At 50.3% G+C, this 70016-nt stretch overlaps 2 protein-coding genes and 1 long non-coding RNA gene across 5 annotated transcripts; 1 reads left to right on the top strand and 2 right to left on the bottom strand.

The window, feature by feature from the left end:
• Positions 1-13400: 13400 nt before the first annotated feature.
• On the bottom strand, positions 13401-20768 carry KRT8 (keratin 8). 2 transcript variants are annotated; one of them, XM_047742575.1, is made up of 9 exons: positions 20324-20768; positions 17443-17651; positions 16772-16832; positions 16221-16316; positions 15498-15662; positions 15119-15244; positions 14311-14531; positions 14120-14178; positions 13401-13833 (listed from the first exon to the last, which is right to left on the bottom strand). In XM_047742575.1, exons 1-9 carry the CDS (start codon positions 20663-20665, stop codon positions 13643-13645), a joined length of 1470 nt encoding a protein of 489 aa, XP_047598531.1. In that variant the 5' UTR covers positions 20666-20768; the 3' UTR covers positions 13401-13642. The 2 variants fall into 2 exon arrangements, with proteins under 2 accessions (XP_047598531.1, XP_047598532.1); XM_047742576.1 differs by having other exon boundaries at positions 14129-14178; positions 20324-20767.
• An 11611-nt stretch (positions 20769-32379) lies between these two features.
• Positions 32380-34513, bottom strand: LOC125107462 (uncharacterized). 2 transcript variants are annotated; one of them, XR_007129565.1, is made up of 3 exons: positions 34333-34513; positions 32917-33012; positions 32380-32563 (listed from the first exon to the last, which is right to left on the bottom strand). It is a non-coding gene; the product is annotated as an uncharacterized LOC125107462 (long non-coding RNA). The 2 variants fall into 2 exon arrangements; XR_007129564.1 differs by having other exon boundaries at positions 32941-33012.
• Positions 34514-51968: 17455 nt separating this feature from the next.
• Positions 51969-55789, top strand: KRT18 (keratin 18). Its single transcript, XM_047743214.1, has 7 exons — positions 51969-52492; positions 53256-53338; positions 53651-53807; positions 54376-54540; positions 54647-54772; positions 55090-55313; positions 55610-55789. The coding sequence occupies exons 1-7, from the start codon at positions 52064-52066 to the stop codon at positions 55728-55730; spliced, it is 1305 nt and encodes a 434-aa protein (XP_047599170.1). The 5' UTR covers positions 51969-52063; the 3' UTR covers positions 55731-55789.
• Positions 55790-70016: the final 14227 nt, after the last annotated feature.

The raw sequence follows: 70016 nt of genomic DNA, 5'->3' as shown, positions 1-70016 counted from the left end.
CACATGACCAGCACTCTTTCTCACGGCCCCACACACGCAGCCCCACATGTGCAACCGCTCAGGCATCTACCCCCTGTGCCCCCCGCACTGCCAGTCACACGGAGCCCTGTGACAGACACACGGCGTCATGCAGCCTCCATGCTATCTCCACAGCTGGAGGAAACCATGCCCTGAGCGTGGCCAGTCACACAGACTGGCCCAGCCTCACCAGGGGTTTTTGATAACTGTCCCACTCAGTCACACCAGCTGTGCCCCGAGAGAGGGGTTCTCGGGGTGCAGGTCTCTGCCCACACACCCCTGGTGTTCACAGACCCAAGACATTGGGGTGGGCTTCAGTTTCTCCCTGCTTTGTTCCTATTCTGCAGGTATGATTGGCCCGGCCAGGGGGCTGGGAAATGCCCCCCCAGAAGCCATGCCCTCTCACAGCAGTCCTCCGCACCCCCCTCCAGGAGTGAGGAAGAAAAGCAAACTTGCCCAGTGGCTGATTTACACAGAACCCTAGACAGCTTCTGGCAGCTGAGGTGGGCAGGCAGGAGTAAGCCGTGGGCCGGCTGCCCAGGAAGAAAGCCCTGCAAGGGCCTGGCCGATGGGGCGCTGGAGGAGGAGAGACAATGAAAAATTGCTGGCAGAGGCCCCGGGGAGAGGGCCGGGGTCCAAAGAGCAGTAAAGCTCCTCAGGCCACACTGGGGAGGCCCAGACCCCACAGGGGCAATAAACAGAGGTCTGAAGGCCCCAGACTCGCTCCTCTCTGTGCCCCTCTCCTCCTCCCTCTCCTGGCTTGAGAGTCGAGCAACGGGCACTTAGAAAGCTCCCGCCGTGGGTTTCGGGAGGCTGGCCCTGCTCCTTCTTGATTAGGTTGCTGGTACCTTGCTGTGCTCAGTTTGTGGAAACGCATCAAGCCGTACGTAGGCTTAGGACCTGAGTGCCTCTGCATGTATAGTATACTTGAATGAAAATATTGTTGGAAAAGTAAATCCCCCGCTGTGTACAGAGTGCTGTCTTTCCGGGTTGACCCAGTCTGTCGGTGCCTGTTGGAGCCTGTTGGTGCCTGTCTGCGCCTGTGTCCATACAACCACCCCCATGAATTAGGCCCTATCGAGGCTCCCTGAGGCCCTCTGTATGAGTGCGCAACACAGACGTGCATGCTCACACCCGCGCACACGCGCACATGTTCACAAACACATACCTCTGCGACACTCCCCCTCCCCGTTTTCCCTCTGCGCTGGCAAGGCTGCAGCTGGCAGGGCGCAGGAGGTGGGCAGGACTCCCTTTCATCTGAACAACAGATATTTCCCAGCCCTGGCTCTGTGCCAGGCCCAGGGATATACGATGCTTTCCAGGCAGACGGCCTTCACCAACATCACCGTCTTTTGGGGAAGCTGCGACCCAGTGGATAGGACCCCACAGTGGAGTACAGGGAAGTGGGGGAGCCCAGCCTTGGAGGGGCCAGATAGGAGACACACACTGAGGGTAGGGGGAGAGTGTACATTAAGGCTGGGAAGTGCCAGGTGGATTCCTCCAGGAACCTGCAAGGAGTTCATGAGCAGAGAGAGAGGGATGTGGGGGGACTGGTGGGGGCTGTGGCTGCAGAGGTGGTCTTCAGCCAGGTCAGGCAGGGCATGGAGTGCCAAGCTCAGGGACTTGGTTTTCCCCTAAGGAAGGAGATTAGCCAGGGTGTGACATGATCAGAATCAACCGGGAGTGCTGCGGAAACAAGAGGACTGACAGGGAACATGGACACCCAAGTTCTTGCCCCGGCTGTGCTTAGACACTCAGTGACTTCCCTCTCGGAGCCTTCAGAGCAAGAGAGCACCGAGCCTCCGAGCTGCTGACCCACAGTGCCACCTATGTTCTCATAAAGCAGGTGTCCCTTCTTTCAGAGCCAAGAACCCCCCTGACCCCTGCTGTGCACATCCTTCCCGGCCTGTCTCCAGCTTCACCTGCCAACGCTTCATTAGCATAGTCCTTCCACCCTCCCCTGCCCCTGCTTTGCTGATGGAGCGGCGAGCCTGCCACCTGCTGGAAAGATGAGAGCCAGCCAACCGGCACCTGACAGTATGGCGCCCTCTAGGGGAGACCCAGCCACCTCTCTGCAGGAACTCAGACTTCCAGCGCGCTATAGCAGGAGACACATCCCTGCGGGAATAGAGCTGCCCTACTCAGCTCCTGGGTGTGCCCCCAGCTCCCCAACACCACAGCATTGGCCCCTGGGTGGTCAGATGGGTAAGGCACAAGTGGATGGGGACTAAAATCCACCCCAAGCTCCACTTACCAAGCCATACCCACGGCTGTATCCCGCAGGAGGATGGGAGCTTTCTCGGATTGGCACAAGCACCCTGTGGGCTTGTGGTGGCCTGCAACACAAGGGGCTCCAGATCCGGCTCCTGGCTGGGGAGGAAGCCGCGCGTCCTGCCCACCCGGGCCTCTCCAAAGAGCGTGTAGAGAGGCTTCATCCCTGCTCTTCTCCTGCCCCCCAGTGGACATCTGGAGTACTTCTATTCGCTCAAACCGGACCTTCCCTCAGGATATGGCCCAATCTTAGTGCCCAGTCCTGCGGAGTCCACGCAGGCTGAGCCTCATGCTTCAGGGAAAGATGAAAATCCAAGGCTTTCTGTGTCCCTCGGGTCCCCACCACTGCACTGGTGCCTGACCCCAATACTGGACTCTCAAAGTCTGGCAAATGGGGATGGATGCTGGTGTTGGAGATTTTATGGTTCCTTTTATCCCCTTCCCTCAGTCCCTTGCACCATGGCATGTGCTCCTTTGCTGTGGGAACCAAATTCAAACTTTGTCTGTCTGACCTCAGTCTCCCTAACTTTGAACCAAAGCTCAAAGATGTGTTTTCCCTGGCTTGTGGGGTCTTGGCCAAGAGTGTGTTTTTTTCTAAACATTTGAATTAGCTGTCAACACTTAAAAATCAGGATATTTCATGTAAAAATTCAGATTTCCAATTTCTGTTGCAAAGTGGAAAGTTCTGGAAACTGGGTGAAAGTTCTAGACCTTGCCCGTCTACAGTAGGTAGGGTCTGAGTAGAGAGGGTCTGAGTAGAGACGCTGCCCTGCCCTGGGCCCAGCCCCAACATGTGGACAGGCACAGAACAGGCAAAAGGAGGCCCACAGCTTCCCTCCCCTTCTGACCCAGCTCCATCCCCTACTTCATCCACATTTGAAGGGACCTCCAAGAGCTGTCTGTACCAACCCAACAGAAATACAGTGTGAGCTACAAATGCAAGCCATGTATACTTTTTAGTTTTCTAGTAGTCACCTTCATAAAGTACAAAGAAATAGAACTAATTTGAATAGTGTATGTATTTAACCCAACATATGCACAATATTATTTCAACATGTAAATCGTGTTTAAATTATTTGTATTTTATATTCATCTCCTACTGTCTTGAAGATCTGCTGTGGGTTTATAATCATAGCACATCTCAATTCAGACTGGCCACATTCAGAACTCTCAGCAGGGCTGCTCTAGAGACCCCCAGCCCCCAAATCAGCCACCCCTCAGCTGCTGGGAGGAGGTGTGAAGGAGGGGGGACCCAGGGAAGGAGCCCCAGCAGTTCCTGGAAGTGAGCTTAGGGCAGACTGAAAAAGATGGGAAGACGCAGGCTCTGTGGGTGGCCATGTCCCTTTGGCCCCTTGGGCTCCTCAGCAGGGGTGCAAGAGCACAGCCAGAGGGTAACAGAGCAGGGGTGCCCGGGCCCCAGGTGTTCAAAGTGGCTCTAGTTTGCCGTTGTGCTCACCACCGCCTTTTATTCTCCCTACAATGAGGCCAAGTGTGAGAGGCCTTTTCCACACCTATGCTATCTCCTAATAAAGATGAAATAGAGAAAATGAGAAAAGGTGAGACAGAGAACAGAAAAGTAAACTGCCCTGTGTGTATCTTTCAGTCTTCAAGGGGAGGATGAAAGGCCAGCATGTTTCAAAAAAGACCATGGGAGAGTGTAAGTCTCTGTGAATGTGAAGAACATCCCAGCATGTTTTATGCGCCAACAGCATGTGACTATCTACAACTTCTCACCCCACACCAAGTTTTCTGTTTTACCTTAGCGGCCTGGCCCCTGTAGTGCTTGAATTTTAACCTCCTAAACCGAAAAATAATAATAATAATAATAAAAGATCTCCAAGTTGCTCACATTCTTATCGTTCCAGTAAGCCCCACAGGCAGACTGGTAGCAAGAAGGAGAGGGAGAGTCAGGGGAACTATCCAGAAGCTGGCTACAGTGGGGAAGGTGATGGGCTGGGCACTCCCCACAATGCCCACCAGGGGGCACCTGAAGCCTGGGTGAAGTGACCCATGGACCCCAGGAGACCGAAGCTCTACTGCCCGCCTCTGTCCCCCACCCAGTGGTGAGCCCACCAGCCTGGCCCACTCCTCGGTTCTCTCCTCTAATCCCACAAGTTTCCACTAGCTTCAAAGGGTCTGCGCAGGTCAAATAATCTGGGAAAATTTTTTTAGGGTTAGAGTCTCTTTTTCCAGCCACATGCTGCCACCCCATGCCAGGGAACCCTGAGAAAACAACTTCCCTTCCTGGGCAGGGCCTCAGACCCCATTCCTCACCTATAGAAAGACAACCTTCCTTCCTCACAGAGAACACATGAGAAGCAGGCGGGGGGGGGGGGGGCGGAGTGGGGGTTAAGCACTTAACACCTGCAAGAGAGGAAGAAAAAGCTGCCTGGACCAGGGGTAGGGCCAGAGCAGGCAGGTGCCTGAGGACCCCTCTCCCTTAAGGCCTGAGCCACCTGCTTTGGGGGGCGGGGGGCACAGTCTGATGGGGAGTGCCCACACTGGAGTGAGCCACAGACACAGAAGGAAAGACAACAGAGAATTCATCCTGGAAGGACTCCTGAGGGAAAGGGCAAGCATCACCATCTAGGGTTCATAGAACTCTCTCATATACATTACTGTGTCCCAGCCTCAAAGGCCCTAGGACGGGGCAGATTGTCCCCACGTCACTAGCAACAAGCTGAAGTTCAGAGAGGGGAGGCAGTATGCCACAGCCATAGACCCAGTACATGGCAGAGTCAGTCTTCTGACGCTCACCCAGGACCCACCCCGGCTTAGCCAGGCGTCCCTATCAAGAGACGCCAGGTTCCTCTTCCCAAAGCAGCACTTCCACCACTTCCCGTCCCTGCACCCCTCCTCAGAAAAATTCTCCAGGGACACCATGGTTTCTAAGATCTAGTACAACTTTCTCACCTTAGCATGCTGGGCTTCCAGGACTCATCAAAATATCCAGAAGATAAAACGTGGGCGCCTGGGTGGCTCAGTGGGTTAAGCCGCTGCCTTCGGCTCAGGTCATGATCTCAGGGTCCTGGGATCGAGTCCCACATCGGGCTCTCTGCTCAGCAGGGAGCCTGCTTCCCTCTCTCTCTCTCTCTCTCTCTCTCTCTCTGCCTGCCTCTCTGCCTACTTGTGATCTCTCTCTGTCAAATAAATAAATAAAATCTTTAAAAAAAAAATTAAAAAAAAAAAAAAACGGCAGGGTGAGAAGATATCTTGGTGACCACAGAGTCCGACAACTCGGTCCAAGAAGAGGGGACCGAGGCCCAAGAAGAGAGAGCTTTTTTCCAAACATCCCAGAGCAAGTCAAGGGCAAGACGGGGCTAGAAGCCAATTTGCTTTCTCCAGCTAGCACTCTCTCTGCTCATCTTCTGGGCTCCTCTGGAGGCTAGGCACCTGAGACTCTACAAAGATTGGCTTCCCCTAATAGTAACAGCAAACCCAGGATAACAGTGCCTCAATGCAGATGGAAGTTTATCTCTCTCCCAATTTCCAGGCATGGAAATCATCTGCCCGAGGCCAGTATGGCATCCCATGGTACATGGGCCAGGTCTCATCTCTCCTTTGCTCTGCCCAGGACGGCTTTCATTCTGGAGGTCACCTCATGGTCCAAGCTAGCTACTGAACTAGAGCCATTCCATATGCATTCACACCAGCAGAAAGGAGACGTGAAAGAAGCAGCTCACACTCTCTTCCTCTTAGGATACTTCCTCTTTAGCCCTTTGTTGCATGGCCACAGCTACCCACTAGGACAACCAAAGTGTGTAGTCTTTATTTCAGGTAACCAAGTGCCCAAAGCCTAAAAGTGGAGTTCTAGTTACGGAGGAATTGGGGGACCACCAACTGTCAATGCTGCCCTAAGTCATCACTGAGTCCATCGTGCACAGCGACTCCTCACCTTGCCAGGTGCCAAACATCCAGTCCCCTTCCACCCTGAGCCTGACAGTGTCTTCCTCATCCCAGGTGACCAGTGACTGCTGACTGAGCAAGGGAAGTTGACTTTTCTGGGTTGTGCATTGTTTTCCCAGTAAGCTGGAAGTCGTTTCAGGCCAAGGACCCTGTCTTGGGTGTCTGTGGATTCACTCCTGCCATCCTTGTTCCCATCCTCCAGGCACCGGCCACACACACAGGTAGGCACATCTGCGTCAAACTTGGCCCCAAGTCTGCCTTCCCTCCTTTTCCAGGCACTTACAGAAGGCCTGATTGCTGCCGTGGGGCCAAGGCCATTTTACAGGTAGATGCCTTAAAAGACCAATACAAGAGCACCTGCGGGGTACAGGCAGTTAAGCGTCTGACTCTTGGTTTAGGCTCAGCTCATGATCTCAGGGTCAGAAATGGAGCCTGGGTTCGGGATCTGTGCTCAGCAGAGAGTGGGCTTCTCTCCCTCTCCCTCTGTCCCTCCCGCTCATAGGGTCTCTCTCTCTCAAATAAATAAATAAATCTTTTTTTTTAATAAATTAAAATAAAAGCCAGTACATCAGCAGCTTCTGGACTAGGCATGAGCAAATTGATTGGTTTTCCCCAAAAGGAAGGAGGGGTTTTTTTGGTTGGGGTTGGTTTTTTTTTTTTTTAAGATTTTATTTTTAGGGTGCCTGGGTGGCTCAGTCATTAAGCATCTGCCTTTGGCTCAGGTCATGATCCCAGGATCCTGGGATTGAGCCCCACATCAGGCTCCCTGCTCGGAGAGAAACCTGCTTCTCCCTCTCCCACTCCCCCAGCTTGGTTCCCACTCTCACTGTGTGTGTCTCTCTCTGTCAAATAAATAAATAAAATCTTTTTTTAAAAATTGTATTTTTAAGTGATCTCTACACCCAGCATAGGGCTCGAGCTCACAATGTGAGATGAAGAGTCACACCCTCCACACCGACCGGGCCAGCCAGGTGCCCCTGAAGAAGGAATTTTGAAGTCTCGAAATGGCAAAAAATAATAATAATAATAAAATACAAAATAGATGACCATCACTATGGAAATGGCTCATTTATTCTTGTATTTAATAACTTTTTCCTGGACCACGTGCTGTGTGCCTACCACTCTGCTCAGTCCTGAAGATCATGAGAAACTAGGCAGGTGCGATGGGGTCTCTGTCCCTATGGCGCTTACAGTCCATCAGGCATGGCTCCCATGAATAAGACAGCATTGCGGATGAACAGACGGTTTCATTCTACAAGGAGAAAAATACAGGCTACTTTGCGAACTTATTATAGACGTAGCCCACCCTGGGCACGCCTGGCTGGCTCAGTCCAAACAGCATGTGACTCTAGATTTTAGGGTCGTGAGTTCAAACCCCACATTGGGCTAGGTATAGAGATTACTAACAATAAATAAATAAACAGAAAGAAAGAGAGAGAAAGGAAAGGAAGGGAGGGAGGGGAGGGGAGGGAGAGATGGAGGGGAAGGGAAGAGAGAGAGGAAGGAAGGGAAGGAGGGAGGAAGGAAGGGAAGGAGGGAGGAAGGAAAGAAAAGAAAGAAGGAGGGAGGAAGAAAGAAAGAGGGAAGGAAGAGGGAAGGAAGGAAGGTAGGAAGAGGCAAGCCCACCCGGTCTGTGGTGTCTAGAAGGCTTTCCTGCAGATGCCACATTGAGGGCCCTGTGAAGGATGATATGAAACTCCTAAGTGTGCATAGAAAAGGACTGTGTTCCAAGAAGACAGGACAGCCTGTGCAGTAGGCCCGAGCAGAAAAAGATGTGATGGGAGCCAAGCCCTGAAAAGCCTGCACCACAGAATGAAAGAGAACACAGGAGAGGGTGGCCAGGAGGAGGCCTGAGCAGCCGGCAGAGGCCAATCAGGCCCAAACTGCCCGGCACCCCCCACCCCCAGGGCAGGAGCCTTCTTCTCCTGCACGTAAACAGGAGGGGCTGCAAGCAGACTAACCAAACCTGATCCGTCCTTTTAAAATTTTTTTTTTTAATTTATTTGACAGAAATCACAAGTAGGCAAAGAGTCAGGCAGAGAGAGAGGGGGAAGGCAGGCTCCCTGCTGAGCAGAGAGCCCGATGAGGGGCTCGATCCCAGGACCCTGAGATCATGACCTGAGCCGAAAGCAGAGGCTTTAACCCACTGAGCCACCCAGGTGCCCCTGATCTGTCCTTTTAAAGGAGCACTCTAGCCAGGGGCCCATGGGAATCTTCTGTGAGCTGGGAAATGTTCTAGAAGCGGAAATCTATGAAGCGCTTTCTGCCTTTTACCGCCCTCACCAGCATACCCCAGCAAGAAAGGAACAAAGCTTTTGTTCTTTGATTGGCCAGACTGGCCCCACCCACTCTTGTGGGCCCAGAGAGGAGGTGTGTGACTGGCTGGCCCACCAGGACTGCAGGCTGCAGCTGGGAAGGACAGTTGGGAAAAAAATGGGAGGCAGTGCCACTGGCCAGGTCAGGAGAGAGTTCTGTTACCAGAAGCGGGGAGGGATACACAGAGCAGCTAACACCCCCCAGGATATGCCAACCGGCAGCAGAGTGGCCAGCCCAGAGACTACCAACCATGTTCAGCCCTGTTATTCCCCGGCCTCCCTTTCCTTCCTCCCTGCTACTGCTCCCAGCACCTCCTTCCTTCCCAGGGCCTTAACACTATCTTCTATCTGACCCTCATCCTGAGCTACTTTAAAGTCCCCCAAAGAGGCAATTATGGCCCATCCTAGCCCAGAGCACCTTGGGTGGGCAAAGCAAAACCTTAATGACAATGTATGAAGAGTGGCCCACAAATGCTTGGAAAACTCATTCTTTTGCTCCTAAAGGGGTGAGAGGTGAGAACAATGAGGAACAATGATTTATCTGCACCAGTCAAACGTGGGTCTTCTATACCTGTAGATTTCCTAGAAAACTAAAATTCAATCCCATAAGAAAACAAACTTCTTTTCTAATACCAATCAAAAATTTAAATGTACCTGTACTCTGACTCAGTAATTCCAGGAATTATTCAGGTATCCCCACCACATACGATATGCCACAGACCCAAGCTTATTAACTGCAACTTTGTTGACAAAGCAGAAAATTTAAAAGACCCACCAACTGAGGATTGGTTACATAAACTGGCACTTGAACTATACTGGAATTAAAATTAAAACTTAATTATTTTTTAATATTTTAATATATTTATTAATTAATATTTAAATATCATTTAAATTATATATTAATATTGTATATAATTTATATTATTTAAATGATATTTAAATATTAAATATCTTTAACAATAAATTTTAAATATTAAAAATTTTAAATTTAGGGGCACCTTGGGTGGCTCAGTGGGTTAAAGCCTCTGCCTTCAGCTCAGGTCATGATCCCAGGGTCCTAGGTTGGAGCCTCACATCAGGCTCTCTGCCCGGCAGGGAGCCTGCTTCCTCCTCTCTCTCTGCCTGCCTCTCTGCCTACTTGTGATCTCTGTCTGTCAAATAAATAAATAAAATCTTTTTTTAAAAAATTTTTTAATTTAAATTTAAAAATTTTTTAAATATGGGATGCCTGGCTGCTTAGTCAATAGAGCATGGGATTCTTGATCTCGGTCGTGAGTTCAAGTTGTACTTTGGGTGTAGAGCTTCTTTGATTGCTTACTTACATATATACATACATAGCTGCTCATCCGTAAGTGGAATATTATGAATCTTTGAAAAAGCAAGAGGCAGCTATTTACATACTAATATGGAAAGAACAAGTGTGGGGCGCCTGGGTGGCTCAGTGGGTTAAGCCGCTGCCTTCGGCTCAGGTCATGATCTCAGAGTCCTGGGTTCAAGCCCCACATCGGGCTTTCTGCTCAGCAGGGAGCCTGCTTCCTCCTCTCTCTCTGCCTGCCTCTCTGCCTACTTGTGATTTCTCTCTGTCAAATAAATAAATAAAATCTTTAAAAAAAAAAAAAAAAGAAAGAAAGAACAAGTGTTGGGTGAATATCAAATCGTGCCATGTATTACCACATATAGTATAATACCCTTTGTGAAAAGTACACCTGTATATATGTACCTACTTAAGGGACGATATATACATAAACTCTACCTGAAATGAATTACAAGAAACAGGTAACGTTAGGGACGCCTGGATGGCTCAGTCAGTGAAGCATCCGCCTTCGGCTCAGGTCATGATCCCAGAGTCCGGGATCGAGTCCCACATCAGTCTCCTTGCTCAGGTGGAAGCCTGCTTTTCCCTCTGCCTGCCACTCCCCCCTACTTGTTCTCGCTTTCTCTCTCACTATCTCTCTGACAAAAAAATAAATAAAAATCTTAAAAAAAAAGAAAGAAAGAAAGAAAGAAAGAAAGAAAGAAAGAAAGAAAGAAAGAAAGAAAGAAAGAAAGAAAGAAACAGGTAACTTAGTTACCCTCTGGGTGAGAAACCAGGTAGCTGGTGGGGAAGGAGGCCCCTTGTACTTAGAACTGTGTACAGGGAGAACGCCTGGGTGGCTCAGTCCGGTAAGCATCTGCCTTCAGCTCAGGTCATGATCCCAGTATCCTGAGGTGGATCCCAGTATCCAGCACTGGGCTCCTTGCTCAGTGGGGATCCTGCTTCTCTCTCTGCCTCCTCCGCCTGCCACTCTGCCTGCTTGTGCTCTCTCTTTCTCTCTCTCACCCTCTCTCTGACAAATAAATAAAATCTTTTAAAATAAAATAATAAAATAAAAGAACTGTGTACAGGAGACATCGTCCATTCAAAAACAAAAACAAGCTTAAAATTGTTCAGCTGTGTATGCCGTACAGATGATAAAAATCTAGGATTGTATAAAAGCCCTAGACCAAGCATTGGACACCATTTCCATCACTTACAGTGTAACCTTTTGCAAATTCTACTTGCATAAAATGGGGATTTTATTACCTGCCTCCCAGGATCACTGGAGAGTTGGAATGTGATGCAGCCCCAGATGTGCGATCAAGAGGTATTTAAGAAATGTTAGCTTCCATCCTTCCTCAGGGTCGTCTAAATGAGAATTGGGGGCCCAGCTCTTATATTTGGTGTCCCCTGAACGCTGAATGTGCTTGATCACATAGTGGGAACACAGAGACACTTCCTGGAAAGGGAGGAGGGAGAGGGAGGAAGGGAGGGAATTCCCCCCAGAGTTTTCCTGCCTTTCCCTGAGCAAACACCTGGGGTGTGGTAACACCAGGAGACTATTGGTGGGGCCCTTAGCTGCCCCCAACATGCCCACCGTGTGAGGGCGGGGCCTGATAAGACAGGTGGCTGGCTTTGAGGATTGGGTGGGACACAATTTAAAATATTGACTCAGGGCCTCAGGGGCCAAGAGGTCCCTCTCTCTGGGTGCCACACCTGCTCTGGGCTGATACCACCCTGCTGCCTCCTGGGACCTGGTGAGAGTCAGTCCCACATGAACTGAAGGCTGCTTAGTCTGTAGGTTGTGATAAAAATGAATTTCTTGGGGCGCCTGGGTGGCTCAGTGGGTTAAGCCGCTGCCTTCGGCTCGGGTCATGATCTCGGGGTCCTGGGATCGAGTCCCGCATCGGGCTCTCTGCTCAGCAGGGAGCCTGCTTCCCTCTCTCTCTCTCTCTGCCTGCCTCTCTGTCTACTGTGATCTCTCTCTGTCAAATAAATTTAAAAAAAATAGTTAAAAAAAAATGAATTTCTTACTTTGAGCTGTTGCCAAAAATTAATCATGTTCTAAACAATGGTGCTTAGTTTGATCCTGGAAGAGGGAAGTCCTTTACTGTGACAGAGTCCAGAACTCTGGGCCTAGCCCTGGGAGCGGGTAGGGAAGTAGAAGGCCTGGGATCAGTCCGGAAGCAGCTCCATTGTCGAGCTAAGTAGCCAGGGAGATATCTGGAGAACCCCGACGCTGAGAAGCCAAGGATCTGGCGACAGGACCCCTGAGACCCCATAGCAGTGCTAGAACTTGAGTTTCCTGCCCCCACTGTCCCCACAATTGTACTCTCTGCATGGTTTTTATTCTCCTTGTGCTTCAGAAAGTCAGAACTAAGTAAGGGCTTGTCCTCACTTCCTCCGGAGCTAAGGGGTCAGCATGTCTGCCTGGAACCCCCCGGGTGGCAGTGGGGGCTAGGGGGATGGTGGGACCAGGGGCCAGAGGTGCCCTGACCCACCCAGGTGTGTCCTCAACTTCTGGCCCTGCCCTAGACCCTGGAGGCTGCAGTTTCCGCAAAGATGGGCAAACCCCTTTACACACTTCACAGAACATATACACACCCCTACCAACACGGCATGCCCTCCACATGCAAACACAGAAGGCACACACCCTTCACTCACTCAGCTGTATGTATAATACAAACACTGCGTGTGGGAGCGCCTGGCTGGTGCAGTAGGTGAAGCGTCCAACTCTTGGTTTCAGCTCAGGTCAGGAGCTCAGGGTCGTGATCGAGCCCTGCTTGGGGTTCCATACTCGGTATGGCCACTGGAGATTCTCTCTTCCTCTCCCTCTGCCCCTCCTACTCCAGCTTGCACTCTCTCTCTCTCAAATAAATAAATCTTAAAAATAATGTTAACACTGCATGTAAAAGGGTGGCAAAGGAATGGCAAGGACTGGTGTCAGATGGATGCAACCATCAGGGGAGCTGGGAAGAGCTCACTTATCAATGCCAAGTCCTGTGCGATCTTGGCTTCTAGAAACCGTGGGTGGGACACGTCCAATTGCTATGAATGGACTCTGGGCTTCGGCAGGGGAAGGAAACCTGGGACTCCTTGGTCCCCCAATGCAAAGGAATTACGACAGTAAGAAGACATCTGTGGCCACCAAGGAAAGGCCATGTGCCTGACTGACGAGGAGAGGCTGGGGAAGGGCAGAGTACAAACTCCAGAGCTTCCTTTCCCGCTGGGCCAATTACTCCGCCCTATGTGCAAGCAGTCCTGGGAGGTCTGCAGAAAGGAAATTGAACTCTCTCCTGCTAATAGTATCTAAAACCCGCCTGCCTGCCTCAAAGTGTTTGTTGCACAGATAAAATGAAATGGGGTGTTGAAGAGCACATTCATGCCCAAGGTGTCATGTGGTTTTTGGTTTTTTGTTTTTTGTTTTTCAGCAAAGAGGTCTCTCTGGGAACAGCCTGGAGAAGGCCAGACTTTCCTTCCCAGTGCCCCTCTCCATGTTCTAGCCATCCCCCACCCCAGCTTCTGAGTCCCAGGAGAGGCCTCCTGACCTCCTTTCCCTCACCCCATGGCCAAGGGCTGCACACAGCAAGTGGGATGGGCAGAGCCGGCTGAGGCTTTATTTGGGACAAGACACTCAAATTGGCTTTTAGTTGGAGGCATGGACAAGAGGGGGTCCCCAGGGCAGCAGACTCCCCCCAGGGGCAGGCTGAGGACTGGGGCTGAGTGAGTCTTAGGTGGGTCTCCTGTTCCCAATGCTCCCCTACACAGCTCCTTCCCTCAAAGGCTCTATGGCAGCCACGAGAGCGGGGAGGCTGGATGGGACCATGGTGGTTGTTCACTTGGACAGGACATCAGAGGACTCGGACACCAGCTTCCCGTCACGGGTCTCAATCTTCTTCACCACCACAGCCTTGGAGGAGCTGCCACGGTTGAAGGACCCGGAGGAGCCAAAGCTGGACTGAAAGGAGCTCAGGCCATAGTTGAGGCCAGGGCTTGGGAGGCCCCCATAGGTCGAGCTCAGGCCACCTGGTCAGAGACAGAACAGCCAAATGGGCACAGAAGGTCAAGCACACATCAGGCTCCATGTCCCCATTCCCTACCATCTGCTACATGGTTCCCAGGGCTGGGGAATTCACCCTGGCTCATGATTTAGGATGGGTGGGGAAAACCGAGAGCTTTGAATTAGTTATGTGACCTTGGACAAGACCTCTAACTGGGCCCCATCTTGCTCACCTGTACAAGAGGGAAATGACCAGGAGCGTTGTAAAAAGGCCCCGCCCTCCTGCATCCACCCCCAGGCCGAGACACTCACCTGAGAAGCCGCTGGTCGTCTTAGTATGGATACTCATGTTCTGCATCCCAGACTCCAGCCTGTACCCAGAGGATACATGGGACATCAGAACCAACTCCAGGCCCTTGTCCCAGGACAACAGGACTCAATTCCCACCCCTGCCCACCCCAGGTCCCAGGGCTAGAGCACTGGTCAAAGACCCCATTACGCACCGGCTCTCCTCGCCCTCCAGCAGCTTGCGGTAGGTGGCGATCTCGATGTCCAGGGCCAACTTGACGTTCATGAGCTCCTGGTACTCGCGCAGCTGCCGGGCCATGTCCTGCTTGGCTCGCTGCAGGGCGGCCTCCAGCTCGGCCACCTTGCCATTGGCGTCCTTAATGGCCAGCTCCCCGCGCTGCTCAGCATCGGCAATGGCAGCCTCCAGGGCAGCCCTCTGTGCAGGCAGGGGGACAGGTCAGCAGGTAGAGCAGAGTCTGGTTGCCTCCTCCCCCTGCACCCACCCTACTCCTCCCCTCTCTATTGGGAACCAGAGCCTCTCCCTGACCTAGACTAAGCAACTCCACCTAGCTCAAAGAAAATGCTACCCTGGGCTTCAGAAGCAGGACAGGGAAACCTGAGCAGCTCCCAGGCACTTCCTTGCATAAACTTCTCACCTGGGACCCCATGAGGCATCATCCCCAGCCTAACTAACTGGACCACATCTCCGCTTTCGAGACTGCTTTAAAGCAGCAGAACCTGACCTTACCCTGATATATAAGAGATAAAATAAAGCAGGCTCAAGGGAACCAAAGGTTCCATCCTAGAGCCTAAGCTATCTGTCCCACCCCTCTCTGGCCCGTCACAGCCCCAAGGACCTGCTCAGCACCGTTCCCCCACCCAGGGGGCAGTCTGAGAAGCTGAAAGTCTGGTCTAGCATTCCTTTCTCCTGACCCCAGCCTCCTCACTCCTTGTTGCCTTGTCTGCTCTCACCCAAGAGCAGACATGTCCAAGGATCCTCTCCCACCCCCAGCCCAGCAATACCTGGTTTTTGAGGGCCTCGATCTCAGCCTGGAGTCGGCTGATGCTCCGATTCACCTCAGATATCTCCGTCTTCGTGCGACGGAGGTCATCCCCATGCTTCCCAGCCAATGTCTGCAGCTCCTCGTACTGTGGGTGTGAGGCAGGAGTGACACAAGTGCCCCGCTCAGCTCACCTCCCCTTCCCCCCACACACATACATACACACCCCTGCCAGCCCTTTTCCCAGACCTCCAGGCACACGGACATCCCTCTCTCCCCAGCACCCACGCAGTGGGCCCAGCTCACATCAGGCAGGAGAGTTTGAAATCCTGTTCCCACCTCAAGTACTAGGGCACAGAACCAGCCAGAGCGGAGGGCCAGCCTGTGACCCTGCTCTTCACCTTGATCTGGTACATGGTCTCAGCCTCAGCCCGGCTACGGTTGGCGATGTCCTCATACTGGGCCTTGACCTCGGCGATGATGCCGTCCAGGTCCAGGGAGCGGCTGTTGTCCATGGATAGGACCACAGACGTGTCCGAGATCTGGGACTGCAGCTCACGGATCTCCTGGGGTTGGGGGATGGCAAAGGGGGTATGAGGCCCTGTCCTTGCACACAAGGAGCCCCCTTTGGCAGAGGGACTTCCTTAGGGACAAGACAGGGAGGTCAGCAGAGGAGAGAAGATGGGAGCTAGAGCTGGGAAGATGGGTCAAAGGCCTGAAACCTGGAGGGATGTACAGATAAAAGTCAGCAAGGACAAAAGGCCACCTGGCTCCAGGTGAGTGACCCAAGGGGCAGAACCCTTCCCCAGTCAGCTGCCAACATATGAGCCCCTAAAAAGCTTGCTACAAAGCCCAAAGATTCCGAACAAAGGCTCTGGGAACAAACCAGGTTCAAATTACAGCTGGGTCACCACTCTGTGATGACCACCTTGGACAAGCTATTTCATTCCCAAGCCTGTTTTTCTCATCTATGAAACGGGGGACAAAATGTATAGAACAGCCATGTTTGGTTATATCGATAATTTTAATTATTCAGTGGTAAGAACCTGTCTGTGGACGTGCCGGGGGTAGGGAGGAGCCTGATGGGGTGGGGGGCCCTCAGTCTTCAGGCCCCAAGAACATACCTCTTCATACAGCTGCCTTAAGAAGTTGATCTCGTCGGTCAGCCCTTCCAGGCGGGACTCAAGTTCTACCTTGTTCATGTAAGCTTCGTCCACATCCTGGGTGGCAGGGAAAGGGAGTCTGAGCTGAGCGCCCACATAGGACAGCAACCAGGGGAAGCCAGTGGCCCAGACATAGAACCTTCTAACTAAATGACTTTCCCACCTCTGTAGCCTGGTCCTCCAACCTCTGCCCCATCACACCTGTATCCCCACCCAACCCCTTTACCTCCCTCTCCTGCAGCCCTCCTCCTCCTTCTCCTCCCACTCCAGGAAGCCTTCTGCGGCCACACCTCCAATTCTGCTCCTTTCTTAACCATGTCCCAACATCAATGTCCAGAGTTCTGTCCAAACGCACCTAACTACCCCATCCCTGTCAGTTTTTCTATGCTGAATACCTAGGAGATAGCCAAATATCCCATTACTTGGACACATTTAGGGACCGAACCCAGAAAGCCTTAGTCCTAGTCTCTAAGCCCCATCTCCTGCATCTGGTGGATGGGGGGCTCCCTCACCTTCTTGATGAGGACAAATTCATTCTCCATGTCTGCACGCTCTTTGATCTCTTCCTCATATCTGGTGAGAAACAGACTTAAAATCAGAGGATGAAGGCAAAAGGTAAGTTTGTCCTATGTATTTGGGGAGGCAAGGATATCTAGAAAATTCAGTTCATGAAGATGCAGGATACAAGGGCAGGTCTCGTCCTTCTGCCTCAACCAGCACTCTCTCCCCACCCCACAACCACTGGTTGTGGTCAGTCAGCGATGAAGCCTGTAGCCAGAAACCTCTCTGAGACCACGAAAACACATGGGATCAGGCACAGGAAGAGGATCAGCAGCGGGGACTGACACGAGACCTCAGGCAGAACTTTATGGGGTATGCTGGAGCAGGGCCAGGCCTGTAAGTACACAACAGAGGCCTTTCCCACCTTGGGTTTACCATGGACGTATTAACATATAATCTGTTATCCAAACCCGGGCAGTTCTCAGATTGAGAGGGGGGTGGGCGCTATTCACAATTACACCTGGACAACAGACACAAAGCGAGACTGTCCTAGAAAACCTGGTCCTCTGATCACCCGAATTATACAGGACTGCACGGCCCATCAGGCACGGGGCCACGGGGTCTTAGGCAGGGCTGGCGAACTTCCAGCGGGTAGGGGGCGGGAGGAAGGAGGGCGGCTCACTTATTCTTGAAGTCCTCCACCAGCCCCTGCATGTTGCCAAGCTCCACCTCCAGCTTCAGCTTCTCCTGGCCCAGGGTGTCCAGCTGCCGCCGGAGGTTGCTGATGTAGCTCTCGAACATGTTGTCTATGTTGCTGCGTGAGGTCTTCTGCTGCTGTAGGAGGCTCCACTTGGTCTCCAGAACTTTGTTCTGCTGCTCCAGGTGCCTCACCTGCATAAGGGAAGGAAGAGCAAGAAGGTCCACATCGGGTCCACGAGGCAGGGGAGGGGTCTTGGGGGGAACCAACACTGTCTTTTCCTCTAGCTCACTTCCAGGGATGTCTCCAGAGCCCAGAGAGCTGGTTAACTGCTCTGGGAGGAATCCCCAGTGGCCTGAAAAAGACACCATAGTGAGTAGATTAGGGAGCCATGTCCCCCAAGAGCTGGGGCGGGGGGTTAGAGGGACGACAAGCAAGTGAATGGGAGGAAGGGACGGGGGGCCAGGAGAGTTATGTTGAAATGGTATTTGCAGAACAAACAGGTCTTATTTACTTCGACTGTATATTACAAATCAGTAAGAAGAGCCAAGTTTCGATTTATACTTTATATGAGATTGAAAAAGACATTTAATTGCTCGTATCAAATAGTATCATCATCATCATTATTATTATATGGAGTGGCTTCGAGGCACTCCTACAGATTACAGAGAAACTGCAGCCCTTCGGCCCGGAGAGCACTGGCCAGAAGACCTAGGTTCTATCCAAAGGCTGCAACTAGCTAACCCTTGCTGAGCGACACTGAGTTGCTTCCCCTCTCTGAGCCGGGTCTCAACCTTGCGGTAGCCTAGAGAAGCCCAGGCAGGCCCTTTCAGGAGCCTCTCTGGGCAGATGTCACTTTCAGCCAGACAAGAGGCAAGAGACTAGGCAGATCTGGGTGCAAACCAAACACCCCCCTCCCCACTGCACTCCCTGAGATTCTCCTCCAGGCAGGCAGAGGTCTCCCCCTCCCCCACTCCACCCCTGAATCCACAGCCCTCTCCTCCTGCCCTCAGCACAAAGAGGTTCCTTGGGCTCAAGGAATCCAGATTTTAGCATGGAACTAAGGCATGTTAGAAAGGATTGATTGATTTTTGGATTGTATTCTTTAAGTAATCTCTACAGCCAACATGGGGCTTAAACTAACAACCCAGAGATCAGGAGTTACGTGCTCCACCAACTGAGCCAGCCGGGTGACCCAGAAAGGAAATTTTTAAAAGAATAATAGACAGGTTCCAAGGGCAGGAATGCGTGGTCCTTAACCGACCCAAAGACGTGGCTTTTTTTAAATTGAGGGGACTTAAAAGAGAAAGCAGTCTGAAGGGGATGATCTAAATCCAACAAATTCTTCTCTATAAATCCTTTTCTTCCCCAAGTCATTCTGCCCCAAAATTATAAAAAGTAAACGATTTTTGACAGCCTTAATGGCCCAACTTAAAGCCCAACTTTTTGGGCTGCTTAATATGGGCCAAGCACTGCTAAGCTCTTTACATACATTATACGTTTGAATAGGCAAAACCTCTTTGATTTAGGGATTATCATGCCCATTTTATAGATGAAATCAGATTTAGCAAGGGAACCCCATCAAAGGAAAGGGCACAGCACGGTGAACCAGGAATTCCGACTCAGAGCCTGCCCTTCACTACCCACTGTGAGGACCCCAGAGCTAACAAAACAGTCGAGGGTGCCTTCTGTCAAGGAGCCCGCAAGCCCTCCCTAACCAGGGGCCTGCCCATTCCCTAGGGGACTCCCAATTCCTAAGGGCGCTACTCTGCCCCAGGATTTGCCTCCTTCCCTTCCCACAATGCCTCCAGGAGCCAGTCAGCAGGGAGGGGCCCAATCCTCCAGAGCGCAGAGGCCCCGGGGCCCCGGAGGCAGCAACCATCGAGGCTGCAAAACCCGGCTCGGAGCATGACTCGGAGCCTGGCTCGGAGCCTGGCCTCGGAAAAGTGGAGCCAGGCTGGGGCGGAGCCAGGATAGGGGAGAGTGAAAGGGGGCCAAGGGCCATGTAGGGGAGAGGGGCGTTGGCGGACAGACGCCTTATTTGAGGCCATAAACTCTGGGCTAGAACGGGACAAGAAACCTGGGCGGGGTGTCCAACGCCCTCAGACTTTGAATCCTGGATGGGCTTTCCTGAAGCCAGCTCCTGGCGCCCCCCTCACCCTGACCCCGCCCCCCAGAAGCTAAGAGCTGCCCCAGGGAGGGGAGCGCCTCCTCAAGACCGAGGGCCTCAGCCCCTCACCCCAAGACCGAGGGCGAGTCTCTGCCACGCCCGGCCCCGCCCACCCCGGGTTCCTAGGGCGGGGGGCCAGGTCGTGACTCATCCCGATGCCCCCACACTCGGGGCCTGGAATGCCAAAGGCCTCAATCAATATTTGCTCTCTGAGTCAAGTCACCCGCTTCCTTATTCCACAGTCCTATCAAACCCTTTTTAAATTAAAGAAAAAAAAAAGAAAAGAAAGCAGAGGGTCACCTTTGGGGAGCCCTTGGGGCAGGGCCAGGGAGAAGGGTTAACCTGGAGCAGGGCTCCCACACCCCCGTCCCACCCCTCAGGTGAGCAGCTCGAACTCTTCCAGGCTGAAAGCTTCACAGACGGGTCAGAACTCGGGTAGGGGTGTGATGCGTGGAGGAAGCCTCAAGGTTTAGAACCAGGGGCTGCCCGGCCCCTCTCCCCCTCGCCGCCCGGGGCTAAACCAAAGGGCAAGGGAGGACTGAGTCATAGCTGGAAGGGAGAGTGCGGCCACGGTGGGTGGGGCCAGCAGGTCGCCGGTGGGGAGCTGGAGAAGTGCCCACAGACAGAGCGACCAAGACACAGGTCGGGACCCCCAGCCCCAGGCACTGCCCGCCACGCGGAGTGGGGAGCCCTCACCTTGTCGATGAAGGAGGCAAATTTGTTGTTAAGGGTCTTGATCTGCTCCTTCTCCTGGGTGCGCACAGCTTGGAAGTTGGGATCCACTTCCAGCTTAACGGGGTTCAGCAGGCTCTGGTTCACTGAGACGGCCGTGATGCGCCCCATACCCCCGGCCCCGCCGCCGTAGGCCCCGACCACACTCATGCTGCTGTTCAGCCCCCCTCGGAAGCTGCCGCCCACCCGAGAGAAGGCGGACGAGCTGATGGAGGAGCCAGGCCCGCTGGTGTAGGAGCGGCTGCTGAAGGCCCGGGGGCCGGAGGTGGACACCTTGTAGGATTTCTGGGTCACCCTGACGGACATGGTGGAGGCCGCAGTGGAGGCTGGAGTAGAGGCGAGTAGGCTGAACCTGACAGAGGTTCTACAAGGGGCCGAGAAGCTGCTTCTAGGTAGGAACAATACCCCAGGGTTGGCCCTTTATAAAAGAGAGCCCAGCCCAAGGGGAGGATCCAACGGGTACCTGAGTGGCTAGGCCCTGAGGGGGCTGGGCCTAACCCGACACCTGCCACCTACAGGCTGGACTCAGGTGGGGGCAGCAGAGAGCTGCTCCCACCCAAGAGCCCACTCTAGCTAGCACTGCCCAGCTTGAGGGGGCGGGGGCATTCCGGAAGTGTAAAAAGGGGGAGAGAACGTCTGGCCTGGAGGGAGCCTGCTGTAACAAAGAGCCTTGGTTGGGGTCACCCAGCCACTGCGGCCCTACTTCTCTCTCTGGTCTCCTTCTCTCCTTGGGGAAAAAATGCAAGGACTGGGAAACACAGCAGGAAAGGGATCCCAGAGAAGCCAACACCCCAAAGACACCAGCTCATGTTCTTCTCTCCACTTAGTGATTATGAAATTCTGCCGAGGCTGGAGGACAGGGCATCTAGGTTCCAGATCCTTGAACCTGAAGCCAACCATCTGCCTAGTCTCCCCTCAGTTATGGCTGTATTCTCTTCTCCGTATCTGGTGCAGTGCAAAGAGGCACTGGGTGAGTAATTGAGGAATGAATGAATGCACACGCACACACTCACACACACACTCACACACGCTGGCTGTCTTCCCTCTGGGTCTGTGGGTGCAAGAAACGTGCAACAGAGCATGTTTCCTGGACACCACCTAGTGCCTTCCTCCCCTCCCAAGATCCTAGAATTTACTGGGACCCTGTAGGCCTTACTCTGGGGCACAGAGAATGAAAAACAAGGGCTAAAGAGAGAAAGATGGGGGAGTTCAGCAGAAAGGGAAGCTGCTGTTATTGCCCTTGCCGGAGTTGTTCCCATGGCACCTGGTGGGTGAATCATGGGGAAAGGAGGCAGGAAAAGGAGGCAGCACAGTGTGGGGTGGGGAGTGGGGGAGGGCACTGATGTTAAATCAAGCTGGAGCCACCTGGACCCTCTTTCTTCTCCCAGGCCAGAGGAGATGGAGGAAGAGTCCCTGCACCTGTTTCCCTGAACCCATTATCAGAATGAGTCAGACGGCAGGTTGGAGCAGGGCACGCACCTGCAGAAGTCTGGAGAATGGGGAGCTGTGCACAGCACCCCAGGCCTGGGCGGGCTGGGTGGGGCAGGCTGTGGGTGTACTGCAAGAGCTGGGCCCTGGAGGCAGAGATTCCAGCGGCATTTAGCTAATGACTGGGGCTAGATTCTCGGAAAGATCCCACAGGGCATGAATTGAGGACTGGATGACAACCAGCTGGAGTCCCTTGGAGGAGAGGGACACACAGCACACAGCCCCCAGCCCAGGGCAGGGGATGACCGTGACTGCCCACCTGCCAGGAGGGCAGATAGCTTCCTCCCCAGCCTTCAGCAGACACACTCATGCTTCCAGAAGGACAGACACATTGACAGCTACTCAGAGGGACAGGAAGAACCAGAAGCCCCTCTCTCTGGGGACAGACATAAATCCAAAAGACACACACACACACACACACACACACACGGAAGAGTTCCACTCAGACCGAACACACACACACAAGAAAGCACTTGTCCCTTCCCCCAGACACAAAGCAGAGATTCCCAGAGGGGACACAGAGCCCACATTCCTTTCTCTCTTCCCCTCTTTCCTCCTCCCCACTTTCCCCAGACTTCTGGCCTCCTCTGATTGGCTGAACGGAGCAGGGGAAATCCAGTTTGTACCTGTTTGCACCAGGCCCTCTCCCAGGCCCTTCAAACAATACTTAATTTCAAAGGAGGGAACTGAACGCATGCCGCCCCCTCCCCAACAAACACCCGCACTAGCAAGGTGAAGAGACTTCTTCCAGAGACCAAAGGGAGGGCGCGTGGGCCCACCGCCAAACCTGGGACAGAGAGCAGGAAAGAGAAAGGGAGGGGCTGGTCAGACAGGTACGGCAGCCCTGGGGAGGGAGAACACCAGCTCCCCCACTCCTTCCCCTCCCCCATACTGTAGTCTGGTGGACCAAGGCAGATTGGAGGAGGGGGAAGGGAGAGGACAGCGGAGGCGGGGACAGATGGTACCTGAAGTCCTAAGCACAAAATAACAACCCAGGGCCAGTCCTGAAATCTCAGCCCCTCTGCCCCCACCTGCCTGCCTGGTTCCCTGGTTCCAAGAGTATCCTTTGTTTAAAGTGAGGACAAAGGGGGCCACAAGGACCCCTGTGGTTTTCAGGCTGCAGAGCTGGCCCAGATCTCAGCGTTAGGGGAGCTTTCTGCTGAAGCAGCCCAGAACTATCTGGGGTAGAAGTGTGTGCCCCTCGTTTGTCAGCTCCCTGTTGCCCAGACAACCAGCCAACCCCTCCCCTGATGCCCCAAGCCAGTCTCAAAGCAGAAGAAGCTGAGCTGCCCTCTCCAACACCCCTGCCTGGGATTCCGGGGTGGAGGCAGAAGGGAAAGGCCCCTGGCACTAGGGCCAAGTGATGAGGGAAGAGAAAACCAGCCTGGGGCAGCCACAGGCACAGCTCCTTGTTAGGCTGACTCTGGCCACTGCGGTCAGCCCAACAAAAGGGAAAGTGTTTGCTATGACTGTGTGACCGGAAGAGCCAGATGACTCTGGCCCAGTCTGCCTTTCCAGAGGACGAAAGAGGAGTCAGATGGCATCTCGAAGAATGACCCAGAGCCCTGGGCACCTGTGTCAGGCCGGGGGGGCAGAGGTGGGGGGGTGCAGGGCAGGGCTATCATCACGTAGCTCGAAACCATCCGGAAAGAGGGTCCTAAGAGAGCTCTTTTCGGTGATCAGGACAGATGGCAAGATACCACACTCACAACAGAACTGTGTGGTGTGTGAATTATAGGTCAATAAAACTGTTACCCAGAAAAGCCACAAAAGCATAAATTAGCCACATATACAACTGTAGGCCAGCATAGAGATAAGGAGATGGGGGGGGGGATGCGGGGTGGGGTGGGTTGTTTAGATGCCAAAGGCAAAGAAGTTCCCTGCCTCTACATCAGTACCAGGGCAGTGTTCCCAAAGCACTGAGATCTTACTTGAAATCTTACTGCTGGTAGCCGAGTTTAGCACCTGGGCAGCAGGAACGATTAGTTCCAGTAGGAAGCCACAGGTGTTGGGAACACCCATCAGTAAGCCACATCATGAATAATAAAGGTGATTCGATTGTTGATTCTTGTGCTGTGTACCTCAAGGCCAAAACTGTTCACAGTCAATGTTCAATAAACGGTGACTCTTTTTCTTCTTGATCAATGGCTCTGATGATTAAAGCCTGATAATTAAAGCCTGCCAGAATGGGAATGGACTGCCTAGAGGGGCGGCAAACTCCTGTCCTGAGAAATATGGAGACAAAGGCTTATTTACAGACTGTCCACCAGGCTCGCAGTGGAAGGATTCCTAGGTCAAATAAGGGTTTGGACTAGAACTCTCAAATCCTCGCCACTCTGGGAGCCTTTGGTCCATGTCCCACCACCACAGAGCTTTCCACATAGATTAGATGTCCACGAACATTCTCTGAATTGAAACTTTGATTTTGGGGTGCCTGAGTGGCTCAGTCTGACGCCTGCCTTCGGCTCAGGTCATGATCCCAGGTCCTGGGATGGAGCCCCATATTGGGTACTTTCTCAGCAGGGGGCCTGCTTCTCCCTCTCCCTCTGCCCCCCTGCTTGCGGCTCCCGCTGCTTGTGCTCTTTCTCTCACTATCCCACTCTCTGTGTCAAATAAATAAATAAATCTTCTTTAAAAATTAAAAAAGAAAGAAACTTCAATTTTGATAGGACATGTGATTAGAAGTTATTAGAACAATGGGACTCCTGGGTGGCTCCACACTTGATCTCAGCTCAGGTCTTGATCTCAGGGTTGTGAGTTTGAGCCCCACATCATACTTCTCCCTGGGTGTGGAGACTACCTTAAAAAAAAAAAGAAGAAGGAGAAGGAGAAGGAGGGGAAGGGGAAAAAGAAGAAGAAGAAGAAGTTATTAGAACAAGTATGGGGAAAAGGACAGTGAGGTCAGCTTCATCATGGAGGAAAAGAGACACAAATTCTTGTCCAAGAAGAAATATTTGCCTTTATGCTTCGAAATTCTTCTGACAGGTCTAAGAACTAAATTGACATCAGACACATTAACAAGAGAAATCAAATTTAATTACGTACGGGGAATCCTCATAAACATGAGAGATTCCAAAGACAGTTGGGCAAAATGAGGTGTATATGTCATCCTGAATTAAGGAGGAGGCTGTAGGGGTCTGGGACTTTTAAGGGGGATGGAAAGCAATTCACAGGAAGGTGAAAAAGAGTAAATATTTGGTAAACAAATGTTTGCTGGGCCATAAGGAAACAATGGGACACCAAGAGGAATTTTAACAGACTTTGCTAAACTCCTCCCTGTCTACCACCCCCAGTTCATACAGTAATCTGTGGTGATAGCTCCCTTCCTGGAGTAGGTCCTCTATCTAAGTTCTTTAGGCAGTTAGGGGGGTGTCAAAGTTTCCTTCCAAGTCTTTTGGGCCTCGATTGTTTTCAGCTCAAAATCATCCACCTGCCAAAGTGGCACATCTTGGGACCATTCATTCTGCACTCCCCACCCAACAGCCTGGAGATGATGAGGTCTCCTGCCCACTTTCACATCCTCACACCCTCATCTCCACATCTATCTAACTGGAAGAGGCCATCCATTGGGTGAGCTGTCAAGACGAGGTGGGAGGGATCAAGTTGGACTCTTTACCTTTTACTCAGGGTCAGTCCAGAGCTTGCACACCAAAATCATCCAGGCTGTTATCCATCCGAATTTTTTGAAAGCTTCCTCCACTGAGCCAAGGCTGAACACAAGACTTAAGCTCTGTTTCCACCAGCAAGACCTCCAGGAATACACTCTTCTCTCCCCCGAGAAAATAGCTCAAAGCCCAAACTCAGATCACTGCAGGATCCCTCCTTCGATGGATAACATCCCTGTCTTCAGCGGATCACATGCCTGCCCCTCAAGAAGGAAAACAGAGTGACCAGTCCTCAGAGGTTGACATTCCATGGTGCTGGCCAAGGAAACAGACAGAAGCTAAGAGAAGCCCTGACAGGGGCCTGCTCTTGGCCATGAGGACAGCACTGTGGGGAACCTGAGTAATGGGACATGGAAGGTGGGGCGTCACAGGAGAATGCTTCTCAGAGGGGATGAGTCCCTGGAGGAATCCTAGGGAAGGAGTCACACAGGCCCTCCCACAGCTCCGCTGCAGGTAAAAAAAAAAAAGTTTCCCTAAATTGTGGGTTCAGGTAACCAGACTGGAGTGCAAGAGAGAGGAGAGAAAGCAGGACCTGAGGCTCAGCTCCTGCCCCCACGCCCACCCCCACCCTCTGGCCCTGAGAACTATCCCAGCCTGGGCTGCTTGGCAATGGAACTATTGTCCAGAGGTCTGTTGTTCTGAATTTCCTGCCAGGCAACCTGAGGACCAAGGTAGGGAGTGGGGGCAGGGACCCAAGGTCTTTATTTCACCCATTTATTCATTCATCTATTCATTTGCTTATCAGGCACCAGCCTAAAAAGTCTGGGGAGATAGCTTTTTGGTTCCTTTCGCACCAGTTATGTACAAGTGAGAGCCTCCTTTGGCCAAGGCAAGGTGTATCCTGAAGGTCTCGATTGAACAGTGATCGTTAAGAGTCCTTCATCACTAATTCAGTGCATTGGTGGCTAACTATATACTGGGCACGTGCTAGAGAGAACTGGGTCTCTAATGACCTCCACTGTATGTTGGGAGAGACAGATGTGTAATGCCCTTTAGTCAAATACTTTAATAAGGATATTTACATCGTACAAAAAAAAGGCCTTACAGGGGTGCCTGGATGGTTCAATCCATTAAGTGTCCAGCTCTTGATTTGGGCTCAGGTCATGATCTCCAGGTCCTGGGACCAAACCCCCATCAGGCTCCCTGCTCAGCAGGGTGTCTGCTTCTCCCTCTCCCTCTGTGATCTCTCTTGCTCTTACCCTTTCTCAAATAAATAAATAAAAATCTTTAAAATAATTTTTTGAAAAAGGCCTTATAAACATTAATTCCTTTAATCTTCATAAGAAAAGTAAATGTCATAACCACCATTTTAACCAGATGAGGGTAAGAAACATGCCCAAGGTCACAGTGCTGGAAACTCTTTCTCCAGCTGCACACCACTGTATCATACTTCACTGCTGTGATGAGGAGCAAGGAAAGTGGTATGTTGGGTTAACAGCCAAAAGACGGTCTTCAGGGGTGCCTGGGTGGCTCAGGCGCTAAGCGTCTGCCTTCGGCTCAGGTCATGATCCCAGTGTCCTGGGATTGAGTCCCGCATCAGGCTCCCTGCTCTGTGGGAAGCCTGCTTCTCCCTCTCCCACTCCCCCTGCTTGTGTTCCCTCTCTCACTGTGTCTCTCTCTGTCAAATAAATTAATAAAAATCTTTAAAAAAAAAAGAGAGAGAGAGAGAGAGACGGTCTTCAGGTCAGCAAACCAGCACTAGCCAGGCAGGGCCTAAGAGAAGGGCTGAGGATGAGAGGAGCAGAGCGTCAGCACTGGATCCAAATGTCCCCCAATGAAGCCGGAGGATGGGGAAGCATGCTGAGGTGAGCTTCCTTACCCTTCACGTTGCCTGAAGTCACTCTTGTCTGGGATAAAAACTTCCGAGTCTCCATTTTTCAGCCCCCTCCCCCTAGCCCCAGCTGCTCAGGAAAATCTAGGGCTCTGCTTATAAAGGAGATAATCCACACCACATGGGGTTGGACAAGAACATTTGAATCTCTGCTACCCCGTATCACTAGAGAGTTCCAGTTTAGGCAAACACTAACAAGCTAGCCCGGACACCCATCCCACCCCTGGGTGAAGAGAGGGGCTCCTCTCCTGCTCTCTTGATATGCAGAAACAATGACCTTCTATGCCTGGTACAGAAAAGCAAGTGGAACAACACTGGGGAAGTCATGCAAAGTCATGCACAAAGCATAGTCCTCTGAGAGATGCTCGTCCTGTCTCCACCTCATCCAGGGATAGGGCCAATGCTTAGGCCATTCCCAATCTTCTCCACAATCACAAATCATGGTGTACAAGAAATGATCATTTGTGTACGGCAGGTGGGGGTCAATGAAAGGCTCAGCTTGAGACCAGAGGGGGTCAGGCCGGAGGCTATGGCTGCCTGAGGCCTCCGCTCAGACATTCAGAGGGCTGATGGGCCCCAGGACTTCGCATACTTACAGCCTCTCCAGCATGGTGGCTGGGACACTTTGGCTTGGGGACATCAGTCTGTTTTGTGAGAAGCTGCAGGAGGAACAGGAAGGAAATGGGTGCCAACAGCTAGAGCACAGCCTCCTGAGAAGGCTCAGGGATCAAGGACACCCATCAAGGGGAGCCATAAATACCTGGGTATCTAGGCACATCCTGAGGTTAATCACCCACCATAAAAGCAACCAAGGGCCACAGAGAGGCAGGACAGAGGATCAATCTCCTCAAAAGCGAGCTGCCCCAATGCCAGCCTTGCCCAGCCCCACCCTGCCTGCTGGGGTAGGAGGAAGTGAAAACAAGGTGTCACTGCCCAAGTCTCGATTTCCTCCTCTGATGTTAGGGGTTTGTCTCAACAGCCTCTGATATTTCTGACCTTCTCAAGAACATCCGCAAGTTTTATGATTCTACAGATCATTCAGAGATTCTAAGGAATTTGGCTTCAGCCCCAAAATAATGAGGATTTTCCTGTGAAGAGGAGAGGTAATGACGATAAACAGGGTTTTTTTTGTTTTCTGGTTTTTGGTTTTTGGTTTTTTTTTTTTAGCAATGGCTGGATTCTCCCTGGATACATAGACACACAAAGCTGGACTCCTGCCCCCATGACACACAGGAGGCAGGTGCTCTGCCAGAAGGAACAACCCTTCCCATGCCCACCCACCCCCGCCTGTGCACACACAACCTCAACCTATACAAGCCATCCCCGGACCCATGCACATGCGTGCCAATGCAGCTAGTCACTTGTCCTTGCCCTGGAGACACACACACACACACACACACACACGCATTGCCCTCACATGACTGTGTGCACCCCACTCACCTTGCCCAGCCATCACAGCCACATACATACCACTCTTCAGTGTACACCACCCCCCTATGCACAAGCAGCAGTATCATCCATACCCCAACACAGAGATACACATGATTGCTCACAACTCCTGACTACAAGCAACTGAGATCCAACTCACACGGGTTTCGGTGTAAGAGATCATTTATTTGCTCACACACCTGGAAGGACCAGGGGTGCATGTGACTTTTGGCATGGCCAAAATGAGGGGCTCAGGGACGGCATCAGGACTGTCTTCCTCTACTTTTCCAGTTTTCCTCCATGTTAGCTTCCTTCTGGGGCAGATCAGCCCCGTGCTGCAGCAAGGATGACCACCAAAGGAGGACCTCTTCCCCAACCCTTCCAGCTAAAGCTGCAAGGCTGACTCTCACAGGGCTGGCTTAGGCCACGTGCTCATCCAGGAAACAATTGCTATGGCCAGGGAACCAGAAGACTGTAAATCTGGACCAGACCAGATCTCACTCAAGGCCAGTCTCTGGAGAAGGGTGGTCAGCCCCACCCAACCCATATAATAGAAGGGAGCGGAAACAGGTGATTCGCCAAAAAAGGTGGAAGAGATGTCTGTCGGATGGATTAAAAACAACAGGTGTTCACTGCCTACACTAACCTGAATGTACACAGAGAAAGGCATGGAAATCTAGAGGACCACAGGGGTATAAAGATATGGGTGTGCACACTGAGCCCTTGTATAAATATAAATTCTGCCTGGCCACAGCCTACCTTCTGTACCTTATCAATGAAATATTGATTCCAGAAAAATAAGTGATCCAGACATACGCTACTAGGACTTCAAAGGAAGGGAAGAGTTGTTTTAAAATAGGTCTGGGCTAGGGGCGCTTGGGTGAATCAGTCGTTGGGCATCTGCCTTCGGCTCTGGTCCCCAGGACCTGGGATCAAGCCCTGCGTCCGGCTCCCTGCTCAGCAGGAAGCCTGCTTTCTCCCTCTCCCACTCCCCCTCCTTGTGTTCTCTCTCTCGCTATGTCTCTGTCAAATAAATAAATAAATAAAATTAAAAAAAAAAAAATAGGTCTGGGCTAGGGGCTCCTGGGTGGCTCAGTTGGTTAAGCCTCTGCCTTCTGCCAAGGTCATGATCCCAGAGTCCTAGGACTGAGCCACACATCAGGTTCCCTGCTCAGCGGGGGGGTCTGCTTCTCTGGCCCCCTTTACCCCCACCCCCCGCTTGTGCTCTGTTTCTCTCTGATGAATAAACAAATAAAATTTTTTTAAAGATTTTATTTATTTATTTGAGAGAGACAGAGATGAGGAGAACGCACGCATGAGCAGGGAGGGGGCAGAGGGAGAAGCTGACTCCCCCCTGAGCAAGGAGCCCATCGACACAGGGCTCCAATCCCAGGACCCTGGGATCATGACGTGAGCTGAAGGCAGATACTTAATGACTGAGACACCCAGGCGCCCCACAAATAAAATCTTTAAAGAACAGGGAAAAATTATAATAAAATAGATTTGGGCTTGACTGAGTTTTCACAAAACAAGAGTATGGATGAAAAGATCTAGAAACGTGAGGACTCACTGGACCAGAACCAGAATCCTATGGAATGAGAGGAAAGACCAGTGGTGAGGAGGCAGGTGGGACTGAGGGTTTCAAAGTCAAGACAGTTTATCCCGTACGTTGCAGAGTCCCATGGAGGTGTGCGGCAGGAAGGTGACAGGGTGAAAGCATGAGGTGAAAGCTTGAGCAAGAGAAAGTGAACTGCATAGGCAGGTGAGATGGCAGAGGCCAGACTGGAGAGAGGAGGGATGGGCGGCGGTGTGGGGCTCTTGCAGAAGGCTCCTGAGGAGCTGTGTGGAATGGCAGGAGCCGTGGGGTGGGAAGGCAGGCATAGAATCGAGCTTTGGTAAGAAGGAAGAACCAACAGGATGTGGAGGTTGATTGCAGGGCCAAGTCCAAGGTGAAGGGAAGCCAGGAGATGACTCAGCTGCACTTCTGGCAGCTCCCTGCTTCCCCCTAGCACCTTCTGCTCCTGCCAGATGGGTGCATGCACTTTGTGCATTTGTCATAGCCGCTGGACTTCCCCCTACCATCATAGTCAGCCTACCCGCATCAGACCACACCTCCTTGCAGAGAGGGCAGGGTCTTCTAAGTGTCTGGTTCTGATCTCCGGGCCAGCCTCCGCCTGGCAGGGCACCAGCCCAGCGTGAGGGGCATAGAGTGAATGTGCAGACCCTCCCTGGAACAGGTGCTTTGCACCTGCCTCCTTACCACTGTTCATCCCAGGTGCACACAAGCACACACCTTCCCTGCGGCCACAGCACAAAGAGCCCACCACGAAACCCTCCACGGTCCTCGGCAGCAAGCGTGGGAGAGCCCATTTGCTCGCCACTGACCATGACGTGCCGGGAGAACTGGGTCTGACCCTTGTCTGACTCGGGGGTGGGAGTAGGGGCTGGATACTCGGAAGCCAAAGCAAGGAGATGCCTGGGATGGTGGTGGGGAGGAGGAAGATGAGAAGCCCGTGAGACAGACACACAACCCCAGGACTGAGGAAGTGAGTCCTGGAGGAGAAGAGGCTGGACCCCTAGGAGAAAGGGGGGACATTCATCTTCACAGCCCAGGAAAGACAGCTAGAATCAACAGGGAGAAGTCCCAGAGAGAGACTTGTCCCTGGGAGCTAAGGCTTTCCAAAAGTTCGAGCCTTGTGCAAGTGGAATCTGCATCATCTTCTGGGAAGTTGTGACTTGTTCTGCGTGAGGATGGGCTCAAGCAGAAGGCCACGGGGATTCTAGCGTCAGAGGAGCGTGTTCTGAGGGCCTACGGTGGGCACCGCGCACTACACCTCCTTTAAACTCACAAACACCTTCCCTGTTGGGCAGGGAAAGAAAAGTGACCCCAAGTTCATCCAGCTGTGAGGAGAAGAACTGGAATCTGAACCCCGCGGATTCCTCATGACTGGCACTGTCCTCACATGTGTTCCCCTGCCCCACAGCCAGGGGTGACAGAAAGCCACAGGAGAGTGAATGCAATCAGAAGAATTGGGGAGGTTGCCTGGGTGGCTCAAGTTGTTAAGCGTCTGCCTTCAGCTTGGGTCATGATCTCAGGATCCTGGGATCAAGCCCCGCTTGGGGCTCCTTGCCCCCGTGCTCAGCGGGGAGCTTGCTTCTCACTCTCCCCTCCCCTAGTTTGTGTTCCCTCTCTCGCTGTGTCTCTCTCTGCCAAATAAATAAATAATCTTTCCCAAAAAATTAAAAAAAAAAAAAGAAGAATTGGGGAGCCACTTCCTAAGCATGTGAAGTTGGGCAAGGGACTGAATCTCTCTGAATGTTCCTTTTTCTCAGCTGAAGATGCAGACAATGGCAGCCAGCCAAGAGTGTTGAGGTGAACAGGAGATAGGGGACCAGGGCTTGGCAGCGGCAGGTCAGCCTGTGTTAGCTGGACCCTAGCCACCACTCCATGCTTGTCCCCTACCTTTCCTAAAGCCTCCCTCCAGCAGCTTTCCCCACCCACCCCTACCCCCTCCACACCCCCCACCCCCCGACCCCGGCCAGCAGCCCCTCCTCCCCACCCACCCCCACCTGGAACTTGTGCCGACACCCGCTTTGACACAGTGGCCTTGTAAGAATTTAAGTCCTGGTCACCCCCTTGCAGGATGGAACGGCATCTCACTCATTTTTGTGCCCTCCAAAGTGCCTGCCCAACCGACGGTAGTAGGTGCCCAGGTGGGAGAGAGTGCCAGCTGGCTCCGCAGGGCTGAGGGTCACTAGAGGGAGGTGGCAACTGGGGCCGTAAGGAGGACTCTAGCAGAGAGTAATAAAGGGGAGCGAGCAAAAATCTGCCAACATGCAAAACAGAAGCTTGCAAATCCAATTCCTAGGGAGCCAGCCATGCAAACTGACCCCTGCCCAGGGAAACAGCTTGCCTTTGCCCTCTTTCAACCCAGGGCTCTGTTCCCTGCCAGCGATGGTGGCAGTGATGGCGGTGGTGAGAATGGTGGGGCTCATGGGGGCGGCTCTCATTTATGGGGTTCCCACTAACATCAAAGTGTCAGAGCTCTTGCCTACATTATTGGATATCCTAAAATAACCCATGAGGAGGATTCCATTAAGCCCGTTTCACAGGTGTGGAAACGGAATGTCCTTTAGGACTTGACCTTGAGTCTGGAGTAAGTCCACACCTGAGCATGCTCTTTCCAGCGCTGCTCTCCCACAGAGTCAGTATCCAGTTACCTCCATCGAGGGAAGCCGTCCTGTGGATAAGCCAGAAGAAATGGTCCAAAGACATTTTTCCTCTTTTAGTTAGCAATTTGAAAAACACATATTGTATTCATTTGACTAGTATTTGTTGAACCTCTAGATCACCTCTCCTACTGTATGGATTCTGACAGACTTAGGGGACCTCTCCCATGAAGGCAGGGACATCGTCTTGTTGTTGGCCAGATTTACAGCATTGGGAAATGCCTAGCAGGCACTCCACCAAACATAGGATGAATGAATTCACAAATGAGCAGCTCGGGGCCCAAGAAAGCCCTGCTACCTACCACTCGGTGACCAACCTACCCCCACCCCCGGACTCCCTGGTCTCTAAGGCTCAAGGTAACCCCAAAGCAGGTCACAGTGACTCATTCATAGGTCTTCGGGCAAATCTGCTGACCTGGAAGGTAGGAATGGGCTTGGAAGGTGGGGCAGTGGGGGGGCTAGGCCAATTTAGCCTCAGGAAAGTATTAGGCAAGCTCCCAGGGCAACAAGTCATGTGTTTCTGCCTTCCCAACAGAATTCCAGGCTAAAGCCATCTATTCCCCAATGCCAGGAGCTGCCTCATCTCCTTCCTTAACTCCTCAGGTTTCCCAGGTGATTCATCTCAGGAAACTAAGAGAAGCCTGGGCTGTGGAAGCAGCCTCCAGCCCCTAGGAGGCAGAGGAGAGAAAGTCCTTCCCAAGGAGAGGGCCATTTCCCTCCCACATCTGTGCTTCTGACTCGGAAGAGTCCAGCTGCAGAAGTCGAACTCCCCAGGCTTCCTCCTAGATCCATGGGTCCATGGTTCCCATGGCTCCCATAACCAGCCACACTGACCCTCCACCCCCAGCTGCCCCCTCCCACCCATGGCTGGACCCTGTTTCTCATAGCAGCCAGCTCCAAAAATCTCTCTCTCTCCCCCACTATGCAGGTCACCAGCCTAGGGATTCTCCTTCTCTCTCTCTCTATCTCTGTCCCTCCAGCCTGGTTCTACCCCAGGCACCTCCTTCAGGAAGCCCTCCCAGACCTCTCAGGCTTTCCTCCCAGCCCTCTAAGCCCACACTATGATTAGACACCCTCAGCTCTGACCTGGTCTGCCAGACTGGGGTGTGGGTTCAGGCACCCCCAGGGGACTAGGAGTTCCCCTAAGACAGTAAAGACAACTTTTAATCCTTATGGAAACTATGAAATAAACATTATCTCCATTTTAGAGCTGAAGGAACAGTCTGGAGGTGAAGAAAAGCTTGGAGCAGCTGGGAGACGCCGAACTGGGCCCCGTCTGCCTCCCAAGCCATGTCCCTCCTCCCTGCCTCCCTCTCCCTCCAAGATCATACCAGATGTCAGGCACTCCCCACACCATAGACTTTTTATAGCCCCATTCAATCTTCACACTTAAGCCTACAGGGAAAATACAGATAGCCTCATTTTACACCTCTACAATAGGGAAACTCAAAGTTTCAAAATATTCCCTAAGGTCACAAAGCACTCAAGTGTCACAATCAGAATTCAATTCAACCTTTCTAGCTCTGAAACCCAAAGTGAGGTTTCCCAGGCCCCTGGGTCTAGCCAGAGCCAAGCTGAAAGAGGCAGGAGATAGCCATGTAGATTCTCCAGGCCAGCATGAAAGTCTTGACTCCTATCAGCCAGCACCTCTGATAAAGAAAGATGACTTCCAGAAGGGAAACCCTGCCGAATTGGCCCCTGCTGATCTGGGGAGACCCAGGAATTCCAGAACAGCTGAGAAGCTGACTGACATAAGTGTCCTCCCAGCTCTCCATCCTTCCTCCTCACCCTGGGAGCTGCCACACTCTCAAGTCCTTTCACTTCTGCACTTCCTACTGCCACTCAGTGATCTTGGATTTGTGATTAAATGAAATGAAATGGCTCTGATACTTATTTTTAAACAATCCTTAGAACAATATAGAATAGCTGAAAAACATAAATTTGGAAATCAAATCATATGTGCTCTAATCTCAACTCAGTCTCCAAATTGCTGCGTGACACTGGACAAGTGAGGGGAAGTTGTGTCTGTATAAAGAAGGAGCAGTACCATTTATTTCCGGAATTCCTTTAATTTCATTTAAATTAATTTGGTTTGGGGGCATCTGGGTGGTTCAGTCGGTTAAGCATCTGACTCTTGACTGCAGATCAGGTCATGATCTCAGGGTCATGAGATGGAGCCCCAAGTTGGGCTCTGTGCTGAGCAGGGAGACTGCTTCTCCCTCTCCCTCTACCCCTCCCCACCCAATCAATCAATCAATCAATTTGGTTTTTAGAACTTTGAATTTCCCAGAGTTCCCTCTCTGTGATCATTTCTTCACAGCAGAGACAGCAGTGAACTTGAAATCATACTTGATTTGGGCTCTCAGCTTTTGTTCACTCATCTGTCAAGCAAATTATGGGATGACAGTAGTTGTCAGAGCTTTTCTTGGCCCCATAAAGTCCCTATATCAGACCCCTACTGTGATGAGAGAAAACCACAAACTCTTCTCCAAAATCTCCCCCTTCCTCTTGTCCTTCATCTCCCTCCCTCCATGAAAGGGCCCTGTGATGAAGCTCACTCCCCTCTACACTCTGCAGTCACTCGTAGCTCCCTCCTACCGCACTGGCTCATCTAAGGAATCCTAGGAGTAGCAATGAGTGACTAGGGCAGGGGGTGCTCCTTTGAAGGAGCTGCCGTGCTGGAACTCCCCACTCAGACTTCGATGGGGCCAGGCCTGCCCAGAAGCCAAGGAATGGAGGAGTGTGGGGGCAGCAGGCCTCGAGGGGGCAAGAGCACAGCCTGGCTGGGACAATGGGGAAATGACCTCAGGGAAGGGGGTCTGGCAGGTTCTGAAAGTGGTGCTCTCAGATGGTCTGTAATTCCTAGCGGGGGGGGGGGGGGGGGGGGGGGGGGGGGGCTGAGTCAGGCAGGGCAAGGTCAGGCCCCCAGAGGAATGCAGTTAGAGGTGTAGGTCTATAGAAGAGACTCCCTCACTAGGAATGGGCCCATCCAGGGTCATAAACCTTATCTCCCAACCTCCGGAGAGCAAAACTGGCTATCTCTGGGTTCCCAGGAACTCAGATTGAGTCAGAGCTTGGGGGGCTGCCGGGATGGTAGGCCTGGGCAACATGCCTCCTGGGTGTGGGGTCCGACAGAAGATTGGACTAAAGGAGGTTGGGAGCAAAGGGGGAGAAGAGATGGATCAGGTTGACTGGTCCCAGCAACGGCTAAGGGTGTCAAACTCCTACTAGCCAGCGCCAAGCCAGAAATTTCCCCTCCCACGCCCCCAACCCCAGCCAGGGAAGTTCTGTCCCAGGGCTGGACAGCACTGTCATCTCAGCCTCCTGCTACTGAGCTCTGGGGTTCGAGCCCAGCTGTTCCTGGAACGTAATGGGTCCTCTCTCTCTGCGTCCATTGCCTATTTCTCTAGCTTTATTTTTATTTTTTTAAGATTTTATTTATTTAGGGGCACTTGGGTGGCTCAGTCATTGAGCGTCTGCTTTTGGCTTGGGTTGTGATCCCAGGATCCTGGGATCAAGCCCTGCATCGGGCTCCCTGCTCAGCAGGAAGCCTGCTTCTCCCTCTCCCCCTTCCCTTGCTTGTGTTCCTTCTCTCACCTTCTCTCTCTCTGTCAAATGAGTAAACAAAGTCTTTAAAAAAAAAAAAAAAAAAAAGATTGTATTTACTTATTTTAGAGACAGAGCCAGTGAGTCGGGAGAGGAGCAGAAGGAAAAGGACAAGCAGACTCCAAGCTAAGCCCAGAGCCTGATGCGCGGCTCAGTCCCAGGACCTTGAGATCATTATACCTTGGCCAAAATCAAGTCCAATGCTTAACCGACTGAGGCACCCAGACACATCTCCCTCGCTTTAAAAAACACATTGACTTACCCTTCCTCTTAGAGGACGGGAGCAGGACCCAAAATGCAAAGGACCCAGGTTCTAGCTCCAGATCTGGTCCTCCTCCCGAAGCCCATACCCTGAGCTGGGCTCCCAGTCCCTTAGAGGGATGAGGAGGCAGGAGGCGGTGTTGCTTTGCTCTCTGTGTCCCTGAGAAATTCTCTACCTCCCTGTGATGTTCCCTCCTCCTTCTTGCAGGCAGGTGAGATGGGTCCTGGAGACCTGTGGGTATGAACGGGCCCTTTGCAGAGTGGAGGGGGAGCTGACGTCACCCAATCTGAAGCTCCAAGACACATATGTCCCTCTGTCTCGTCCCCCTCTAACTCCCCCAGTAGCTTTGCTCTAAGTTGTCCTCTGGCCAGGCTCAGCTAGACTGATCCTCCATAAACACCACTTTGATCCAGTCACTCCCCAGTTCAGAGCCTCCCTTTGCCTTCAGAATAAAGGTCAAACTCCTCCTCTGGCTGAGCTGAGCCCTGCCTGGCACTGGCTGCCTCCCTGCCCCAGCCCTGGGGCCCTGCCCTTCCCTCCCACAGTACCTCCCTATCACCTGCACCTGCTGAAATCTTATCCCTCCTGCCTGCCCTGGCTCTAGCACACCCCATTCATTCTGCAAACATTTACTGAATGAAAATCACACACCAGGCATCTGCCCACACAGCCTGCCCTGGTCACCACTGCTGGAAATCACCACTCCCACAGAGACCCCCCAAAACTAGCCTTTGTTTTACCCCTGGGTTGGGTCACCCTTGCCTGAGCACTTCCCTCATTGGAAACCTGATCCACAGGCATCTAATATGCCTTGAACATGGGCTAATGGGGCAGTCTCCCGTATTTGTCTCATTCGGTCCTCATAATGACCTTGGGGGTTCAGTGTCATTACGGTAAATTGCCCAGCAACTAGTAACTGGGCCTTCAAACAGAGTCCCCAAATTTCAAGTCCAGGGTCCTCACACCAGCACCTACTGCAGGCTCAAAAGCAGGCTCCTGCCTTACACATTTCTGTTTTGCTCAGTCCCCAGCACAGAAATTGGTTCAATTCACAGAAGGAAGGAATGAATGGTTCTCTGATTCTATTCTATCCCAACGAGTCCTCATCTCCCCTCTGATCCCTATTTCCTCTCCCCCACATTCCTTTTTTCCTATGTCCTCCTCTCCTTCACCCTGGGCCCCCAGGATCCAGAAGATAAGGGAGAAAAGAGGCTGCGATTATTCTCATTGATACTAGGGATTGGATAGGCCTCAGGAAGGTCTCTACAGCCCAGAAACAGCCCCAAGGAGGTAATCCAGGTTGGGAGGACTCCTCCCTACACCCCACCACCCAGTTTAATACACCAAATGAGTCTCAGACCTTATCTCCATCCCTTTCCAATTCCAGCAGGAAATAGGCGGGGCAGGTGGGGAGCAGGCAGGGGCAACCAGATAACAGTGAGGTGGTAGAAAGAAACCTAAATTCGGTGACTCACCACCTTGTGCCTTCCCAAGAATTGCGGGGAGGGAGGGCTGCACGCTTGAAATTCCAGCCCAGCCCTGGAAAGACACTTGCATGTCAGTAAGCTGGACAGGAGGAGGAGGAAGTGCTCTGTTTACCCCAAACTAAAGGGCAGTCATGGCAACAGAGGCCAGGGCCATCGGTGTAGGGAGCAAAGGTCCCAGTCAGAGTAGGGCCCCAGATGCCAGCGTGCCAACTGAGCCGGCTGCCCAGACCATGCCAGCCAGGTCTTCTCTGGCCAAGCACCCCCTTGTGGCCAGCCAAAGCTCATCCTGAGAGCTGGGGAAGGGCAGCCCTGAGAAAGAAGCCACCCATTTTACAGATTCACATGTGTTTTCATCCCCTCCCCTCCCCTTCCGGGTGCTTTCTCTCCAGAGGCCAGACACAGACAGACAGATACTGAACCAGGGGGTAGCTCTTGGCCTCTGCTGGGGCAAGGAAGGAATGGGGAGCTGAGCCAGCTGCTGGGAGGGGCAGAGTGGAGGTGTCAGTCCAGGAAGGCTTTCTGGAGGAGGACAAGACAGAACAGAAGGAGGGCGTCCCAGGCTAAGGAAAAGGCAGAAGAGGGTGTCTCCTCAGCTGCAAAGATACATCATTACACCTCCCCCTCTGCCAGGCACCAGACTCATAAACTCCTGGAGTCTGAAGGGGCTTCCATGGCTGGCACCGGCTCCTTAATGCTCCCCTCGCCTGTTGCCTGTATTTACAGTCACCCGTAACTCCTTCCTGGAGGTGGCCTTTGCTGTGCTCAGGGCCAGGCCTTCCACACGCACTCTCAACTCTAGTCCCTGAGAGCTGGCTCCATCAAGCGGCTCCTCTCTCAGTCCTGCTACCCCACGGCCACGGATTCTCCCCTCTTCCTGTATCCATGTGCAAGTCTCTCCTCCTTAAAAAAAAGAAAGAGAGGAAGAAGAGTGGGAAGGGGAGAGGGGAGGGGAATCATCCTTGACTCTTGACACCTCTCTGTCCATAGCCAAGCCTCTCAAAAGAAGAGGCCGCGTTCATCCTCAATTCTCACCTCGCCCTATCTAACCCCCTCCAGCCACCAGCCATGGAAATCTTTTTTTTTTTTTTTAAGATTTTATTTATTTATTTGACAGAGATCACAAGTAGGCAGAGAGGCAGGCAGAGAGAGAGAGGAGGAAGCAGGCTCCCCTCTAAGCAGAGAGCCCGATGCGGGGCTCAATCCCAGGACCCTGAGACCATGACCCGAGCTGAAGGCAGAGGCTTAACCCACTGAGCCACCAGGTGCCCCCAGCCGTGGAAATCTTTAAAACCACTAATGATCAGGGGCACCTGATCATTAGTGGTTTTAAAGTGGCTCAATTGGTTTAGCTTCTGACCCTTGGTTTTGACTTAGATCATGATCTCAGGGCCTTGAGATTGGGCCCCAAGTCGTTCTCTTGTGTTCCTGGGGAAGTCTGCTTGAGATTCTCCCTGTCTCTCTGCCCTCTAACCCTCCGCCCACATTCACATGCTCACTCTCGCTCTCTCTTTCAAATAAATAAAGGAAATCTTTAAAAAAAATGCACTAACGATCAACTAATAGCTGAATTTGGTGGACTCTTTCCAAGTTTCTCTTACTTGACCTACCTATGATATTGGACTGGACACCACTGACCTCTTCATCTTTCTTGAAAGACTATTTCCTTGGCCTCCTGACATCTCCTTCTACTTCCAATCCCTCGGGCCATTCTTTGGCAGTCTTCATTCTTGAATCCTCTCTATCTGACCCTCGCCTGTATCTGTCATCCTTTATCTTTTTGGTGGGCCACACACATTCATTTGGCACAATCACAGATCACCAGCATCTCCCATATAACTCAAGAGGCAGGAAATCCAACCACATGTAGTCAGGAAATCAGGAAATCCATCCACAGAGGTCTGATCGAGAGACTTGGCTTTAACCTCTTTTCTTTTCTTTTTTTTTTTTTAAAGATTTTATTTATTTTTTTGACAGAGAGAAATCACAAGTAGGCAGAGAGGCAGGCAGAGAGAGAGAGGAGGAAGCAGGCTTCCTGCTGAGCAGAGAGCCCGATGTGGGGCTCGAACCCAGGACCTGGGATCATGACCTGAGCCGAAGGCAGCGGCTTAACCCACTGAGCCACCCAGGCGCCCCTAACCTCTTTTCTTCTAGTCAATCTCACCCACTTCCAGGGTGATGGCTCCCAGACTCTCAGGAGAGCTGCAGAACCATGTTTCCAAACGCTTCCTTGGATCTCACCCAAGTCTCAAAATTAGTAGGCTTCAAACTGAAATCATTCTATAACACCACCTTCCTGGCCTCACTTCCTCTCATAATTCCCATCTGATGGACAACATCATCCCTTCCAAAATGAGAAACCTAGGAGTCACCTGAAGAACTGAGGTACTATACTCTGCTTCATGTGGTTGTTATGAAGCTAAATCATGATATATATAAAGCATGTAGAATTGTGCCTGCCACATCACAGGTGCTCAATGATTGTTAGTCGTTATTGTTGGTATTCTTACTTCTTCATTCCCCATACATCCAATTAGACACCAAGACCAGCCAACTCTAACTTCTAAATTTCCCTTGAATTTATGTTCTTCCCTGTATTTCCACTGATTCTCCTCCCTTAATTGAGGCATTCATTATCACTTATCTAGATGGTTGCGGTAATCTCCAATCTTGTCCCTTCATACTTTTTCAAGACATCTAGCTAGAGTAGTCTTGCCAAAAAGCAAAATGATCATGACGCTGTCTTGCTCCAAGCTTCAATGTCTCTCCAGATTCTGAAACAGTACCCAGCTGCCTTTGGTGCACCCCTGGGGAACTGGTTATAAATGGAGACCCAGGGGTGCCTGGGTGGCACAGTCCATTAAACGTCTGACTCCTGGTTTTGGCCCAGGTTGTGATCTCAGGGTTATGAGATTGAGTCTCACCTTAGGTTCCAGGCTTAGCAAGGAGTTGGCTTGAGATTCTCTCTCTCCCTCTCCCTCTGCCCCTCCCACTCCTGCTTTCTCTCTCTAAAAAAAAATAAATAAATCTTAGAAATTTTTTAAAAATGGAGGCCCAGACCCCAATACCAAAAAGTATTATTCTGCAAATGGGGGTGCCACTTGGGCACCTGCATTCATAACATGTTCCCCAGCGTATATGGTGCAAAACAAAGTTGAGAACCAGGGAAGTGCAAACTCTTCATAGCCTTCAAGGCCCTCCTTGATCTGGATCTCACCGACCTTTCCCACTTCACCTTCTGCCTCTTACATTTTTCTGCTACCTCTTGGTTCCCCATATATTTAAGAAATATCTATTGATCACCTAATAAGTGCAGGCACTAAAAACCCAATGATGAGCCAAATAGACATGGCCCCCAAGCTTACAATCTAGTTATAAAGATAGCAACCTAATAATCTCAGTAAATACAGTAAATATAATAAAGCAATAAACATAATCTAATAAAGCAGTAAATATAAACTGCTATAAGTTATTTTAATAAAAGAAACACGATCCTATATCCTGTGTATATCACAAAAGAACATGACTTAATTTTGAAAGAATTAAGGAACAGTACTTGAACTGAACTATTAAATATAACTTAATAGAAAAGGCTGCAGTAAGGAAAAAGAATGATCTAGATATAGGGCATTGCATGTGCAAAGGTCTTGGATGAGCAGGATGTTTCCATATATTATCTGTTCCAGATATTATCTCCCACCACTTCTACTCAGCATCATACTGGAGGTGTTCTTGAGTGGAATGAGTCAAGAAAAATAAATCAAAGTCATAGAGATCACAAAAGAAGAAATAAAGCTGTCTATCTACAAATAAAATAATAGTCTATGTAGAAAATCCTAAAGAATACACAAAAAAGTCACTAGAACTAATAAAAGAATTTAGCAAGTTTACAGGATAAATGATCAACGTTTAAGAATCAGTTATATTTCTATATACTAACAATGAGCGATCAGAAATTGAAATTGAAAGCACAAAATAATTTATCATCAGATTTAAAACATAAAATACCTCCTAATCAAACAAAATATGTGCAAGATTTTTGTGCTGAAAACCACAAAACATTAATGAAAGAAATTAAAGGAGATCTATATGAATGGAGAGATAGACCAAGTTCATGGACTGGAAGACTTGATACTGTTACAATGCTAATTCTCTCTCTGAATTGATCCGTAATTTAATGCAGTCCCAATCAAAATCTCAGTACACTTTTAAATAAAAATTGACAAAATTATTCTAAAAATTTATACAAAAAGGCAAAGGGCCTAGAGTAGCTAAAACAATTTTGAAAAAGAAAAAGAAATTTGGATTCATACCACCTAGTCTCAAGAATTGCCATAAAGTTACAGTAATTGAGACAGTGAGGTATCAGCCTAAGGACAGATATATACATCAATAGAACATAAGAGAGTCCAGAAAGAGATTCACACAATGGTGTCAAGGTAAATCACTGGAGAAAGGATAGTCTTTTCAACAAATACTGCTAGAACAATTGGACATCCTCGTGGGGGGGGGAACGAACTTCAACCGTCATAGGCAAGAATCAACTCAAAACATAAAATCTAAAACTGTACAACTTCTAGAAGGAAATATAAGAAAAAGTCTTAGTGATCTTGGGTTAGGTAAAGATATCCTAGATTGAACACAAAAAACACACCTTATAAGAAAAATTGATAATGGAATTTTATCAAAATTAAAACTTCAACTGTTGGGGCGCCTGGGTGGCTCAGTGGGTTAAAGCCTCTGCCTTCGGCTCAGTTCATGATCTCGGGGTCCTGGGACTGAGCCCCGCATCAGGCTCTCTGCTCAGCAGGGAGCCTGCTTCTCCCCCTCCCCTCTTTCTGCCTGCCTGTCTGCCTACTTGTGACCTCTGTCTGTCAAATAAATAAAAATAAAAATATTTTAAAAAAAAACCACTTCAACTGTTCTTTTTTTTTTTTAAGATTTTTATTTATTTATTTGACAGACAGAGATCAGAAGTAGGCAGAGAGGCAGGCAGAGAGAGAGGAGGAAGCAGGCTCCCTGCTGAGCAGAGAGCTCAATGCGGGGCTTGATCCCAGGACCCCGAGATCATGACCTGAGCCGAAGGCAGAGGCTTTAACCCACTGAGCCATTTGTTAAGAAAATACAAAGATAGGCCACAGATTGTGAGAAAGTATCTGCCAAACACATTAATTAACTCTAATGAATCACAAGCCAAAATGTAATACATAAAACCATAAAACTTCTAGGAAAAAAATAGGAAAGATCTTTGTGACTTTAAGATAGGCAAAGATTTCTCAAATACAGCATCAAACCATGATTCATAAAATAGAAACTTAATAAATTGGACTTCTTCAAAATTAATAACTTCTCTTCAAAAGGCAAGGTCAAGAAAATGGAAAGGCAACCATAGACCAAGAGAAAATAATTGTAAATCACATATATGATGAAGAATGTAAATCCAGACCTATAGGAAATTCTCAAATTTTAATAATAATAAAACAGAATGGGTAAAAATGGGTAAAGATTTGAATATACACTTCATCAAAGAAGAGAAAGAGATAGCAACAGAAATCCAGGAGCAGAGGCACAACATCATCAATCATTAGGAATCACAAATTAAAGCCACAATGAAATACCACTAAGCAATCACCAGAAAAGCTAACATTACAAAAAGTCGTTTAAAAAAAGGACAGACAATACAAAATGTGTACAGGATCCAAAGCCACTAAATTCTAAAACATCACGGTGGGAATACAAAATGATACCACTGCTTTAGAAAACACTTTGGCCTTTCCTTACAAAGTTAAACACATACTTATCCAACCTTCTAGTTCCATTCCTGGGTATTTTATCCAAGAGAAATAAAAATGTGTATCCACACAGAGACCTATCTACATCAATGGTTACAACAGCTTTATTCATAATTCATTCTAAAAACTGAAAACAGGTTAAATATCCAGGTACTAGTGTATGGATAAACAAATTATGGTACCTCCATAGGGTGAAACACTATACAGCAGTAAAAAGGAACAAACGACTGTATTCCTTTGTCAAAACGCAAAGAATTCCATCCTAAAAAAAGTGAATGTTACCATATGCAAATTATACCTAAAAAAAAAAAATCTCGGGTACGTGGGTGGCTCAGTTGGTTAAGCCACAGCCTTCAGCTCAGATTGTGATCCTGGAGTTCTGGGATTGAGTCCCACATCGGGCTCCTTGCTCAGCAGGGAGCCTGCTTCTCTCCCTCCCTCTGCCTGCCACTCTGCCTGCTTGTGCTCTCTCTCATTCTGTCAAATAAATAAATAAAATCTTTTTAAAGACTCTGAATTGTTAAAAATCACTGGAAAAATATTGATGCAGGAAGATCGCAGGTTCATCCTGAGATCTGATAACTTTGTGGTGTTTTTCAGCTTTATTTTGTTTTTAAGCAATCTCTATGCCCAACGTGGGGTTCAAACTCACAACCCCGAGATCAAGAGTTGCATGCTGAACCGACTGAGCCAGCCAGGCACCCCAGATCTGACAGGTTCAAGATTACTTTGAAAGCTCCAAGAGGGGATACTATCCCATGACCAGCAGGTGACACAGACCTGAAATTCAGAGAAAAGGACTGTGTTAGACCCTGTTCGATCTGGAAAGCCTTCTCCTCGACCCCCTCATCTCCATAGCAAGTTCTTACTCATTTCCTGAAGCTCTGTCCAAGCATTCCCTCCTCCGTGTCCCCAGTCCTTCAACTGCAAGACTATGAATGCCATGAGAGCAGCAAGCTTCTCTGGCTTTTCCTCGCGGTGCCCCCAGAGACTGGAACATGTCTTCGTCTAGCAGGTGCCCTACAAATGGTTGGTGAATGGATGAAGCACTCTCTCCTCCCACAGTACTTTAGAACTTTTCATAGCACCTCTCACGCTGTATTTTGTTTCTTCGGATATCTGTCCCCTCTAATAATGATCTCCTTGATTGTTATTATTTATTTGTGTTTATCTTTGTATTCCCAGCTCACGGTGGAGCTGAACCAAACTAGAGGCTTGAACCTCCCTGCTGTTGGAGAGCCGAGGAGAAGGAGGCAGGGGAGAACCCGTGAAAAACACCTGCTATGCTCCGGGCCCCATTATCAGCTGCAGTTCGTTTCCTGCAGCAACCGATGAGGAAACCAAAGCTCCGAGAAGCTCACTAACTCGGGCAACGCAAGGGATCAAGGTCACTCAGAGACAAACAGCAAAGCTAGGACACAAACCAGGTCTGTCTGATTCCAAAATCTATGCTCTCTTCCCACCCTCTCTTTTCCTTGAGATCCTTAACTCCATGATTTTCAGCACCTTCAGCTACCCCCAGTGCCACCACCTGCTCTGACCCAAACTCCAATACGCCCTCTCTCAAGCTACATCTCACTCTCCCTTGTTTTCTTTTTTTTTTTTTTTAAAGATTTTATTTATTTATTTGACAGAGAGAAATCACAAGTAAGCAGAGAGGCAGGCAGAGAGAGAGGAGGAAGCAGGCTCCCTGCTGAGCAGAAAGCCCGATGTGGGGCTCGAACCCAGGACCTGGGATCATGACCGGAGCCGAAGGCAGCGGCTTAACCCACTGAGCCACCCAGGCGCCCCTCTCCCTTGTTTTCTAGACAGCTGCTTCCATCCATCTTGCCAGCTTCCAGCCCCTGGGCTCCTCCTCCTCCAGGGAGCTCTCCTGGATGCCTTTGCTTCTCGGCTCAGCCCTGCCCAGTGGTCTGGCATTCTGGCAAAGTTTTAAGCTTAGATTTCTTCCCCCCTGAGTTTCCACCGCCCCTTCCCGCTGTCTCTCAGTGAGAGATCCCCAGGGTAGAGATTGTTTCTTCTGTACGCAGTCTCATCACAGGGCTGCTCTGTGTAAACTCTGCGTAACCTCCGCCAGGACCTCAAACTTTTTACACGTCCTTTCCCGCCTCGCAGGGTAGACCTTGTATCCCACCGCATGTGTCGCCGTCCCCTCTGCCTCTGTCTCTTCTTCGCACTGGCTGAGAGGCAAGAGTATGTAGGGGTGACATATGTCAAGTCCCAGCTTTGCCACCTACTCATCCTATATTACCTCTCAGCTTTCAGATCAAATGTTCCTTCCCACAGGACCTCAGGCTAGGTGAGTCCTGCTGCTGATCTCGAAGCAGGTGCTATGTGCTTGCATTGTTCCCTGGACTTGGCCTGGCATCGCACCAGCCCCTCTATTGTTGCCGCTGGTTTAATCATTGACCAGCCTTGCTAAACTGTACCATCCTCAGCAAGCCTTCCAGCAACCTCCTTACCCCTAACAGCACATCATACCCTTTTCTCCTTTCCTTCCCCAGAAGTTTACCCTCTGCCTCCACTTCGTCAGTAACCACTCACTCGCTCCCCAGCCCTTCACCACCTGCCCTCCATATTCATCACTATCTGGAAGTGCTCTTGTCCTCAGCCTTCCTGATCACTCTGTGTATCTGCCCCGTGGACAGCTCCTCCTTGAAACTCCTTCTCCTTGGCTTTCATGACCTCTCTCTCGGGGTCTCTTCCTAGGAACTGGCAAGAGTCTGGACCTCCTCCCCCTTCTCCTCTCTTTTCCTTCTGTCTCTTCCTCCTCTTCTTGCCTTAGCTCTTTGCCCTCTTCTTTGCTCTGATCCTTTTCCGTAGGCCATCTCATCTTTGGGTTTTCCCCCAAATCTTTTAGGTGGGTGCTCCAGACAGGGCCCCCACATTTGGCTATGCAGGAGGCATAGGAGGCCTCCTATGCAGAAGGCCAAGGAGACAAGGATGAGGCTGACTTTTTCCAGTCTGTGCAAAGGCCCTGAGGACTAGCATTAGCCTTGTGAGTTGCAGCCCCTAGCCCCTGCCTCTCCCAAGCTGTAGCCTTGCTTTTCTAGCTGCTCACAGGATAGTTCCCCCAGATGCTGCTAGTAGAACTGCCAAGTCCAAAGTCAAAGTGAGAAAGACCGATAGAGACATGGCCACTGACAGGATGGTTTTTTTCTGTTGGGTTTTTTTTTTTTTAAGATTTTATTTATTTATTTGACAGAGAGAGATCACAAGTAGGCAGAGAGGCAGAGCAAGAGGGGAAAGCAGGCTCCCTGCTGAGCAGAGAGCCCAATGCAGGGCTTGATCCCAGGACCCTGAGATCATGATCTGAGCCGAAGGCAGAAGCTTAACCCACTGAGCCACCCAGGTGCCCCAACAGGATGGTTTTGAGACAGGTTCTCATCCACTTGGCTTTTCCATTTTACCTCCTTTTTCATAGACTCATAGTCATAGCGGTCCCTGCCCTGTGCCCAGACTGAAAGGAAAGAGTGATGAGCAGGGAGCAGAAGACTAGAGAGCAATGAGGGCAAAGTAAGGGGGCTGGGAGGAAGAGGAGTAGATGGGACAAACCAGACAAGAGAGGAAATCCGCTGGCTTCTCAGCTGTCAAAGCTTGTCCCGCAGAGTATTTCAGTGGATCCTTGTGAAAGCTCTTGGAGGAGACATAGCTATTGTTTGTATTACCAAGGACACGAAGACAGGTACATTTGCCCAAGATCCCTCAGCCAGCAGTAGGACCTTCAACCCAGGTTTTTTGACACCAAGGGCCATGTTCATCCCCTTCACCCACCCACTTCTCAGTAGGTTGGAAAGAGGTAGCAGGTTGAGGGATGGCATCGAGGTATCAGAGTTGCACCTGAGGAGAGACCAGGAGCACCAGGGTCAGAAGGGGAAGAGCTCATAAGAGCAGGAGAGGGCATCCCTGGTGGCTGAGAGCTGACTTCACCAGATAAGGCTGTAGGGGGGCCCAGGGAGCTAAGGGGGCTCTGGAGAAGGGCCAGATGGTCTGGAATCCTCTCTGAGCTTCAGCCCTGAAGTTTTCTGGGCAACCACATGCTGGTCAGTGCTGATCTTCCCTTCCTTTTCCACAGGGAATAACCCCTTGGGTACAAACTCAACCAAAGCAATGCTAGACAAGCACCCGAGCATTCTTTGACCTTCCCAGCCCTGGGAAAAAGGGACTGGCCTGAGCCTTCAGAAACCATCCCTGACCCCATACCGAACAGGCAGTGCCAGGGCCTCCAAATGGGATAAAGACATCTCCAGAAAACTCCCAAAGTCTTGAGATACCGAGTTGCAGTCCTGCACCTACCCCAGTGGCAGCCCCCGTCATCCTGCCTGTGTCCACAGCCTACCTAGCCACACTTGCCAGTACCCCAGCCTCTCCTGGCTCCCCCTTTTCATTAATCGCTTAAATAAAATCTTTTACAGAGATCCCCCTACATGCCAGATGCAGGGCTGGGCCAGGGGTGTCCCACTCTGCCCCACACTCCTTTCTCCAGGGTCCTCCACAGCTCTGCCCCTTAACTCCCTACCTCAGCAGCTCTGGGCCCTCTAGGCAGTGAAGGGAGTTGAGGGGAGCCTCCCAGGACACGATCACTCTCGCTCACCTTAACTGCCTCCACCCTCCCCACCACAGGGTCCTCTCCTTTCCTCCAACACACACTCACACCTGTGGGAAGTCCTTTCTGAACCACCTTTCAATCCTTCCAGAAGATGATGGACATCATCCCCTCCCTGTTTGGGCGCTAGACCCCCACCCTCACACCTCAGTTGCTATTCTTTTTTTTTTTTTCTTTTTAAGATTTTATTTATTTGTCAGAGAGAAAGAGTGTATGGCATGCAGAGGGTGAAACTGGCTCCCCGCCCGAGCAAGGAGCCCACCACTGTTCTGAACACCTCCCCTCCTCAGGGCCCAGCTGGAAATTTCCAGCCTAAATGATGAAGCAAAAGCTAAAGGACTGCAGGGCCACATGACCCTCCCTGATCCCTAACCCCCACCATCTAGTTTCCCCTGGGCTGTCAGCTCCAACCCTCAGACAGAGAATGTGGGGAAGAGGAGGAAAGGGCTGACCTTCTTATCAGGGTCATCTCTGAGTTGACTCAGGAGTTAAACCTGCCTCTCAGGTTCCCCACTCCCCCTCAGCAGGACACCAGAGTGTGGGGTCTGAGTGGGGGCAGGGAACATTTCCCCTCCCTCAGGAACCCCCTCTGCTGGGTGTCTGTACTCTTAAAGCTTTCTGTCTTTAATCTGGAAGCCTCTCACCAGGCCAACTCCTGCTCCACATCTTCCAGGACCAGGTCTTAGACACCTATTCCCCCTTGCTACCCACCCCCCCACCCCGGACTCCAGAGCCCCAATGCCCCCCAGTGCTGGTGATCTGTGGCCCAAAACTCCTCCCTCACACCTCCCTCCCCAGCTCTCCCCAGGCTCTCCCACAGAGTGAAAAGGCCCTGAATCACAGAGCAGTCTGGATATGGTGGAAAAGGGCAGGCCAGTGCTAGAAGGCTGAGGTTGGTATTTGCCCGATGCTGCAAGAGGTCAGGAATGTGGCCATTGACATCAGCTATGGGAGATAAGACCCAGCTGGCAGCTCTTCCCCTCCGGCCCTAGACTGAGTCTCCACAGGCCTCAGAAGGTCCTCAGCAGTTGAAATGGGGTAGGGATCAGAGAAGCATCTGGGAAGGGGTTTGGTTAAGAATCCTGGGATCTGGGCCTGATCCCTGATGGAATTTAAAGTCCCCCAGAGATCTAAAGTGACTTAGACCTCTTATCATTGAACCATCTTTACAATTAAATGGATCCCCCAACCTCTACTCTCCTGGATGTGTTAAAGACTTACTCTGCAGTAAGTAACTAGTATTTGTTCCATGAAAGAATGATAACACTCACATCCACCATTCACCCAAGGAAACAGACTGGATGGGCTTTACTATTCTCTCTTTACAAGGGAAGAAACTGAAGTTCAGAGTGAAGTGACTTCCCCAAGTTCACACAGCTAGCCAAGAACCCAAATTGGCTGACTTGAGGCTTAGCAAAAAGAGCAAAGGCAATAGGCACATGGCCTGTGTAATCCATGTATCTTATTGTGCAATTCCACACCACATGACAATTCTGGAACCCAGCAGGGGGAACAGCAGATGAAAGCAGGAGGAACACCTTTGACGTGTTGGGTACCTCTATCATCCTGAAACCTGCCATGCAAACTGAGCAGGGACTTATTTGTCTGCTGTTTTGCATGTGTTTGCCTTTTGGCTTCAGCAGGCCCTGATCCGCCCCTAGCCAGCCCCCATGGAGCTCAGGAGGCTTCCCCCAGCAGAATGCAGCAGGCCTGGGTGAATCCGGGGCCAAGTCCTCCATCTGAGCTGTGCCTCCCCTCTGGTGGGTCCACTGGACCAGCTCTCTATCCCTTCCTCTGCCAGGCCTGCTCTCGTGCCTGCCCCCATCTCTCTGGTTCAACCGGCAGCTCGATAAGAATCAATAGGTCCACTCTGGAGCAAAGAGCACAGACAAGTGTCTAAAGCCAGGCCCTGCTGGACAAACAAGCCGCTCATGGTGACAGACTGGAAGGCCCCGTCCCTCAGGATTCCCCCAGTTCATTCAGCCGGGGGTGGCCAGCAGCCTCAGAGGCGCAGGGAGCAATGGGACCTTTTTTTACTTCCATTCTTTCTACCAACGTCCTGATGTGAGCTTCCTGGAGGAGGGAGCTCCCTGGGGACCGGCTTGAGATCCAGAGAGCCTTCCGAGGGGAGGCAGGGGAAGGAGGGGACGCAGGGGAAAGCAGGGACCTCCAGAAAAAATCCTCGTAAGGATGGGGCCGGGGCTGGCCAGAAGAGCTGAGTCTCAGCTGGAATGTTTCTAGGCAGCCTTGACTGTTGTCTTAGACCCTGCACCACGTGGGACACGTTGTCGTCGCAGTCTGCATGAGGGATTTCGGCCTGTTAGTCACTGCTGTTCTCCCCCACCGCAACTCAAGCAGGGTCTGACACACAGTCGGTGACCGACAAGTAGCTGTTGAACTGTAAAGTGCTCAGAAAGTATCTGTTTCCGCCCTCGGGTGTAGGTAAGGCTGACACACAGGTGTTTGGAAGGAAAGAGTGTCCGCTGTTGAAATCACAAAGGGTTCCCCTGAGGGCAGGCTTCCAGGGGAAAGAGTGGAGGGGAGAAGCACAAGAGGGAGGGGGCTCAGAGAATCGCTTTGTTTTCAGGGGTCTGAACCTAGTTGGTGCGTGAACGTGTTTGTGGATATTTGACAATACACATCTATATGATGTGGGCGTGAGTGTGTGCTAGTGAACACGGGCACGTGGGTATGTCTGGGAACCAAGTGTGGTGGGGTCGGGTGTGTAAGCCAGCAGATTCGAGGATTAGGGTTGAGCTACTCTTCTCCAGCCCCAAACTTTTCTTCCCCGGGACTCCTGGGGCTCCAGGATCGCCCCCAAGATCCTCTCCCTAGGTGAGAATTTGGGCTGCCCCTTGAGGATAATTACAGAGATTCACACCCGACTTCACTCACTCACCTCCCAAAACCCCCAAATTCCAACCTGCCAGGACCTCCTCTACCTGGGGAAGGGGGGCATAACAATGTCATTTCCTGCCCCGAAACTACACTTCAAGGGCCGACTCCACCTGCCGCCCTGATGGGTCCAGGTTACTCTCCCCCTTTCTGGGGGGTGGAGGGTGGCCTTGGGAGGAAGGTGCTGGGGGTGCTGGGGGAAGGGACGCTGGGAAAGTCCGGGAACCGACACGCGGATTCCCGCCTCGGTCCACCTGTGGCCCAACCTTCAGCGAACGCGGGGACTTGGTGGTGGGGGCGGGGCCTGCCCGGGCAGGTCCCCACCCCTTCCCTCGGCGATAAAACTTCAGTCGCGGACCTGGCACGCTTCCTGGCCCGCGCCCGATTCCTGGCCTCTCATCTTACTCTCCGAACAGCATGAGCTTCACCACCCACTCCACCTTCTCTTCCAACTATCGGTCCCTGGGCTCCATGCAGTCGCCCAGCCACCGGGTCCGGCCCGTCAGCAGCGCGGCCAGCGTCTATGCAGGCGCCGGAGGCTCAGGCTCCCGGATCTCCGTATCCCGCTCCACCAGCTTCCGGGGCGGCTGGGGGTCCGGGGGCCTGGCCACGGGGTTGGCCGCCGGGATGGCGGGGGGTCTGGCCGGCATAGGGGGCATGCAGGGCGAGAAAGAAACCATGCAAGAACTGAATGACCGCCTGGCCTCCTACCTGGAGAGGGTGAGGAGCCTGGAGGCAGATAATCAGAGATTGGAGGTGAGAATCCGGGAACACCTGGAGAAGAAGGGACCCCAGGTCAGAGACTGGGGGCATTACTTCAAGACCATCGAGGAGCTGAGGTCTCAGGTAAGGGGCCCCCGGACCCCCAGCCATGCTTGACCTTCCAGTTACCCACTCCCTGCTTCTTCCTCCCCCTCCCCCAAAGATAGGAATTTTGATAGGGCTCGGTGCCCTGACTCCTTCCCCTTTTCTATCTCCACCGCGCCCCCTATTCCACAGGGAGAGGGTTGGCGCGGCCTGCATTTCCATGCATACCCCTAGCCATAGGAACCCCTTAGGGCGGTGGCTGGGCATAGAAGGGCCCTTTCCTGGGAGGTGGCGGGAAGGGGAGGGGGCAGGCTTTGCAGAGGAAGTCTGCATGAGAGGAGGTGTGACAAGGCCCCATAAAGAGGACCTGGACACTCTGGCTTCTGGCCGAAGCAGGACAATTGGAGGGTTAAGCGGATGTGGCTAAGGCTGAGTCATCTGAGAGTAAACAGGAGGCCTACCTGTGGGAGGGGCCAATAGGGGGAGCCGGGGGAGGTGAGCAGGTGCACTAGGAAAAAGAAATGCCAGGAGAAGACTGGCTTACTTCAGGGCAGGCGGGCCAGCAGAGGCCCCCAAAAAAGGGCAGTGGGAGACCGGTGGGAGCTCTGGAATTTGGGACTCCAGGAAAGGAGGGAACGGTGTGAGAGGGCACAGGTGGTAGGGGATAGGCGTACAAGGACCGTAACCTCTAGCTTTTGTGGGGACTTGGAAGGTTTCCCTCATACACATAACACCTTCCCACACTCAACGCCCTCCACCATTGATTTCCCATTCACGGAGCCTCCTGTCTGCAATCCCCCAGATTTTTGCAAGTTCTGTGGACAATGCCCGCATCGTTCTGCAGATTGACAATGCCCGTCTTGCTGCTGATGACTTCAGAGTCAAGTAAGCCTGGGAGTGCTCGGGAGCCGACTGGTCTGTTCCTGGCTGGGTCGCTCAGGTGGGGGCTCACAGTGAGATCTTCAGCTGTGCTCAGAGCTGGGCAGATAAGAGTTAGGCTCCAACAACTTATTCATTGATATAACCCAGTTTAAGAATATTGTCCCCCAAGTACTGAGAACGGTGCTCAGAGGATTACCACCTGATCCTGACTCTGGGTGCTGGTTTGCTGTGGCCCTGGGGGCACTCTTAGGCGGCATGGGCTGAGAAGGTTCCAGATCAGAGATGAGGCCCCTCTGATTACTTCTACTCCCACAGGTATGAGACGGAACTGGCCATGCGCCAGTCCGTGGAGAGTGACATCCACGGGCTCCGCAAGGTCATCGATGACACCAATGTCACTAGGCTGCAGCTGGAGACAGAGATTGAGGCTCTCAAGGAGGAGCTGCTCTTCATGAAGAAGAACCATGAGGAGGCAAGCAGGGGCCACTGGCCAGGCCAGGGACTAGGAGGCCAAACAAGTCTGGGTGGGGGGGGATAGACAGGACAGACCACCTGCAACTTGCAGGGACGTTTAGAACTACAAGGCTGGGCTCTTCCTAACCAGACTGCTGCCCTACTCAGTGGGTCACCTGAAATGCAGCATGATGGGGTCAAGAGGACATGGGTGAGAGTGTGAGGAGAGGACAAAAGATAGAATCAGCCAGCACCTTGTGTAAGGGCTGATGGAGGAGTGAGAGTGGGTGGAGCTGGCTGGGCTTCCTGGAAGAACACACAAGGAGCGAGTTTGTGGAGCACGGATAGACGGAGGGTCAGAGCCAAGGAAGGAGAGAGAAACCACCTGTGGGTGGTAGATTGGGGCAGGGGGTGGGTGGCATTCTATTCACCTGGAGTAGAAAACTCAGAACTGGTACTGCCCAGAGTACAAAACCGAGAGTCTCCTCCGTTGCTCTCTCCAGCTGATCCCCAGACCTCCTGCGAGGAGGAGCCTTGTCAGAGCTCTGACCCTGAGTCTCCCCTCACTCTGCTCTTCTCTCCTTCAGGAAGTAAAGGGTCTACAGAACCAAATTGCCAACTCCGGGTTGACTGTGGAGTTGGATGCCCCCAAGTCTCAGGACCTCAGCAAGATCATGGCAGACATCCGGGCCCAGTATGACGAGCTGGCTCGGAAGAACCGAGAGGAACTGGACAAGTACTGGTCCCAGCAGGTGAACAAGGGGGAGGGATGGGAGCCAGGCGAGGCGCAGAGGCCCGAGGCAGTGGTGGGGAGGCTGAAAGAGAAGGAGGGTCCTAAGGACTCTACCTACCCTGCAGATTGAGGAAAGCACCACAGTGGTCACCACACAGACCACGGAGATAGGAGAGGCTGAGATGACCCTCACGGAGCTGAGACGTACTGCCCAGTCCTTGGAGATCAACCTGGACTCGATGAGAAACCTGGTGAGAGCCCTCAATTCACCGGCTCCTACTGCTCTTGGCCCTGACCTCTGTTGGCCTCAGACCCAATCTTGTTTTAGCCCAAATCCCACCCCTTCCATCCTAAGTCACGTGCTCCAAAAGCGTGGTTTCTCTTTGCACTTCCCGCTGCTCCTACCCACGACCCTAGTACCTGGCAACCCTAAGTTTTCCAAGAAGTTTCCAAGAGTGAAGGGATGAGCCATCCCGGGGTTTGGACTGCTCTGCTGAAACTTGCAGAGGCTCTGCCTCCACTCCATCTCGAGGCTCACCCGATCCTCCTCCCTGTGCCCCCACCACAGAAGGCCAGCTTAGAGAACAGCCTTAGGGAGGTCGAAACCCGCTACGCCATGCAGATGGAGCAGCTCAACGGGGTCCTGCTGCACCTGGAGTCTGAGCTGTCCCAGACCCGGGCAGAGGGGCAGCGCCAGGCCCAGGAGTATGAAGCCCTATTGAATGTCAAGGTCAAGCTGGAGGCTGAGATCGCCACTTACCGTCGCCTGCTGGAAGATGGGGAGGACTTCAAGTAAGTGGGGCCCTTCTCCCACCCTCACAAGCTGAAGTGGAGATACACTTCTCCCCAAAAGCATTTTGGTAAATCCCACCTTGTGCCTGTTCATCTGTATCCACTGAGCACTGGGCGGGAGCTCTGTGCGAGCTCCTGCATCTCCCAAGGGAATAACAGTGGCAGAGGCTCCCCCCTCTAAGTAGGCGAAGAGACCTAGTCTTGCCCCAACCATACGGGTTTTTTTCTTCCCTTCCCTCGACTCCCTGCTACTCTGTCCAGCTATTTATAACTGGGGCTTGGTCTTCTGTTAACAGTCTCACTGACGCCCTGGACAGCAGCAGCTCCATGCAGACCATCCAGAAAACCACTACCCGCAGGATTGTGGACGGCAAGGTCGTGTCTGAGACCAATGACACCAAAGTTCTGAGGCGTTGAGGGAGCAGAAGCAGGGTACCCTTTGGGGAGCAGGAGGCCAATAAAAAGTTCCAAGGTCACTTCGTGTCTCCCTTGACTGTTTTCATGCTGTATATAGATGCTCTGACCCATGAGTCCTCCCTCTGATCAGGTAGAAATCAGCACCGACCCCAGGGGTGTCATATAGGGGGAGGGGAGTTCGGCCAGAGGAAAGGTCTGTGTTCTCTTCTGAGAACTCACCTTCTCAGAAAGAGGAGGGTACGGTTGATGAGAATTTGTCTTTTCAAATTAAAAAAGGGATAAGTAACATGCACAAAATCTAAAAAGAAAGAAGGAAATAAAATTAAATATTTCCCACGCTCTCCAGAGATAACCACTGTAAAATAGTTTCTTAAACTGGACAGACACGAACACATTTCATTTTATTCTATATCTGTAGGGTCACACCATTCTACAAGCTCGAGTTCCCAAACCCTTCTTTATTTACCTCACAGAGTGTCTTGGGCACCTTTCTCAATCACTATGCGTACACCTGCCTCACCTTTTTCACCCAGTTGAGTGAATGTGGACTCTTCTTCTACCTCCATTTGGAATCCATATGCATAATCCATTTTCCAGAAGGAAGCTCTAAGTCCAACAGTGAAGGGGAAAGCACAGAACTGTGGTAATTATACCCTCCATCACCTCTCCTGTTTTGCTAACAATTTCAATGACTTTTTTCCTACCCATCTTGCAGCCGAATATCTAGATCACATAAATCTTATCTTAACTTTCAACAAAGAGGAATCACCACACTCCAACTGTTCCCAAGAATCAAAAGCTTCAGCTGTGTCATGTCTAGTCATGATCAACAAACCAATGTGAGAAACGATGTCCAGGTCTTCCTTGGCCTTTGTCTTAATAATTAGTCCTCCATCTGGTTTGAGTGATATCATAGAACATATGACATCATTTTACCTAAAACTTACTGCATCTGTATAGGAATGCCATTGGGATCCTTTTTAGAAGGATCCTCAGAATGATTTTCTCTCAGGTGTCAGCAATAAAAACTTTTATTTGGTAGTGAAGGGCTGTTATATTTAATCCATACATCATACATCCCATTCTTGTTAACAGCTGCTGATACTACGGTGTGTGGAGTACAAATTTACCTAACCCAGGTCTTTTCGTGATGAACATCTTGGTGTCCAGTAGTTTGGTTTTTGCAAAAAGAAGTTGTGATGAAAAAGAAAGAAAGAAAGAAGTTGCGATGAATGTTAACTAATATGCTGTTAATATCTGTAACTAATATGCACTAATACTTGAGGAGATCTATAGGACAAATTCATAGAAACGGGGTGCTGGGCTACCCTATTAACAAATATTTAAGAAGTACCTACTTTATGCCAGGCCCTAGGCTAGGGCACTGAATATCTGCGTGGTAGATAAAGTGAGTATTGCCCCTACCTTGTCAAGCTCACAGCCTAATGGTTAAAAGTGTGTGCACTTTGGGGGCACCTGCTGGCTCAGTCAGTGAAGCATGTGACTTTTTTTTTTTTTTTTTTTTTTTTTTTTTGACAGAGAGATCACAAGCAGGCAGAGAGGCAGGCAGAGAGAGAGAGAGGGAAGCAGGCTCCCCGCCAAGCAGAGAGCCCAATGTGGGGCTCGATCCCAGGATCCTGGGATCATGACCTGAGCCGAAGGCAGAGGCTTTAACCCACTGAGCTACCCAGGCGCCCCAGCATGTGACTCTTGATCTCAGGGTTGTGAGTTCGAGGCCCATGTCAGTGTAGAGATTACCTAAAAAAATAAAATCTAAGGAGAAAAAAGTGTATTTTTATCCATTCCTTCAACAAATGCTTACTGAATACCTACTATGTACCAGCTACTCTTCCAGGAACTAGAGACATATCACTGAACGAAAAAGACAAAATCACTATCCTCATGAATCTTACATTCTGGTGATGGGAGACAGATAAATAAACATAACATAATGTGCTAGCAGGTGATAAGTGTCCTGGGCCTGGGTAGAGCCCAGGTCATAGGTCATAGCAGGGAGAATTCAGGAAAGGAAAAGGTGATGCCTGAAGATCCCAGGATAATGAATCTTCCATCAAAATGAAAAACGGGCACCTGGGTGGCTCAGTCGGTTAAGGGTCTGCTTTCAGCTCAGGTCATGATCTCAGGGTCCTGGGATCCAGCCCTGCATCAGGCTCCCTGCTCAGTGGGGAGCCGGTTTCTCCCTCTTCCTCTGCCTATCACTTTCCCTGCTTGTTCTCTCTTTCTTTCTCTGTCTCTGACAAATAAATAAAATCTTAAAAAAAAAAAAAAAAAGACTGTGAACAAACAAACCAAAACAAAATGAAAAACAGTTTTTACCTAAAATACAGCATGTTGAGTATCCAATCTCTAAAACAATGGGTTTCTTGGTGGACAAAAGCTAAAGATAGCCCTGCTTGAGGTGCTCTGCCTATGGGAGGTCCCGAGGACAGTGCACAGACAGGCAGCCCTGGATGCTGGTGGGGAGCCCCCTGGAAGGACAGGCCAGAAGTCTTCAGCACCACAGGGCCCTGACAGGCTGCCAAGGGAGCAGAATCGGGCAGCTTCCTGAAGCTTCTGTGAGCAGGGACCCTGGCTCTCTCTGGGCTCCTGGGTGCTACTATTCAGAGGAAAACATCCTAGCTGAGAACAGGGAGCCCTGGTGAAGGGCTTCTCACCCTTCTGAAGCCTACCTTCCCTGAATAACCGCCAGCAGTTACCTGTCCCACCTCTAGCTCCCAGTGTCTCTCTGGCCCCTACTCTTCCCACACCCTCCACCCCACTCTGTATAGAGTCCACAGGAGACAAAGATTTGGGGCCAGGTGGTTGAGTTTTACCTTCTGAAATCTGTTTATTTGTTTAACTTTTTTTTTTTTTTTTTAAGATTTTATTTGAGGTGGGTCGCCTGGGTGGCTCAGTGGGTTAAGCCTCTGCCTGAGGCTCAGGTCATGATCTCAGGGTCCTGGATCGAGCCCCGCATCGGGCTTTCTGCTTGGTGGGGAGCCTGCTTCCCCCTCTCTCTCTGCCTGCCTCTCTGCCTACTAGTGATCTCTCTCTATCAAATAAATAAAATCTTAAAAAAAAAAAAAAGATTTTATTTGAGAGAGAGAGAGAGTGATAGCCAGAAAGCATGAGCAGGGGCTGTGGAAAGGGAGAAGCAAGGAGCTGATGCAGGACTCCATCCCAGGACCCTGAAGCCATGACCCAAGCCAAAGGCAGAGGCTGAACTGACTGAGCCATCCAGGCGCCCCATGAGATCTATTTAGGAAAGCAATGAAGTGGTTTTCTTGCCTGTGCGTGTCCCTATTTTCCAGATGTGTAAGCGTGATACTGAATGTGCTTGCTCAGACCACACGGAAGACCCAGAGCTGATGAGGGCCCTGCTCCCACCTCCGCAAAGACTTGCATGGGGCCCTCCCTGTAATTTAGTCAGGAGAGGTGCAACCTTCCTAGGGCCCCTAAAACGGAGAGACAGATGGCCAAGTACCCAGATGCTGGCTGCAAGTGACCTTTATGGAGCGCAGACCTGCAGGAGGCTAAAGCAGAAAGTCCCTTGGCAGATCCCAAGCCACACTTGAGGCTGATTCAAGCCAACTAGAGGGTAACCCAAGACGGTGCACCTGACATGACTACCCCTCCCATCGGACAATGTCTCACAGTTCCCAGGGCGCTAATGCATTTGATCCCCATTATAATCCTGTGAGCTATGCAGGGCAGAGGGTGTTATTGGCTCTCTCTCAGAGAAGTAAGCGCTGAGGTTCCCAGAGATCATGTGACCTGCCTGAGGCCGCAGAGTTAGAAGCTTAAAGCACGAAACCACATCTCCCAATTCCCAGTCCCAAGCTCTTTCTTCCATGTATTAAAACTTAACCCAGGGGCACCTGGGTGGCTCAGTGGTTAGAGCCTCTGCCTTCGGCTCAGGTCATGATCCCAGGGTCCTGGGATCGAGTCCCGCATTGGGCTCTCTGCTCAGCAGGGAGCCTGCCTCCTCCTCTTCTCTCTCTCTCTCTCTGCCTGCCTCTCTGCCTACTTGTGATCTGTCTGTCAAATAAATTTTTAAAAATCTTAAAAAAAAAAAAGAAAAAAAATTCTAAAAAAACAAAAAAACAAAACTTAACCCAGGGGTTCTCAACCTTGGTCATGATTCCCATCACCGGAGGCATTTTACCAACAACACCAAGCCCCCTGGCAAGTGTTAACATTTGATTTTGGTAATTCCAACAGGCAGGCAAAGGGGAGACTCAGATCCCAGCTATACCAGGGTCAGCACCATGACCTTCCCTCCTGATGCAGGCCCGCATGTGTCTGTTTTAAATTGCATGTGCCTGGGAAAACTCAAGACCTCTCAGGCAAACCTCCTCATCTCCCATTTGGGAAGGTGACCTTATGAGGGGCAACCCATCCTGTCCCCTGAGTGCCAAAGGGGAAAATGAGCAATTCCAAGATGATAACATGGAATCATCTGTTTCATCTCATCCATCCCCTGTCTAGGTGCAATCCAGCCCAGATACTAAATTAACAAATACTTCTGGAAGGTATAGAACGACATGTATCATACAGTGACATTTGGGGTTTTCTTTTTTAAGACAAAAACAGCTAATAGATAGATAAAATATATATTCATATGTATATATACTTCTATCTGCAAAACTCTCTGGAAGAATACATAATATATTTAAATTAATGATTAACTCAGAGAAATTAGTGTAGGGAGAAACAAAAGTGGAAGGGAGATTTACTTTCTTTCCATTGTGTATCCTTTGTACTTTTTGGGTCATATATTACTATTACAAATACTAAAAAAAATTTTCTTTGTTAATTTTATAATGGTACAGGAACATACAGCTTTCCACAGAAGGAAATTTTGCACCCATTTTTGTTTCTGACTCACCCCATTCATCCAATCAGTCATTGAATAGTTACTGAGTTCCTAGTATACGCCAAAAACTGTTCTAGGAACTGAAGATACAATGGCTGACTACAACAGGCAAATAATCCTTGTTCTTTTTTTTTTTTTTTTTAGATTTTTTATTTATTTATTTGACAGAGAGAGATCACAAGCAGGCAGAGAGAGAGGAGGAAGCAGGCTCCCTGCTGAGCAGAGAGCCGGATGCGGGGCTCGATCCCAGGACCCTGAGATCATGACCTGAGCCGAAGGCAGCGGCTTAACCCACTGAGCCACCCAGGCGCCCCGAATCCTTGTTCTTGTGAAGCTCATATTCTAGCAGATGGAGACAGACAACAAAGGATAAATGTAATAAGTAAATTATATTGTATATTTGGTAAGTGTTATGGGAAAAAATAGAGCAAGGTATGTGCAATCAGGAGTTGGAAGGTGGAGCACCTGGGTGGCTCAGTCAGTTGAGCATGTGCCTTCAGCTCAGGTTGTGATCCCAGGATCCTGGGATCGAGTGCCCTCATCAGGCTCCCTGCGCAGAGGGGAGTCTGCTTCCTCCCTCTCCCTCTGCCTCTCCCCACTGCCCGTGCATGCTTCTCTCTCTCTCTCTTTCTCTCTCTCAAATAAATAAAATGTTTTTTTAAAAAAAGAAATGTCCTCAACTCATTTATAAAGTAAATAAGTAAACAAAAGGAGTTAGAAGGTGTACCAGTTTCCTATTATTGCTGTAACAATCATAACCTTAGTGGCTTAAAACAATGCATATTTGTTATCTTACAGTTTAGGAGGTAAGAAGTCCTAAAATCAAGGTGTCAACAGGCCTGCATGCCTTCCAGAAGCTCCAGGTGGAACTGATGTCCTTGCCTTTTCCAGCTTCTAGAGACCACCTGCATCCCTTGGCTTGTGGCCGTCTCTCTTATCTGCAAAGCCAGCTACACATCTTCAAGTCTCACTTTCTTTCTCTGACTTCAACTACAAGTCTGATCTCTTTTTCTATGAGTTTGGCTTTGGGTTTTGGTTTATAAATGAGGTCATACAGTATTTGTCTTTCTCTGTCTGACTTATTTCAGTGAGCATGATGCCTTCAATCTCCATCCACATTGTCACAAATGGTAGGATTTCCTGGATTTTTTTAAAAAGATTTTATTTATTTATTTGACAGAGATCACAAGTAGGCAGAGCATCAGGCAGAGAGAGAGGGAGAAGCAGGCCCCCCACCGAGCGGAGAGCCCCATGTGGGGCTCGATCCCAGAACCCCGGGATCATGAACCAAGCTGAAGGCAGAGGCTTTAACCCACTGAGCCACCCAGGCACCCCAATTTCCTGGAATTTATGGCTAAATTATATCCCATTGCATATGTATGCCACAACTTCTATAGCCATTCATCCACCAATGGATCCAGGTTATTTCCATGTCTTGGCTATTGTAAGGAATGCTGCTATGAACATGGGGGTGCAGTTATATTTTTGAGTCAGTGTTTTCGTTTCCTTTGGCTATATTCCCAAAAGGAGAATTGCTGGATCTTATGGTAGTTTTGCTTTTAATTTTTTGAGGATCCTCCATATTCTTTTCCATCATAGCCATACTTGACTGGGTCTGAAGGCAGAGAGGTCTCAGTAACCACATGTAATGGCAAAACCATAACTTAATTTACCATTTGGGGATACCTGGAATGACTGGCTTCTTGAAAGTAAATCTTGGGCAGACTCTACAGCTGTTAAGATAGACGATTACAATGGGAAAAGGGAAACCAAGGGCTCTCTGGGGGTGGTTTGGCTGCTTTGGCAACACTGGTGAGCTTAGAGAAAGGAAAGAAAAATTCTGAGTTTTAAATTCTTGGGTCAACTCTGGAAAACAATATAGAGGTTCCTCAAAAAGTTGAAAATAAAGCTACCCTATGACCCAGCAATCACACTACTGGGTATTTACCCCAAAGATAACAAAGGTAGTGATCCAAAGGGGCACCTGCACCCCAGTATAGCAGCAATGTCCATAATAGCCAAACTATAGAAAGAGCTCAGATGTCCATTAACAGGCAATTGGATAAATAAGAGGTGTTGTATATAGGTATATACACAATGGGATACTATCCAGCCATCAAAAATGAAATTTTGCCATTTGCGACGACATGGATGAAACTAGAGGGCATTATGCTAAGTTAAACAAGTCTATCAGAGAAAGATAACTATCATATGATTTCACTGATATATGGATTTTGAGAAAAAAGGCAGAGGATCGTAGGAGAAGAGAGGGAAAAAAATGAAACAAGATGAAACCAGAGAGGGAGACAAACGATAAGAGACTCTTAATCTCAGGAAACAAACTGAGGGCTGTTGGCGGGGAGGAGGGGAGGTGGGATGGGGTGGCTGGGTGATGGACACTGGGGAGGGTAGTGTTGTGGTGAACGCTGTGTATTGTGTAAGACTGATGAATTACAGACTTGTACCTCTGAAATAAATAATGCATTATATGGTAATAATAATAATTTTAAAAATCTTGGCTCGAGAGGGCCAGGCTGCTTCTAAGACTTCCTAAATGAATCTCTCAACTCCTGTAGCCCCAGGGCTGATAGAGCTAAAGCCTGACACTGCATCATAAGTTGGGATCACAACCAGGTCTTACATGAAAGCCAGGGCTTTGAGGAGGAATCCTAAGAATGGGAAAAGGAAGTTTGGAATATACTTGAGGATGCTGAGTACTCAGACCATCCTAAACCTCACTGACTGGGGGAGGCAGCCCCGCCTTCTCTGTCTAATAAGGCTGGTTCTATCTTGCTTGGAGACTCTGTAAGAGCTTCACCTGAAATAGTTAACATGTAATAAATAACTCGTACAAAATCTGACCCTGCAGTAGACTTACAAGCAAAAAAAAAAAAAAAAGAAAGCAAAGATTCTGTCAGTTTATATAGACACAAACTTGGGGAATTTGTATGGAGTTGGATTCTAAGGGTGTTGAACCAAAAAGGTAGACACAGTTTTAGATGGGACTGAATTTATTTATATGGGTTTATTTATACGGATTCTGAGAATCCAAACTCAATGTACTAGCTCCAGCAGCCGGGAATGATTTTCCCTCTTCCTTTAGTTGATTAGCTAAAACTTGGTCTCAGGAGTGCCTCGGTGGCTCAGTTGGTTAAGTGTCTGCCTTTGGCTCAGGTCATGATCTCGGGGTCCTGGGATCAAGCCCCACATTAGGCTCCCTGCTCAGTGGAAAGCTGGCTTCTCCCTCTCCCTCTGTCTGCCACTCCTCCTGCTTGTGCTCTGTCTCTCTCTCTCTCTCTCTCTCTGTCAAATAAGTAAATAAAATCTTTAAAAATAAATAAAAATCAAACCTGGCCTCGGACATACTGTACAATAAATGAAGCTGAGATACCAGAAATCCTATTGCATAATTCAGAGAAAAGAATCTAAAGATTTAGCAAGAAAGGAATGTTGGAATGGATTTATCACGTACAATCTACTCACTCACCCCTGAATAATTCCCCCAAGCAAGCCTAGAGAATATCCCCTTCACTGAGGCATTGGGAAATATGCTGTTAAGAGAAACACAGCATTCTTAAAAAGTGCTGTGCTAATTTTTCTCTGGATGCTCAGGGATGAAGATGGAAGGACTGTTATGGAAATGGCTTCCTGATTTTGATAGCAATGATGGGATCCCCGCATGGCAGAGGCCAGGTGGCAACAGCTGACCACCAGAATCAAAGTGGGTATGGTTACCTTAAAGGGCAACAGGGTCAGCGCCATAATGAGAAGGATCTGACCCACAGGAATCTTTGGCAGTAATGACCTGATCACAGGGTTCTAGTTTTAAATTTAGTGTGGAATCTATTAAAGTCCTCTCTTAATGCTCTACTGTACATGTGACTACTAATGATGTACCTGGCTGGCTTAGTTGGTAGAGCATACAACTCTTGAAATTAGGGTCATGAGTTCAAGACCCACACTGGGAATTGAGCTTACTAAATAAATAAATGTGACCACTAGAAAACATTTTAACCATTTACAAATCTATACAAAGAGATATACTCAAAAACACTACCAACTCAGGGCGCCTGGGCGGCTCTGTCAGTTGAGCATCCGACCCTTGATTTTGGTCCAGGTCATGATCTCAGGATCGTGAGGTGGAGTCCTGTGTTATGCTCCATGCTCAGCACAGAATCTGCCTCAGATTCTTTCTCTCTCTCCCTCTGCCCCGCCCCCCGCCGCATTGTCTCTCCCTCTCTCTCAAATAAGTAAATAAATCTTAAAAAAAAAAAAAAACCTACCAGGGTACCTGGGTGGCTCAGTCAGTTAAGTGTCTACCTTCAGCTCAGGTCATGATCTCAGGGTCCTGGGATCAAGCCCGGCATCTGGACCACTGGTTGGCAGGAAGCCTGCTTCTCCCTCTCCCACTCCCCCTGCTTGTGTTCCCTCTCTTGCCGTGTCTTTGTCAAATAAATAAATAAAATCTTAAAAAAAAAAAAGAGAGAGAGAATTCTCAAACTCAGTGGCAAAAAAAAAAAAAAAAAAAAAAAAGCCAGTTTGAAAATGGGCAAAAGATATGAAAAAACATTTTCCTGAAGAAGGTAAAACAGCCTGCAAATAAGCTTGTGCAAAGATGTTCAACATCACCAACTGGAGAGCAATGCAAATTAAAATCACAGTGAGATATCACTACTCACCTATTGAAATGACTAAAATTAACAATAGACAAAACCAAGTGCTACAGAGGATATAGAGAGACCAGATCACTCCTACATTGCTGATGGGAATGCAAAATGGCACAGCCATGCTGAAAACGGTTTGGCTCTTCCTTAAAAATTTAAATATAGGGATTCCTGGGTGGTGCAGTCAGTTAAGCGTCTCTTTGGCTCAGGTCATGATCCTGGTGTCCTGGGATCAAGTCCTGCATCGGGCTCCCTGTTCAGTGGGGAGTCTGCCTCTTCCTCTCTCTCGCTCTTTCAAATAAGTAAATAAATTTTTTTAAAAAATCTAAAAACCCAGCAATTGCACTCCTGGGCATTTACCCTAGGGAAATAAAACTTATGCTCACACAACAACATGGGCAGGAAAAGCAACTCTATTCTTTTCTTTTCTTTATTTTGGAGAGAGAGAGCGTGTGGGCTAGAGGGAGAGAAAGTCTCAGGCACACTCTGGGCTGAGCACAGAGCATACCTGGCTCCATCCCAGGACCTGAGATCACGACCTGAGCCGAAACCGAGAGTCCCACGCTCAGTGGACCGGGCCACCCAGAAGCCCTGCAACCTTATTCTTAATAGCTAAAAAACTAAGAACAATCCAGATGTCCTTGAACGAGAGAATGAATGTTTCATCTCAGACACATCAGTGCAGTAGAATACTATCCGACAATAAAAAGGAATGAATTGGGGCACCTGGGTGGCTCAGTGGGTTAAGCCGCTGCCTTCGGCTCAGGTCATGATCTCAGGGTCCTGGGATCGAGTCCCGCATCGGGCTCTCTGCTCAGCAGGGAGCCTGCTTCCCTCTCTCTCTCTCTCTCTGCCTGCCTCTCTGCCTACTTGTGATCTCTCTCTGTCAAATAAAAAAAAAAAATTTTTTTTAAAAAATAAAAATAAAAATAAAAAAAAGGAATGAATTATTGATACAAGGCAATGGCCTGGATGAATCTCCAGGGAATTATGCTAATTGAGAAAAGTCAGTCCCAGAAGATTACATAATGTATGGTTCCATTTATAGAACATTCTTGAAATGACAAAATTCTAGAAATGGAGAAGTTAGTGATGGGGGAGGGGAGGTTAAGGAGAAGATGGGGCCATAGGAAAGTGAGTGTGGCCATACCAGGAAAACACCAAGGATCCTTTGGTGATGGAAATGTTTTGTATCTTTTCTCTTATCCATGTCCTTATCTTGTCTGTCATAGAATACTATCGTTCTGCAAGATGCTACAAATGGGGGAACTGGGTAAAAAGTAGGTGGGATCTCTCTGTATTATTTCTTTTTTTTTTAATGTCTTTTTTAAAAGATTTTATTTATTTATTTGGCAGAGAGAGACATCACATGTAGGCAGAGAGGCAGGCAGAGAGAGAGAGCAGGGAAGCAGACTCCCCACTGAGCAGAGAGACGGATGCAGGGCTCCATCCCAGGACCCTGAGACCATGACCTGAGCCGAAGGAAAAGGCTTAACCCACTAAGCCACCCAGGCGCCCCTCTCTGTATTATTTCTTACAACTGCATGTGAGACTATAATTATCTCAAAATAAAAAGCTTAATTTTTAAAAAATTGGTACATAAAATGTTTTGCGTTTATTTTCTCTAAAAAAAAATTTATAATGCAATTCTTACCCTAAACATGTATGCAGGTGCACACACACCCACACCCAAGATCTTTGCCCTTGAGTGTTATGATAGGAAAGAGCACCTGGCCACATGGTTAAGCATCTGCCTTCAGCTGAGGTCATGATCTTGGGGTCCTGGGATTGGGCCCCCCACTGGCTCCCTGCTCAGCAGGGAGTCTGCTTCTCCCTCTCCCTCTGCCTCTCCACACGGCTCATGCCCACGTGCTCTCTCAAATGAGTAAATAAAATCTTATTTTTTAAAAAAAGGAGGGGCACCTCGGTGGTTCAGTTGGTTAAGCGACTGCCTTCGGCTGGGGTCATGATCCTGGAGTGCCAGGATCCAGTCCCATATAGGGTTCCCTGCACAGCAGGGAGTTTGCTTCTCCCTTTTACCTTCACCCCTCTCATCCTCTCTCTCTCTCTCTCTCATTCTCTCTCTCTCTCAAATAAATAAAATCTTAAAAAAAAAAAAAAAAAGGAAAAAGGAAAAGCTCTCTCTTAAGAGACTGGAGGGAGGTCCAAGTGCCCTGGGATTCACCCTGGGTTTTCCCAAGAGTCTCAGGACAAACTGGAAATCAGGAGAGCCCTCAGCTGGAGGCAGGGTGCTAGTGAAGGCCCTGCCCCTGGAGGACCAGACCCCTGCCTGAGCCCGCTACGAAGATGACCAACGCTGAGCCCTCAAGGCTGGGGACACCCGCCAGCAACGTGGGGCCGCGCAGAGGTTGGGCGGGGCAGGGGGAGCGCAGCGCCCTTCTGGGTCCGCCGTGGGCTGCTTCCCAAGGGTGTGAGGACGCAGCGGGAGAGAAAGAAGGGCGCAGGAAGGAGCGCCGCTTCCCCACGCGGCTTGCTCGGAAATGAGCCGAGACCGCGGGCGGCGCAGAGCTAGGGCAAGAGCCCCAGCTCTTCTAAAGAATTTTTGAGATCTAGGGTTCCTCTTCCAGCCCAACCCAGCTCTAGCTGGGCCAACCTTGCCGCGCTCCCCGTAGTCCTTCTCTTGGTTCCTACCCACACCCCATGCGTTCCCACCTTGGCTTGGCTTTAAGGGGAATCCCACCCCAACACAAAGCTTATTCAGGTTCTTCCAGTTCCTTCCCCTCACCCCCCGCCCTCGCCCCCCCAAACCCCCACACCCCCTCCACACCCCGCACCGAGGAATGTGACCTTGGAGGAGGCCTGGGATACAGTCAGTTTCTAGGCAGAGAGGGAGGCTGGTGTCTAGAGCAGTGCGTGGGCCAGAAGCTGGCTGAGGGAATAGGGAGGGAGATGGGCTCTGGACCCGGGAGTGGCAGAGGCCTGAGCTCCTGAGAGGCAAACATTGGGCTCAAATCTCTGGTGAGCCACTCACTAGCTGGGTGACTGTGGCCAGGTTCCTTACCTGTCCAGGTTTAGTAGTCTTTGTCCTAAAATAAGGCTAAAATTGTGCTTCTTGGGGTTGTTGAGAGGATTAAATTAATTAACATATGCAAAGTTTTAGGACCCTGGCTAGCCCACAGTAAGTGCTTCGCTTGATGTTATCATAAGTAATCTCATAAGTAATCGAGGACCCACCAGAATTCAGGAGTCCTCTTCCCAGGTTCCATAACCTCCCCTCCTTCCTTCTCCGGAAGTCCTGCCATATAACCCCCAGAAGATAATACCCATTGGTTACCAGGAATGAGAAGGGTGCTTTGCAGATCACCCCCCTCCCCAAACCAGTACCCTACCCATGGCCCAGGTGCCTTTTCCTTCTCCCAGCCCTGGGGAAAGCCTCAGCTCTCCTTGATAAAGGGAGCTAAAGGGAGTGGGTCTGGATGGCCCATCAGAGTGAGAAAAGCTGGCAAGTTCTAAAATCTGAATCCAGTCCCAGTCCTGTCACTCACTACCTCTATGACCTCGAGTCAGCCACTCCCTGGGTCTCAGTTTTTCATCAGTGAAAAAAAGACATTTATTTATTTATTTATTTATTTACTTATTCTTCTCCTTCTTCTTTTTAATGGGAGCTCTATACCCAATGTAGGACTTGAACTCACCACCCTGAGATCCAGAGTCAGATGCTCCACCAACTGAGCCCGCCAGGCATCCCAAGACATTCTCTTCTTGAGCCCGCATTAGATGCGAGACACTGGCCTGGCCTGCCCTGTTTGAAGAGTGGTTGTGAGTATCACCCGGAATAATGCTGGAGGAAGTGAGTCATGAAATTCCATCCAGTTCCCCACATTCTACAATCCTCACAGTGTAGGAGGCCTTCCAGATCCCCCTGCACTTGTCCTCCCTCTCCTCCCACCTACTACCCATGTCAGCTCCAAGACATTAGGGATTTCTGTCTGCTCTGTCTTCAGTTGTAACCCCAGTGCCTAGCACCGTGCAAACAACAGGTGGTCAATAAATAGGTTGAATGAATGTGAATGAACGGTTCAAACTTGGCCTCTCAAAGTAGAAATCCTCTTCCTGGCCTTCCCAACTTTTTCTGTGTGAAGATTTTAAAACAGCCCGGCTCCCTTGGGTATGCTAGTTAATAGAACATTGTCACTCCTTCTACTGGGCCGACATCTGCCTCCCAAACTTCTAGACCAATCCTGCCTACTAGGGTTACACAGAACCCCCTCTTCCATAAGATTTCATGTGTGAGTGATTACTCCTCTCCTAATCCGGGTAGAGTCCCGAGCACTGTGGAAGGATGAGCTCTGCTTCTGGCTTCAGCCCCACCTGCCCAGGGATGAGCTGGGGGAGCAGGCCTCTACTTGGGAACATCTCAGGGAATTAGAATTTCAGTAATCCTCGGGTCTTGGGATACTGTCTCCACCGAAGGCCTGATCGGAACATGTTGAAGTGGCTGGTACTATAGCAGGAGGAATTTAGAATAAACTGGGGATTTGAAGGCATTGCAGTGCTATGGGCCCAAAGCCCACAGAGTTCGTTCCCCCACCAACCCCAGGTGGCAGGGTTGACTTGCCAAATTGACTGACCTTTCTCCATCACTCACCCCTCCGAGAGATCTGAAGCCATTCATTTACACTGTTGAGCCACTCCCAGGCCTTCCCCACACATGCCTGTGTTTGAGTCCTGCTTTGTGTCCAACGCTAGAGCTAATGATTTACAATCAAGGCCAGATGAAAAGGC

Source organism: Lutra lutra, chromosome 8, assembly GCF_902655055.1.
Source record: "Lutra lutra chromosome 8, mLutLut1.2, whole genome shotgun sequence".
Lineage (NCBI taxonomy): Eukaryota > Metazoa > Chordata > Mammalia > Carnivora > Mustelidae > Lutra > Lutra lutra.
This window is presented reverse-complemented; position numbering and strand designations above follow the sequence as displayed.

Coding starts and splice junctions, on each gene's coding strand:
- KRT8 (XM_047742575.1), bottom strand. CDS start 20,665: ATGTCCGTCAGGGTGACCCAGAAATCCTACAAGGTGTCCACCTCCGGC. Junction 17,652..20,323: donor TTGCCTCCTTCATCGACAAG/GTGAGGGCTCCC, acceptor TCCCTTATGCAG/GTGAGGCACCTGGAGCAGCA. Junction 15,663..16,220: donor TAAGGCAGCTGTATGAAGAG/GTATGTTCTTGG, acceptor CCCCAACCCCAG/GAGATCCGTGAGCTGCAGTC.
- KRT18 (XM_047743214.1), top strand. CDS start 52,064: ATGAGCTTCACCACCCACTCCACCTTCTCTTCCAACTATCGGTCCCTG. Junction 53,339..53,650: donor GCTGATGACTTCAGAGTCAA/GTAAGCCTGGGA, acceptor CTACTCCCACAG/GTATGAGACGGAACTGGCCA. Junction 54,773..55,089: donor TGGACTCGATGAGAAACCTG/GTGAGAGCCCTC, acceptor CCCCCACCACAG/AAGGCCAGCTTAGAGAACAG.